The sequence below is a fragment of the Drosophila erecta genome, unplaced genomic scaffold, assembly GCF_003286155.1.
Source record: "Drosophila erecta strain 14021-0224.00,06,07 unplaced genomic scaffold, DereRS2 tig00000126-arrow-pilon, whole genome shotgun sequence".
Classification (NCBI taxonomy): domain Eukaryota; kingdom Metazoa; phylum Arthropoda; class Insecta; order Diptera; family Drosophilidae; genus Drosophila; species Drosophila erecta.
In genome coordinates this window covers 14,766,542-14,835,638 of record NW_020825209.1, presented here as the reverse complement: position 1 = coordinate 14,835,638, position 69,097 = coordinate 14,766,542, and the positions used below count along the sequence as shown (strand labels likewise).

The 69,097-nt window shown below is 41.6% G+C and overlaps 3 protein-coding genes across 5 annotated transcripts; all 3 read left to right on the top strand.

Annotated features, from left to right (window-relative positions):
* Positions 1–8,778: 8,778 nt before the first annotated feature.
* Positions 8,779–41,708, top strand: LOC6549828 (innexin shaking-B). 3 transcript variants are annotated; one of them, XM_026981937.1, is made up of 8 exons: positions 8,779–8,929; positions 22,007–22,140; positions 22,202–22,391; positions 36,738–36,892; positions 37,419–37,483; positions 39,541–39,707; positions 39,772–39,950; positions 40,343–41,708. In XM_026981937.1, the coding sequence occupies exons 1-8, from the start codon at positions 8,879–8,881 to the stop codon at positions 40,533–40,535; spliced, it is 1,134 nt and encodes a 377-aa protein (XP_026837738.1). In that variant the 5' UTR covers positions 8,779–8,878; the 3' UTR covers positions 40,536–41,708. The 3 variants fall into 3 exon arrangements, with proteins under 3 accessions (XP_026837738.1, XP_026837737.1, XP_001978633.1); XM_026981936.1 differs by lacking the exon at positions 8,779–8,929 and adding an exon at positions 11,142–11,461; XM_001978597.3 differs by lacking the exons at positions 8,779–8,929; positions 22,007–22,140; positions 22,202–22,391 and adding exons at positions 26,818–27,232; positions 29,815–30,638.
* LOC113564496 lies at positions 32,128–33,003 on the top strand. Its single transcript, XM_026981940.1, has 2 exons — positions 32,128–32,753; positions 32,811–33,003. Exon 1 carries the CDS (start codon positions 32,367–32,369, stop codon positions 32,718–32,720), a length of 354 nt encoding a protein of 117 aa, XP_026837741.1. The 5' UTR covers positions 32,128–32,366; the 3' UTR covers positions 32,721–32,753; positions 32,811–33,003.
* Positions 41,709–64,178: 22,470 nt separating the features above from the next.
* On the top strand, positions 64,179–65,165 carry LOC6549827. The gene is made up of 2 exons (XM_001978596.3): positions 64,179–64,467; positions 64,714–65,165. The coding sequence occupies exons 1-2, from the start codon at positions 64,401–64,403 to the stop codon at positions 64,992–64,994; spliced, it is 348 nt and encodes a 115-aa protein (XP_001978632.1). The 5' UTR covers positions 64,179–64,400; the 3' UTR covers positions 64,995–65,165.
* The last annotated feature ends 3,932 nt before the right edge of the window (positions 65,166–69,097 follow it).

The window sequence follows — 69,097 nt, the reverse complement described above, 5'->3', positions numbered from 1 at the left end:
ATTACCAACTTTGCAGCGGCAAAAAATGAAAAGAGATGGACGCACACACTCACTCTGATAGGGAAACCCTCAAGAAAAAGACAGGGGCACGGAAAGAAGCTGGGAAACTCGAGGAAAACTGGGGAGACAGGGGAGACAGGAAAAACACGAACCGCTTAGTCGGTTCTAAGGCAGAAGTTTAAAGAGCTGCTTATGTCTAAATTAATTTAAAAAGTTCGTTCACTTGAAAAATCGCACTGCCCCGCCCACTGGCGCATCTTTTCCGTTAGCATCCTCTTGTCCATTTGCGGCCGCTTGAGAGTTTTCCCGCGGCTTTTCCACCATCCCAGCTTCCACTGTCGCAACTTCTGTCGGTTCCCTGGTGTTCACTCGTTTATTAAAGATTATGCTTATAATGACGATGACAATGACGACGACAAGCACGGGATGCTGGAGGTGGGGCAGCGAAGGGAAATGGTGAAAAATCCCCCTGGGCTGACGATGATGCTGCTATTTTCCAACATTTTCCTTCGCCGAGTCTGGCTGCGCTTCATTTCATTTCATTTTATTTTATTTTATTTCATTTTATTTAATACTTCTCTCTTCCTCCTCCCAGAGTTACCATTCCTCCTCGCTCCTTAGATCTTCTTAGTTCTCCCGCTTCTCAGAACTTCTCGCGGTGCTTGGAACTTTCCTTTATACCATAATCCAAGATTATGTTAATATGTAACCAAAACTTAAGCGAGACTGACTAAAAACATGTTAATTGCTGTCCCAGAATGGAAATGGAAAGTATTCCCAATAACGTCTAAATGGATGGTGATCCAATCGTCTTTCTCAGGCTTTTTCATTTCTTATCACTGCCACAATCTTATCTTAGGCCTACGTAATTTGTACTATTTAAATATGAGGAATAAATCAATCTGGTGCGTTTTATTTCCCCGAACTCCCCAGTTTTGGTGTTCTCTCTGCCCTGAATCCTTGTCCTGTTTTTCCTCAATCTGGCATTTATGTGGGTTTCTCGCTTTCCCGAGGGTTTTCTTCCCCCACCCCTCACTTTTCCGCCTCGATTCGCAGCAACAGAGAATTCCGTGACCCATATAGATTTCATATATGGGTTAGAGTCCAACTTTCGCCTGCGACACAGGATTTGTGCCACTGTCGTCATCGCTGTCGCCGTTTGCTGTCGCCATCGTCATTGTCATCGCATCAGGGCTTTATCCTTATTCTCGGAGCCAAGTCATTTGGCCATTGTGTGTTGGCCCGAAACCTTTGCGGTGAGAGGTGAGAGATGGCTTTCATTGTGTTGCCTCTTCCTCTGCCTCTGCCTGTGCCCCAGGGCCCCAGGGCCCCGCCCCTCATCCACAAGCAGCCCTTTTGGCGCCCCCGTATACTGGGCATTGTTTCTGCTTTCTGTTTCATTTCTATGCCATTTCCGCGCTCTCTCTCTCTCTATCTCTCTCTCTTCCTCTCGGGCACACTGGTCCAAAAACTGCAGTTTCATGCTCGAATTCAAAACAGGACAGGACCATACATACCACATACTTCTACTTATCGATGTCAGTTTGCAAATGGAGGTGTTAATAGCAGAAGAGGTCAGAGGTCAGAGTTCAGAGGAGTGGAGTGTGAACTGCAAAAACACTAGTTCGTCACGAAGAATCACTTTTTTAACTACCTCATGAATTTCCTTTGAATTTCTCGAAATCGAAGAAATGAATCATGTCAAAAGAGGAGTATGTTATTCAGTTATCGAAAGTTATCGAACGATTTGCGCAGTGTTTTGAGCAGTGTACCCTTGCCTGTCGGCATTTCACAGCTAATTTCAACGAGCGTTTTTTGGATCGTGGGATTAGTGGACAACGGGGCTTGTGCTGGTTTCAGTGGGGGCGGGGCGTGCTCCCCAAGAGGCTTTTCCGGAGGGAGGAGTGCGGGGGCGGTGGGGTGGGGTGCTGCTCCAAAAAGAGGGCCTGGTGTTTCGGGCAGGACAACCATAAGTCATCCGACCGCTTGCCAGAGTGCGCTTATGCAAATTTGTGCCAGCTGACAAATGGGACAGCATTTGCACAATGCCGAAAAGGAGGATGGGGGAGGGAGGAAGGAGGAAGGGTTGGGAGGGGGGATCGGAAAGGTGGGTGGTTGTCGGGGGCGCTGGGGCGTGTCTATATAAATGTCATTTGTGTTGTTGTTTTCCTTTCTTTTTTATTATTATTATTTTTTTCTTGTAGGGGTGTGAAGGGAGTGCTCCTCGCTTAGCCTGACATGATGATGATAAAGTGCACATTAAAAAATATTTTCCCATTGCCTTTTTGGTTGTTTCTCGGTTGTTGTTTGTTCTTGATTCCGCTGTTATGTTGTGTGTGCTGTTTTAGCTTCTGTTGTTGCTTTCCCCGTTGCGGCTGACTGCTTAACTCTAGTTGCGAATTATTTATGGCCCGAGAGCGCGTTTTGAATTTTAAAACTATGGGAAAATTCCAATTTTCGGCTTAAAATGGCCTTCGGAAATGGGATCAAAGTGCTAAGCAGATAGAACCCCGATATACCGCGGGACTTACTTTAGCACAGGATACTGATCAAAATATGCATCAACACCACTCATATTCACAATTTACTTGTAATATTTCAGCATTATTGCAATTAGGCAAAAATGTAACCCAATAGCTTTACAGTAAGAACAGAAAAGTGCAAGAATAGAAATTTAATACCCCGCCTGTCAGTCTAATACAAAATATCAAGTTATTTTAAATATCTTTTCTTGCGTCCAAGAAATTCAACCTACCCAACTGGTGTGCAAAAGTTTTGCTTTAAGGCTCTCAGATTTCCCACACATCTGAGTATGTGGGAGTATATAATCATTATTACACATTATTATATAATGCTTGCGCATATAATTCACACTTGCACACGTGCCACGCCCCCTTCCCCGATGGACGCCTCTTATCAACATTCTGCAAGCCGCACGAATGAAGTCTTCTCTTTTAATTTTCCGTCAGTACCTCTCGCTCCCACAGCCGCACATGAAATTATTTTCTCCATATAATAAGTGTAATAACTTTCATGTGTCGCCCGTTCGAGGCGGGAAAGTCGGAAAGTCGCAAAGTCTGAAAGGCGCAAAGCACTGCGCCAAAATTTAAGAGCACCGAATATATATTACGAGTATGTAGAAAAACGTGGAGGAAAATCCCTCCATTGCGGTCAAAGTGATTGAGCTGAGGATTCTCTGAAAACAGGATAGACTGGACAGCTGAATAGATTGCGTGACACGTTAATTATTTATTCAGTTGTGAAATCAACGAGAGCGATAGCGTTTATAAGGCCATCATTACGCTTCAATGTGTGTGTTTTGCTGCGCCTAATGGTATGGAGAGCGGATTGAATTGTCCTTATTTGACAATTGCGGGTTCTTCCATCTGATCCCGATATCAGATCAGTGCAGGCGAGAAAAGTGGCCAAAAAGAAAGGACGAAGGCAAAGCACATTTAAAAAGCAAGCTATTTAAACACAAGTAGGGCAAGGTATGCATGCTAAGCTGCACCGTTTTAGGGGTCATCAGGTGTTTCTTTGGCCCGCTGGGACATTGGCAGGTTGTGTGGTCTAATTAACGGCAACAAAAGCCAGAAAATATCAAAAAAAGTCACAATACAAATTTATGGTTAGTGGAAAGGACAGCATAGAAAAGACAGCGAAATGCGAGCCTGAAATGCTCTACAAGATTTGTATTCAAATGCAGCTGGATTGATAAACGCACTGAAACTATATATCGACAGTTTTAAATATACAAGGCCATAATTGTCGAAACTGCCACTTTTCAGATGTTAGTCCGTGCTTAGCAATGAACTAAATACCCTTTTTGGCATTGAGGCTAGTTAAATGTTCGCTAATTTAGTATGCTAATGATGGCGACCATGCAATATGGCCCTATATAAATTTAATATATTTACCTAAACGTGGCCAACCCGATACCCTTTGATACAAAATGCAGAGCGGAATTATGCACAATTATTTTGGCATTGACTTCTGCTGCCCCTCTTCCATGCAATTTAATTGACGGTGGCTAACAGGAGCAATTATAGAGGAACAAGGAGGTAACCTTCAAAAGTCTTGTAACAAAGGACAAAAAATAAGTGGGAGACGACGGCAGGGTTGTGAAAGTTTTCAGATAAGGGTTGCCAAGTTGACATGTGGGGCTGACCATGTTTTTATTATTCACCAAGTGCGATCTCATTATTAAATGGCTTCTAAGGACTGGAACTGTTTCTATATAAAACTTTAGCTGGCTTCGAATTTTGTATAGTGTTAAATAATAGAAGAAATTGCTATTTAACGAGTACTTGACATGCAAGTTCCTTGCTGACCAAAATTAATTATGCGCTGACTGTATTATCTCGAAACTTTTTTTCCATTTTGAATGATATTATCTTACCCACTTGACTTGCACTTGGCTTTTAATTCGCTCTTCTATTGCATGCTCAAGTGGCTTCTCTTGTACTATTTCCCTCCACAATTTTCCGCTTACTGTCCCCCTGCTAATTGCGCTTATTACGCTGACGAGAAAATGGCAAGCGGATAAGGCGAAAATGCATAAGATACAGGGAGGAAGAAATAAAATCTGAAATAAGCAATGCAAAGACGTTTTGGTCATATAGTATTTATCCATCTCTGCCTTCTTTTTTGCTGTCGTTGAGAATATTTTATTGTTGCACACTTTGGGGATCCCCTGCTTTTTCTTCACTTTTGCTCAGATTTTCCATTTCATTTTCCCCCCTTTCTAACTATTGCAACTGCGCTGCTTTCACTTCTCGGTTGGCGGCATGTATCTGTAGGTGCACAATTATCGGTTAGTAGTCGCGGCATCGCCTCAGAATCTAGATACGCGATACCTGCCCTGCTCTAAATATATTTGAAATCGATCTTTAAGTTAACCACAATAATCGACTGAAAACAAACTGAAGAATTTGGTAATTAACAACTAGCTCGTATATTATATTAAATTGGAATGCAGGATAATTTCTAAAAGTTTTTTGCGATTCCCTATGAGTTAAGAGTTCGCGATTTTGATAGTTCAATTTGAAAGTGACTGCCATGACGCCATGACGCATAGTTGGTTGTATCAGAAGAGCTACGATTTTCCCTTTTTGTAGCTGGGAAGGAAATTTGCAATTCCATTGCTTGGGCTGTCAGATGGCAAAAGTGAATTGGCTGCGGCTGTAAAATAACCAGACAATCTCTAGTTACTCCCTCTTACTATATATATATACGAACACATATATATATAGTATATATATATTAGCCGCCACCCGATGCACCAAATTTGATTGCGACTGGTATGCCAGCTGGGATGCCGATTCAGGTCCTGATTCTGATTCCGATTCCGATTCTGATTCAGATTCAGTAACGGCTGCTGTTTTACTTGCTGCATTATGCAGTGCCTGCAGTATGTGCTGTTTTTGGGGGGCGTGGCATACTACGCCGTGGAAAAAAAATAAAACGACATATTAATTTGATCGATGGAATTGGAAAACAAACTGGCTGCGTGTGCTCTGATATATGGTATTCAATTTGTTGGGACTCCTCTTGCAATGTATGGCAACACAAATATAGTTTTCAGGACATTACTGTAGGTGACAATTTTTGCCATCAACCTTCAAATTTGTGCAATATTTATTCAATAGTTTATGGAGTACCCAGCATGATTGCAAGGAATGAGGACATTTGTATGTTGATTCTGCTGCGGCTACTTTTTTTTTGTTTCAATTTTATGAAGTTTTTCGCCATTTGTCTCGGTTGCGTGCATTTTTTATAATCGGCAAGTAAAAAAAAGGCGAGGTATATAGGCTCGAAAATGAAGCACTCCATTTTCACGTTGCTGAGTACTTGCTTTTGCTAATTTTAATAAATTAAAACAACAATTTGATGAAGTGGTAAACACCTACCCCAGTATATTTGTCAACTCTTCAACGGATAGGGTATTTGCCTTATCATTAAACTGTAAAGAAAGCCGTTTACTGGATAATTTAGCTACTCCGCTTTTATATTTATAAATTGAGCAACTCGTATCACAAGCGTTTTTCCCTTCGAAGCCCCAACTGATGGCAATCTTTAAATAAAATTTCTTCACCTTTACCTTTTTGGGGTTTCCTTCTTTCTTTCAAATTAAATAATCTGTTCTTTTAACCGCCGACAAGCGATTGCCAGTGGAATGGGAAAGTGAAAGCACATTTATCTCGATTTTCACGCTGTCAGCAACAACTCAAAAAGGCGACAGTTTGTGAAAAAACACTAAATAAATAAAACAAAAACGGCAAATATATATATATATATATATATATATATATATAAAGGCGACTGGGACCAAAGCAAACCGAACCCTGCACAATGTCAATTTCAAGATTTATTTTTCGCAATTTAACATTTCAGTTTCGCCTGTCAGACGGGAAAACAAAAAGGTAACGAAAAACAAGTCGAAAAGCAGCGAAAAAACCAAGGAGAAAGTCTGCGGGAAAAGGTGTGGGTCGCACAGGCAGAAGGCGAACGCGGTTAAGAAAATAATAATAAATTAAAAGCCTGTGCCTCCGCAGCCGAAAGGTCAAATAATTTCAATAACACAAAAAACGGAACAAATCTGTGTTCCTACCCGATTTGGAATTGTAATGAAACGCCGAGGGCCAAACAATTAAGGTGGATGGTAAAACCGCAGACACTCGACATGAATGTACCTCAAAAAAATTTATTATAAAGTATTTAATTGAATATTGAATATAACAGAAACTTAATTCCTTTGTGGTCTGTATGGAACACATGCAATCTATGCAATCTATTGCAATTTGTATTGATTTGATTAAATGAAACATATACAATTTAAAGGAAAATTTAGACCTCAGCATTTTTGGTATTTATTGTTCTTTAAAATTTCTTCCCACCGAGAGCATTAAAACCAACAAACCCTTCTGGTCAGGACAATAAGGTCAAAGGACAAGTGGAAGGACCTGTTCCGATGCTTTTTAAGTATTTTCAATTTCAGCAGCCAGGTCGGCACTTGCCACGCCCCCGCCCTCTGCTTTTGTACACAAATTTATTTGACCCCGAGGGTCAATATGCAGGGGAGTCGCGTCCAAAAGTCCAAAAAGCAAAGTGAAATTCGTGTGTTTCCCGCGAAAGTAATCAGCAAGCAAATGGGCACCGCCTTCCCTCCCCTCCCTACTTTTTTTCATTAATAATAAATTAGGAGCACACCGGAAACGGAAATGCGCGTTGGCAGCCCGCCCAGTGCTACTTTATTAGTTTCTTTTTCGCCGCTTTTTGCCCTGGGAATATGCCGCATTAGGAGGAATTCATTTTTGCATTTTTCAAGAATTAAATTCCACAGATTCCGCCCCTTGGTGTTTGCAGTTGGAGCATTGAAGTATATGCTCACTTTTTGGTGCCCTTCTGTCTTTGTACTCACATGGGAATCCAATTAAATGCTCTCCTAATCCACAGAAATGTAGGGAAAATCACAGAAAATCTGCGCTTACTTCTGCTGTCGGCTGCTTAAGTCAATAGAGTAGTAAATGAAGCCTCAGTCTTATCAGCCAACTGAATGATGTACACTGACGAAAACGAATCATAACTCCTAAGTAAGGTAATTGTCTCAAAACAATTGCTGAAAATGTATTAAAATAATTAAATATTTTCCAGTATGTTAATAGGAGCATACATTCAAATTGGGTGATTTAATTATGCTTCAAAATAAAACGTTTATTTGGAGCTTTATAAACTACAATTTTTAAATGCCTTGTTTTTCGCATTGTGTAAATCGCAATCTCCGCTTCTCTGGTTAGTCACAGCTTAAAAGCTTGGCTAATAAAAACTGGAATTATGCGTGAGTGTGTGCCAGAACAGCCAGAAGCAGCTACATAGATGAAGATGGGAACTCTGGTGATAATTGAAGATGAAAACCCAGACACAGAGATGGAAATGAAAATGGGGAGCCTCCCTGTTGCTGGCAGCAATTAAACGATAAGCTTAATCTGCGTTGTCAATTCACACAAAATGCGTAAAGTCGTCAGTCGAGCAGGATTTCAATTAGCCGGCACAAAAATTCCAACCGCCCTAGCAGCACTATCCTGCGCACATATACATATATGTACATAACGTGGCCCGCACCCACACGCCGTGTACATACATAAATATACTATATAACATAGTGGAGAGTCGGAAAAGCGGAAAAGTGGGTGGGCCACTAAGTGCGGCCAATTAGCACAAAGGCTGGGGAAAGTGTTTCCGTTTAGCAGATGAGAAAGACGAGCACCTCTCAAGTGACAATTTGCTTAGCGCTTCAATTTGGATGCGAGCCGAGGGCCAAGTGGTGAGCTGGAAAAGTGTGGAGAAGTGTGGAATAGTGGGGGATGGGAGGTGGAAAAGCGGTTCTTGCCGCGAGGTGGTGACCTCGACCAGGAATAGCCCACATAGCGCCGCTCCAACATGATGCACTAAAAAGTCACAAATCTAGGTAAAACGTTTTCCCCTATATTTTGGTTATAACTATTTTGTATCGTTGAAAAGTGTTTTTAGTTTATAGTTAATTTAGAACCAACTTTTTCGGGGCTTTAGAGGGTAAGCCCCATTGAGTTGTCACAGGGAGCTGCGATGCATTGTTTTTAAAGCCTAGTTGGCTGCTTGCCGTATGATCGGTCATACGCCAACAGGGACCTCTTAGTGGTTAAGCATGATTGTGGAGTTCTAAGAACCCGAATGCTCTTAAGTAAAACTCAAAGACAAACCAAAATCACAGCCAAACAACCCGTTTTCTTGCAGGGTTCTATCACGCAAACTAAAGCCACATCTTGTTGCGGACACCGTAAAGCAGTATATAAGTCGGGCCCAACGCACAACCAAAAAGGGTTCTCAAGAGCAGCAAAATATGGAGTTTTTACGCGGTGTCTATGCGTTTATGCAAGTGAGTAGATCATCGGTGAGTGTCCACTTCCTTCTTAACAACCGTACTAATCCATGTGAACTTGCTCTACTTTTATACCGCCTTTGGTTGATTGATTGATTATACCATACCATTCTGTACTACTACAACTCAACTCGAACTCAAACTCTAACTCAAACTCGAAATCAAATCAATTATATCTCTAATGCCAAATCGATTTGAGTCACAAAAAACCGCAAAACAAAAATGCAAAGCAAAAGCGAAACAAATATGTTACCAATACCTTCTACTACCCATTTATTTATAATACTACTCTACTACTATCACTCTTATAAGCGTAACTAATGGGTCAACCAAATACTAAGTACGAAAGACAAAAAACAAAAAAACCGAGAGTATCAAATGTACCTTACACTATGTACTGACCCCCAAAAAATACATTCAAATACCAAATCCTCCCATGTGTAAACTTCGGAACCAGACAGATGCCTGTGGACCGTCGTAATTTGGGGGTCTAACCCCAAATAACCATCGTCGAGTAACAATGCAAAAATATCTGTATTCCATGCCCAGACCATTCCATTCCAGCCAAAAGTAATACTCTTCCCACCACTTTACTTTTTCATTTCCAAGCCCCCACCATTCATTTTGTTTGTGTTTTACGTTTGGAGGCCATGACTTTTTAACCATTGCCATTCCATATAACCCGGCCCTTAGATTATAACAATGATGCGAAATGCAAATAAAAGTAAAAAGAACCAGAATAACAATACTCGTAATAATGTACTTACCGCGAGCCCATTCCTTTAAAAGATCACAACAAAAGACAAAAAAAGAAAAATAAAACAATAACGACAAGAAACAAAAAAACCAAATGAACATTCACAAGAAAAGGTCATCAAAAGTCAGAGAAAAAGAACGCAGAAAAATGAAATTAATATGCATAACATTCATCAAGTAGGAATTTAAACATGACAAACCAGCGGCTGGACAAAAGAATATGACGTCTCTTTCTCGCCCTTCTACAGCCGTCTCTTTCGAACGTTGCAAATTCTACATTGAGCCCCATTTCTGAGCCCATTGTCCATTAATAGCCATTGTCCATCCAACATTCCCATCGCTCTATCTCTTTCTCTCTCGGACTATCTCTCCCTCTCTTTCCAACACACACACACACACAAAAATATACAAGTCTCTGTCTCTGTCTTTTTCTATTTGATGTCTCTACCTCTTTCTCTGCGTCTCTTGTTGAATTTGATTTTTGTTTGTAATCGGCTGTGTAATTAATTAGCTAATATGTTTGAAGTCAATGAATATATAAATGTAACCGTTATTATATCTATGTCTGTCTACCTCTTGCTGTTTGTGTGTTTGTTTGTTTGTTTTTTTATAAAGCAAAATTATTAAGCGACTTTTCTGTTAAGCTCTATTATAGAACTTCAAAATTGTGTGCGTGCTTAACCCAACAAACTACAGCAAATCAACACCGACACTCTTGCAAAACTCCAAACCCCTGAAAGCCCCTTTGCTCCGAATAAGTTTTTTTTTAGGGTTTAGAGACGATCTACATATGTACATATTTAAAACCCCAACCAAATGCTTTATATATTCTATACCAAATGAAACCCGAAAACCGAAACGAAATTAAAATCGATTGTGCCGCCGTGAAGGTTGACTACAGCGGAAACGGATACGGAAACGGAAGCGGCGACTATGAGGCAACCGTGACAACCCTGCCCAGCGACAACCCAGAGCCGACATCGATAATCGGAAACGGAATCAACATCCGATCGATAACTGATAACGACAAGGAGACCGAGGCAGCAGCAGCAACAACAACAGCTGGGGAAGCCGAAGTCCTATGGCCAAACTCTATAGACAGCTGTAATAACACTAGCTGTACCAGTACCAGTTCCAGTTCCAGATCAGATCCTGCCCAAAAAAGAAGAATACCTGGTACGAAAATATCGACGAACAAACCCAGAGACAGTTGAGAGTGCGGCAGAAATAATGGGCATCAGTGCCAGATGCGGTGAATTACGAGCAAGAACTATGAACTACGATCGAATAATGCTAACGAATGTGATAACTCGTATGTACATATAGTCACGTATATATCCAAGTATATAACAAAACATATTTACAAGCGAACTGCAAAACCAAATCAATGCAAAATAAAAATCAAATCGAAACGAAACAAAGCGTGAAAGAAAAACCTAAAATCAAAAAAATCTCTAATCGTAAAATCAAATAAAAACAGGGCAACTCGTGAAAAGGTGGCCTTAGCTTGTGCGACTGAAAAACCAAATCAATTCATCGATTAATGATAACCGATAAGCAATAAGCCGATTAACGAATCAGCGACTAATCGATTTAAGAGCGATACCCCGAAATCGAAATCACAAACGATCTCAACGCAAGAGGCGGCGACGGCGATAACAATTATCGATAACCGATAGACTGGGTCTGAACCACTGCTGGCGGTGTGTGTGTGTGTGCGCGTGTGTGTGCGGTGCCGCCCACGCCCATCCATCCCCACCCCCGCCAAAAGCAAAGTGATAGAAAATGGTAATTACAAATCAAGCAATTCTAGTTCTCATTTAAACAAATCACCAACCACTCTCCACCCGTTTCCCCAAAACTATCGAAAGTTTAGAACTTCAGCTCTGTTTCTCTCTTTAACTACCTAATTAGGGATCTATCGCTTTCTGCCTCTCTCTCTCTCTCTCTCTCTCTATCTATCTATCTCAACAGTCCTGCCCGTCCTTTTCTTTCTCTATTTGTCTATCTCTTTCTTTCAAACCACACTTGATCTGCGCCTTGTTTTTGCTTATAATTATTGCAATTATATAAGTAAATAACTATACTGTAGTTAATTAGAAAAAAGTGCGCTTTTTGACTTATCGTTTTAATTGTTATCGTTTAAATGGGTAATGATTTTTCATTTTTTGCCCAAACCCAACGTTAGCTAACCTTTTTTTTCCGTTAATGTTGTATACATTGTTTTAGCTTTGTCAACTCTTTCCGTCTCCTTCTTTATTTATCTCTATCCGGTACCCTTTTTTTAGCGACTTTTTAAAGTCGAGTAGAGCGCGTTTACAGGATTTGAAGTTAACGAACAGATTTACTCAGAACAGAAACAGAACAAATCAGGGGATGCAAATTCAAAAAAACGATAATCGATATTTTATCAATAACGCAGCCGCACCGTGCCAAGAAAAGAAACAAACCTAAAACGATAACCAGAACTTTAACCCGACGATAACAGATTGCTCGCCTGCCACCACAGATTATGCTGTCGACGTCTACGTAAACCTTAATATAACAAAAACTTGTAATATAATAACGAAAAAAAAAAACGTATAACAGCTAAAGCTGAATACTAAATCAAATTTAATACAAAATGAATTTTGTATAGATTTCTGCGCCCAAGCCCTACTTGTGTCTCCTTCTCTCTGTTTCTATCTTGATATCTGTCTGTCTCTCTTTAGTAACTCTGACACACCCACACAGTTACAGACACACATACACACGCAGACTTTGTAAAAGTATAGTAAAGTGTTGCGAGTGCCTGGCGATAACCGATAAACAATTACAATAAACATTATGACAAGAATAAGCTGGCAAGAAAGCAATCAGCCAAGGTTAACATTTTCAGTTGATTTTAACTATGATTTTCCACATCTATCAATAACGATGACTATTTATGCGTATGTAACTAATTAAGTAGGTCAACCAAATGCAATCGATAACTGTACCGAAATGCTATCGCAGGGCAGCAGGATGTGCAGAATCCTGTGAAAACTGAATTCAGAAATCTAGAGATAGCCCTTTAAATAGCTCTATTGCCGCGTATATGGTGTTCTGTGTAAATATATATATATATATTTTGCAAGAAAAATAACGCGTCCTAAACCCGAAAGAACGAATTTAAAAAAGAAAACACATAAAAGCAAACTTGAAATTGAGCAAACTTGAAACAATCCTTCTCATGTGGAACAATTATCGCCAAAACCTTAAAACAAACCACCTTTGTATCTCTTTCTCTCTTAGCCGCTCTCTCCGTCTCTTTCTTTCTCTACTTAACTTTTTCTCTGTGAATCCAGATAGTAGTACCTTAAGTCTATATAAAAAAACCCAACCTCACTTGAAATTCGAAGAAAAATACAGAAAGTAAAACATTCCCCTAATTTCAAAACGAAAATTTGTTGACCTTTCCACACCGCGCACACTCCAAAAAGCTTTTAATTTGAGATGATCTTTGTTCCAGTAACGCCACCAGTCCCCTCACCAACCCTGTCCTATTTAATGTCATTCAATCAAGTAGTCGAAGCCCCGAAATAACCTCCCTTCAATACCGAAAACCAAATCCAAAAAAACCCTAAATACCCAATAAAAAAAGAAAAATTGCACGTGTCCCGAGCCGAAAACTGTACGCAACAACTCAATCAATTGCAGTATCTTGTGTTCTATAATATGCATACTCGTATCTATATCCATAATGCTACTCGTACTGTACCATCTGTATCATTTGTTGTATTGTTTACCGGATACCCCGTAGTAACTTGAGCGTACCGTACACGGAAATGTTTCGATCGGCAGATCCCAGCAAGCAAGCAAGCAGTGATAATACCCAACCATATGCGTAACGTATCGTATTCAATCAATATCCAATAAATATATCGTATTGCGGCATTTGTGGTATTGTATCCGTATTCGTAATATCAAGTGCAAGCTACTTTAACTACCAACTAAGCCAGATATACATCAACGCACATATATGCTCGGAGTTCGCATCAAAAGTAAAATTATTTTAATTAAATTTTTAGTTTTCTTTTTAGTTTAGTTTAGTTTTTTGCTTTCTGCTATTTTCCGTTTAAGCTCCCATACACATTTTATTTTAAGTTTGTTCAGCAACAATTGCTTAAGAAGTTCACAAATGTATCCAATTCGAATAGTTGAAAATCCATGGCTTTCATAACGTTGATTTAATAAAGACGAGCTGGTATTTATCCATAAAGTTCTCGTGTAAGAGCGTATATGAGTGTTGACAAATAATCCAAATATAAGTATGTCGCATTGTGTATGTGTATGCTTGTCTGTATGTGTAATAAAAATGTACGTATATATCGGTGTAGACATTTATTGAATTAATCTATTTATTTAAAATTAAACCATTTTTTACGATCAATAAATCACCGAGTAATACCGAGCAAGCGAAGTTGTTTTTAGTTTTCAGTAATCGTAAGCGTGTTGATTTCGATTGTGCTATCGTTTGGTTTGTAATCGTTTTTAATTGTATTTTTTGTTTGGATTACCGATAAGCGATCGATGGAATTGTGCCGAGCAGAACAACAACTATCGTATTCTACACCATCTATATATATCTATATCCATCTACTCGTACTCAAACTAAATATATCTATAATATACAATACTCAATATCCATACATATATACATATATATATCTATATGCATATCTTTACATACATATACCTCCATATATATATCTATATATCTATCTAAAGGAACAAACAAAAAATATCAATAAATATTACTCGTAATACCAAAAAGTAGTTGTCGTTGTTGATGTTGTTGAAAATGTGCAATTTTAATTGATTGAAACGCAAAAAGTATCAGAGAAGACAAATGTAAACAAACGATTTTTTTGTGTCGAATGCCAAAAAACTGAAGCTGAATACCGAATAACCATAATCAAGTATAAACAAATATCACAACAAAATAGAACAAGTACCGGTTCGAAAGCCAAAAAGTATGCAACAGTATTCTTTTTGGACTGACATTTTTGCGAACTCTTTGTTTTTGGAACCGTATGAGCAGTACCACCCACTAAAGACAAAGAAGCAGAAGAGAAGAAAACCCAGACCAGAACCGAACCACCCCCACTTACCAAAAAAACCCACCCACAACACCACCCCGAAAAAGTTACCGAAAAATACTAGAAAACCGAAAAAGCATATACTTATCTCCACTTCTCCATCTCTCTCTTTCTCTATCTGTCTCACTCAAAAATGCTAATTTCAATGTTTTTGTGTGTGTGCGTGTGCTGCGTGCGCTTGTGTGTGTACAATTCAAATGTATTAAATTTGGTTTAACAAAAAGCGATCTATATACGATATATATATTAACAAAAACTGATAATCTTTACCAAGAGAAGAAAATACCAACTGCTAAAAGGACAGGCAGCATATATGTTGGCAATCGAGCAATTTCTGTGTAGAAATCAGCCTTGTGTCTTTCTCCCTCCCTATATATGTTCATTTACATATACCTATATATACATATATATATATACATACATACCTATATATATATATATATATATGCATATATATTTGCAAATATATATCTATATCCCACACTCTCTCTCTCTCTTTCACGCCTACCCACCGAGCGTTCACTACTCTTTGTATTGTCGAATCTCACTCACTCAGTTCAAAAGTATCGAGATTTGTTTTTGTTATCATTTTTGAAATTTCGATAAACGAGAATACAAAATATGATGAACTAAAAGAAAATGTGTGAAATATTCCCGAAAATAAGTACCAAAAGCGAAAACCCGAAACCAATGAAAACCCCACAGTTGACATGAACATATCTATACCGTATACTACCAATATACCGCATATATACTAATCAAATCAAAAACTATTTACTCCAAGCTAAACTATATACTATACTCAAAAATATACCAAACTATTCATATACTTGTGCAACTTGAGCCGCAGAGACAATAACTAAAAATACACAGACACAAAGTAGCAAACACCCAGAGTTGACACCTTTTTTAGTATTTGATACCACTGTATAACTGTATGATACTGCGAACACTTACAATCTACACATACACCTATGAACTACCCATGTAATATACGATAAATATGTACGTTTAAACTATAAGTAAGCAGCGATCTACCTAAAGAGTTTCACTTATTTTGCTGCCAGTGCCCACGCTTGACCTTGTTGTTTGCATTTTGTTGGCCAGCCCTGGCAACCCTGGCTGTGAAAAACCCCGTGAAGCATGCACCTCTTTGTCTTTGTCCTGTCTCTCTATATCTATCTCTCTCTCCTTCTCCACATCTATTTCGCTCACTATGAAAGCAATTTTTGTACAAAAAAGATAAGCACGTAAAGCTATACTCATGTTTTCCTTAAGTTTTTCCGCTTTTGTTGTGGCACGTTGAAAATGTTTGATTTGTATATCAGTAAATTGAGTAACTAGCCTTAAAATGAGATCGCAACCAACCCACGCCCCGAAGCCTGGACTTGTGTAAATAAGAGACTAACCGCAGGAATATGAATTGAGTCTTACAAATCCATTACAAATGGTCAGACCCACACACCAAAGAACACCTCTTATTTAACACAAACTCGAATAAAATAAAACCGTTAATACTTAATACTTTATATACATATATTTATAAATATCTTACTATAATCCCTTGTATTTGTATCTTGCATACGTAAAAGCATCCAGTCTGCCTGCTGACTGAAAAAAACATAAAAACTAAAATCCCGATAACTGATACCCAAAAAAAAAAAACACAAAACAAACAATACACTTCCAGCCCTGAAAAAAGCCCGTTGTTAGTTTTCACATTTCTAACCATTTTTATTCTTTCAGTTCTCTGTTGATTTCTCTGCTGAATTTTTCCCAGGGCCAATTGTTCGTTTAAGTCGCCAATTTAAAGTCAACTCCAATGATGTGTAACCGGGGGTCGGTTTAGGCGGTGTTTGGGAAGGGGCGTGGCACACTGATGTGTATCTGTCCTTGTTGTTTGCTTGTTTATTGCCACCAGGCACTTGGCACTTGGAGCTCAGAGCTATGGAGCTATGGAACTCTGGAGCTCCGAGCCTCGAGCCTCGAGCTCCAGCTTCTGGAGACTGAGGGAGCTGGCATCAATTTATTATTGACTGGCTGCAAGAGTTCTTAGACGCATCCTAATGAAGCGTAAGTGGCAAGCACTGCGCCAGGACCCATAACAATAACAAATACGGGGCAGCAAGTACAAATACAAATACAAATACAAATACAAATACAAATACAAGGGCAGTGCCAGTGCCTTCTTGGTGTAGAAAAGCTTATTTTTATTACCCCAAATATATTGCCAATGTTGTTCTAATAGCAGAAACGAGCCGAAGCCACTGAGCTTCGCATTCGCTGTCTACACTGAGAAAAGTTCTAGACCTGTGCTTACATGTATAAATTTCCAGACTTACACGCTTTTATCGTTCTAGTGCTTGTTCCAGTGATTTCTCGTCCACCAAATAATTTTATTCTTTTTGTAATAAATAATTGATTACGTAATGAAGGCGTCTAAGCACCAAGAACGATTCTCTCTGTGCACCAGCAGTGGCACTAACAGTCGACAGTCAGTGGCAGTTACCAGGAAGGCGGGCTGGGGTCCATCCGAAAGGGGGCATAAAATTCATTGTTATGGTGCCTGGGCATAAGTCAGTCAGTCGGGGGAAGCTGGAGTCTCAGAATTATAGTCTCAGTCTTCTAGCCCTCATTTTGTTAATCAGTCCTGAGTAAGTCAGTCCAGCGCACATGAAACTTATTACACATGCTACTTACTACTTACTTCTAACATGGGAGTTCAACAAAGGGGGTGGTGGACTTCTGGGGAAGAGGGGAACAGCCGTTGCTCATCTACTTGGGCTGAATTCCATTATAACCCAAGGGTGCACTTGTCCAAATTGGGCTGGTCAAAGGATTTTGTACTCCTTGGGGCGGGGGATCGGCGTACAGTGCGTGCCGGGGATGTAAGTCGAATTATTGGGGATCTTCAACACAGGATGGGAATTTAATTTTGAACAATCTAAGGAAATGCATTAGCTGAAATGGAGCACTTTGAAGTACGATCATGAGAACTGCAAAGCATCCGAGCCACAGTTCCTAACTGCATGGGCCGCACTGTAGCTTTCCCCACCCCGGAAAAACCATCCTCTTGGCCTGTTTCTGTTTTACGTGTGCGCGCATTTCCCATTTTCTTTGCTCGTTTCTATTCGTTTCGTACATAGACACTTTCACTTTATGGTTTTCCTTACGTTACTTTTGATTTACGCCTTCCAAAGATCATCGCTCTGTTTCTTTCCACAGCTCACTCCCATCTCTATCTGCCCACTCTCTCCGTCTCTTATTCTATATCTCTCTCTCTCCCTATTGCCTTCTCTGTCGTTGATATGAGATGTGTTTTTTGTATAGTGTGTGTTTGAACCCGAGTCCAAGCCCTGGAAAGTGCAAAAAAAAAACTGTATGAGAAAAACACCCAGAAATCCAAAAGTAAACGCCTCACTTAAAGATTGACCTCTGCTAAATCAAATGTAAAAACTCTGCCAATTTGGACCCAACATCCCAACAGAACTCACGCCAAACAAACCAAACCAAAAGAAATTTATTTATACTGTGCCAATTGTGATGAACGTAATGCAAAAATCTGCCTCTGCCTCTCACCAAAATCACCACAAAACTACAACAGCAAATATACAATGAGTATTGCAAAATCTTAATGCCAAACAAAATGTTAAGCAATTAACAAAAAGACAGCAAAAACAGCTAAAAGTGAAACACGCCAAAAGCACAGGACACGAATAAACACCAAGTCACGATCACGATCACGAGTTCACGAAAGTCACGTTTCACCAAAAGTCACCAAAGTCACCAATCAGCATCTAATTAGCAAATGCCGAAACTAAGCTCACACACGCCAGCACACTATGAAAGACAGTTATCCCGATTTATATTCCCAGTAATCCCGATTCAAAACTGAAAATCTTGGTCTGATTCAAAACATAATTTTGCCCAGAAGTAGACTACACATGTTGTGGTAATTTATTCTTAAAACATATTTTTAGCCACTAATCGTGTAAGCTATTTTACTTTTAATAAATCAACTGCTTTAATTTGTTCATTATCATGCATTTTATTAAAAACGTTTTCAGTTGCCTTGATCAACTTTTATTTCAATAACTATGATTATTATTATAATTAGATAATTATCCACTAATATGAATTTTAATATTGTTTTTACCAACTTTTAAATCGCAAATATCAAATTAATACGTATTTTTTATTGAAAAATCACTATCTTCTCATCTATTTGGTACAAATCTAAACTTGTAGCCTACTTTTCAGCAAATAATGTATTGTCCACGGAGATTTTTAAACTTCCCGAAAACATAATGTTCTCCCAACCTCACGCTCTGTCTCACAATTCACGCAGCTCTGTCTCTCTGTCACGTTAAATCACAATCACTCTGTCTCTATCCGAAAGCCCGAACCCTCTCTATCTCTCTTTAATCACTATGGAATGGCCAAAAAAATCGCCGTCGGCTGCCAAAACTGAAGACCCCTTAATTTTCTTTCTCAGTAGCTGTATCTGCATAAGTACCTGAAACTAATGCGATGTCAATTAAATGCCAAGAACTAAAGCAAAATAAATCGAACTAAAATAAACCTATATAAACCTACTCACTATCTATCTCTCTCTATCTCTCGATCAATCAATCACGGATTCACTTACCCACCCAAAAAACCAACTCAGCCTTTCTGTCTCTCACGTAAACTCACGACCCCACCTATAAAATATACAAATTGCAAAAAAAAGAAAAGCAAACGAAAAACAAGCGTTACCATAACCAAAACCAAAACAAATAAAAGCAACTACAATATAATAAACCACACTCTTTATATTTATATACATGTATGTATCTCTGTCAGCTTTAAGTATCGTATATATATTCAATATATATACATATATAAAACAAGAAAGTAAACCGAAACCAGCAAAGAAATAAACAGCAACCAACAAACAACTCCAAACTCGATACCAACAACTCCAAACTACAAGATACAAATGCCAGACTTTACAGCAACAATAACCAATAAAACAACAACAGAGATCCAACAGAAACAAAGCAAACTATATTCGTACAATAATTATATCTTTATATAACTAATAGCTAGCTGTATGCTCTCAGTCCCAGATGTAATTGACTTCGTTGCGATTTTGTGTTTCTAAATTACCTAGAGCGAAGTTCACCCAGTTGACAACCCAGTACTTGTTAAAACTACATATATCAAAATTGTAATGCTAAAATCAAAGACAAGTAGGAGCCAAAATATAATAAAACCAGATGAAAGTATGGCCACCGCCCATATGGAATTCCATATCCATTTGAGCTTAAAGGTCATACTTAACCGAATATAAAATCTGAAAATATTGAAGCCTAGAACCCAGCTTTGCCGCGCTATCTGTCTATCTCTCTTTGTCACAAACACTATCTATCTTACTCCGTTAATATATACGCCAATATATAATATATGTATCTCTCTCGCTCTATATGTCTGTTTGTCTCACTCTAACTTGTGTATTGTGTTTGATTTTACTTAAAAACTAGATTAAACGTAAACCATCTTATATAAGCAGCTCTCGTACATTTTCGCCACATTTAATTAAATTCAATTTAACTCAATTCAATTTCGATCTCAAACTCACCTAGATTTTTCACCACCTATAAATACCTAATTCAATTAACATTCAACTACTTACATATATATTCAATTTGTTTCTATATTGTACTCACTCTCACTCGATATCACTCTATCTCTGTTTCGCTCGCTCTCGCGTTCTCAAACACCACACCACCACCACTACCACCAAAAACACCACTAAGCCACCCAACCACCAAGATCACAGATCACAACTCACCACCAAGTGGCACCACTGATCACTGATCACTTATCACTGACCACTGCAGTATTCAGTATTCACCTCTAAAAGTATGTCTCACCACAGCTCACCACAGCTCAGCTCACGAAACTCACCTCGCTAAAGCCGCCACAAACGAACCACCACTCCAAATTTCAATTCAACTGAAACCACTGAACTTAAACCACTCACTTTACCACTCAGCCAATCAATCTGCATTCCAAATCGATTCTTAACCAAATCAGTTGTGAACCAAGCATTATCGAAATTTCACAGGTCTCTCCCTCCTAGCTCTGTGTTTTCTTTTGATTTGTCAGCCATAGACTAGTCAGTCAGTCGAGCGATTACATTTTGATAAATATCGATTAAGTGGTCATCGTTAAAATCCATCTATTAATTCAAATAATTCCAATTCAATAATTTGGTAACGAAATCTTCAGCGAACTTTGATTGGCTAAGCAAAAACCCCTATATGGCGGCCATAATGTGGTCAATGTTTCCTTCTCCGAAAGAAGTCCTCATGTCTATGAATCTGTAAATTATATATCCGACTTAAATGCAAAAAAATCCCAATAATTTGCATTCCCAGCAGTTCAATCACTTTTCGTTTCCCTCACGCCCAGCTCTATCTCTTTCTATGTCTTTATCATACACATAAAACTTAGTTTTTTGATTTCCTAGGTTTCACATTAATACCAGAAAGAAAGGAAAGTTATGTTAAAGCTAGTTGAGGAAGTCGAATCAATTGCTGTGACACCTTACTATACTTACCTGCCATAAGAAAAACAAAAGCCAACCCGAAATGAATTCGAGAATTCTTCCAAAAGCAAATTGTATTTATTTCGCAATAATCCTAGCACTTCCTAATTCGCCTGCAACTTGATAATATATGCATGCCTCAATAATAACAATGCAAGACATACTCATAGGCAGTAGACATATGGCATCAGGTTGCAAGCGAATGGGTGCCCCCTATTTATTAATAAGTGAGTTAGCTAATTGTAAGGCCCCCTGAAGCGGAAAAAATTGCTTATGAAAGTATATAACCAGATACATATATAACCCCTTATGAAAAAGCACGTGAGAGCTGTTCTCTCGATTTCATTCAGATCAGACATATGGCAAACGTTTTGCGTTCCAGAGTTTTGTCTCATCATCCGTTTTCATTTAACTATTTTGGGTTACGTTTTGCGTTTGGACTTATATAACTTAAACATCTGCCAATACCCTCAATAATAATGCTCTCTCTCTTCGTCCCCACCTAAAAACACCAATAAACCAACAAAACATCAAAATATCAAAACATCAACCAACCGACAACCCAACAAACACACAAAACACGATAACCTCCGATAACGCGTCGATATCGGACAACAGGTGTCTCATGTCAAAATCGATTCACCTGTTTTTCGCCTGCACACCAACGCAACGGTCATATTACTGATCACATTCTCGATTGCTGTGACGACGCGGCAGTACGTAGGAAATCCCATAGACTGTGTACATACAAGGTGAGCGACTTTTTCGATGAGCCCGATATATTTCCGATTAACGCGATTCTTTCGATTGCAGAGACATTCCCGAAGATGTTCTCAACACATATTGTTGGATACACTCAACGTATACAGTGGTCGATGCGTTTATGAAGAAGCAAGGTTCCGAGGTGCCTTTTCCCGGAGTTCACAATTCACAGGGCCGCGGGCCTCTTACAATAAAGCACACAAAATATTATCAATGGGTAGCGTTTACACTATTTTTTCAGGTAAGTAATCTGAAAGATCGCATCCCTCTGTTGTAAGCTTAAAAGCACAGCCCATTTTCCTGTGGTAACGGAACTGTCTAAAAGCTTTTCGAAGCATTGCCTGGGTTGGAAACTATAATAGGCAACACCTACGCAGTGTTTTAAACAATATCCCACCCATAAAACTGTTACATTTTGGGAGCTTTTTATATGTAATTACAAAGCGGCATTCGCTTGGGCCAACAGAAATGCGATGCAAACACCTAAGATGATAAAAACATATAAACTTATAAATTTACCTAAATTTCCTACAGCAATCATCACATATTGTTTCATTCACCGTTTTTATCTCATAGAAGTTCAGAAAGCTTTTACTCAGCTTTAGACTTTTTGATAAGCTTTACAAAGCATTTCAGCTTAGTTGCAGCGAAAAGGAAAACGGAAAAGGATTCGCTTTGTCATACTGCAAAGTGTTATTTACCTTTTTTCAAAAAGCTTGTACATTTCAAAGCTAGGAAATCTTATAGAAGTAGTGTAAAAATTACCCCTCTAACTGGTTAAAGTTCATAGAAATGGGGCAGCTATATTGCATATTATATAAAAACGATAGGAAAATTATTAAGATATTTTAGCTAAATAGTTTTTTATCATATTCGCTACGAGCATTATATTCGTAATCAGGAATATTATGGAAATGGCAGCCACAGAAACGATTATATTATGTTTTGCTGTTGTATGAATCAGACGACTAAATTTTCTTCGTTAATCTTCATATTAATGACGAACGAATCTATCAGTAATCGCAATAACATTCATTTTACCACTCAATGTGAGCGTTCAATCATTTATTTTTATTTCCGAGCCCAAATTTAGTTTACTCAAGTCCATAGAAAGCAATAAATATTCAAATCGCAGAAGGCTTTCCCAAGTAAAATTTTTATGTAACTAGTAGTAGTACAGAATTTCACACACGGCTTGCGTTCCGATATCAATACCCAAATATGTAGTATTAGCGCTCGATTTTGGCCAAGAGCATGGGACGGCCGGAGGAACCCGTCTAGCCGCTCCCTGGGGAGATGCGGAACTGGTGGTCACCGCACCGCTGAAACACCAACAACCAACTACCAACAACTGGCAACAATGACCTTTCGCACTTTTCGAGGCGTTGTCTCTTTTGTTTCGCCGTAAAGCCGAAGGATCGGGTGTGTGATGCATTAATGCGTCGCAGACGCTGCAGTTGCTCCCGCCCATGCTGCATGCTGCATGCAGCACGTTGCACGTTGCATGTTGCTGTGGGGCAGCGATGTGGCCGCTGCACCGGAAAAAGATGCAGGAACTATTTTGGGATGCTTCGCTTTCTCCAGTTCTTCCAGCTCGATGCGCTCTGTTATTATATTTGGTCTGCGCTATTTTTGTTAAAAACAGAAAAAAGCACTGAATGCAATCGCTTGACCCCGTTTAAACCCCAACCGAACCGATGGGTGGAGCCCCGTATTCCGTATTTCCACATCCCCCGACTTTCCGAACTTCCCCCAATGCGGGATCGTGAACGTCTTTTATCAATTTTATGCGCAGTGTGCTTGATATTTCCATTAATTTTATTTATTTACGCCACCGTCCTGCTGGGCGAGCGAGTGCTGAAAAAATTATAATTTATGTTGTGAGTGTGGCTCGAGGGGCGAGGATGCCGCCCGCGTATTCTCCACCTGCCTCCCCTGGGGAATACCCAAATAAAACGAATAAAACAGAAGAAATTAACAAGCGGTGCAAACAGGGGCTCGTTAAAGCGTTTTTGATATCCAATCTTACAAATCATATTTCTTTCCGATCGCAACAAGAACTGACGCAACCATTTGACATCGCTCATAAAAGTGGCGTGTGCGGTTCGCTGTCGATCATAAAATCATCCAGATCGCGATGAAGGTCGGGGAGGTGCAGAAAGGGGGTCCCAAAGGGGCGGCTCGCCAACAAACCACCCAGCAGTCCATCAAAGTGTTTGTCGGAAATAAGAAACTACATGAAAGTGGTCGAGGAACCAGCCCCCGGCCCCCGGCCCCCGGCCCCCGGCCCCTAGACTCAGATCTGCCCAATAACCATAAGATTTATGCGATCACGATTCTCTAGTATATGGCCAAAGGAACATCTAAATTTGCCTGACTTCATCCTACACAGGAACGAAATCAATGGACTCTGAAGGACTGTTTTCTGAAACCGCTGCTCCGAAATGAACAATTTTACCTGCACACTTTCTTCAATAACCCCTAAGAGCCGAAGACACATTTTCCAAGACACAAGTCCAAGACATAATTAACGTTTCCGTTTCGCCTTGGCCGGCCATCTCCCTTCAGTTTTAATGCATCATTTGGCGCAGGGCCCAATGGCGAGAAATCGGAAAAGTAGCCATGCATTTCCCATACGGCGGCTAATGTTCTTCGGATGCATTAATGAGGGAAAGCAAGGCTTTTTCCGGACATTGTCTACGCCGCGTCAATGTCTGCAAGAATCCCCGGAAACCAGGGCCAACAAAACATAGCCTAATGGCCGAATTATGCAGAGGGATCCGCCATCGCCATTGTCTCAAGCCGGAACATTTTTTTCGGAACTGAGTACGCCAGGCGACTCACGTAGTGTCTCAAACCAATTGAATTTTGATGGCCAGCCTCCATGGCCAGTTGCCATTCTCAATTTGGAGGCATGCCTCGAATCATTTTTGTGGCGACTGCGGCAGCTGCCGAGATAGAGATACAAACACAGAACGGGATTCGGACACAGATACTGGCACAACTGAGGAGCCAATAATAGGATCGATGAACATAAAGTCTCATAAAGTCCCAAATAAAGTCTTCCAAAAAAGATTCAAAGCCACATTCATCTTAAACGGGGATATTACAGGAACTTAAGAAACGTTTCTAAGATAATTAAAATAAATTGAATACAAAAAACCCACATTGCTCCTAATATTTTGGCTCGCTGTGTGCCAAGGCAGCTGGTCGCATGGTCGATGGGACAACTTAATCAAATCGACCAGCGGATATGTCAGACAGTTTTTATGCCCACCACTCCAGCTGCGCTCGTCCTCATAAAACTCCAATTGATATGCTCCGCATGATGTCTAGGCGCAAGAATCAAAATACGCATAAATCCCGACTCCGGCCTCTCGCCACGTCACATGTCCTGCCACAGGACAAAGGGCTTCGGCCGCCTGATTGCAGCAATAATGAGCGGAAATCACAACAATGCAAAGCGGAACCCTTCACTCAGACACTGTGCGAAATAATGTGATATGGGCGAAATATCACTCTTCGCATGGCAGTTTACTGAATACAAAACCAACATATTATTTAAAAAATTAAAGGTTTGAGGAATCCACAATTCGATTTGTCGGAAAGCGACAATTTATATAAATAGACAAAAATTAAAACTGCCAAAATGTTAAGATCCTCGTGATGTATTTACACGTTTCAGCGAGCAGATAGATAGCACCAGGCTCTTCAATGGAAGTGCTTTCTAATTTTTGGCGGTGTATTTTTGCAATCCCCTTTCCGAAATGAGCTTGCAGCTCGAAGTCAGACTCCTTATGATGTCGCATCAAATCATTAGATATCGGGTCTTCGCAGGCTTGTCGCTGTCGTTTTCGTTGTCACTCGGATTCTGCTTTCTCCTCCGCACTCCTTTCTCCGTCCTTAGCTCCCCTTTCTCCGTTCTTGGCTCCCCTTTCTCCGCCTCGTTGCCGCTTTCGTTGTCATTCGCGAGCGTGCGAGAAATAAATACGAATATGTAAATAGTTTGCCCAAATGCACAGTGGACTGAAACGGTTTTTTTATTCCAAAATTTCATTTCATATTTTTTCAAGTGCGAAAAGTACCAACTGCCTAAAGCTGGTACTAAAGTACTAAATAAATACTTCAGCTTTGGTGGCATTTTTAAACGAAGTGATCTTGATTGACATAAAGTCTCGAACTTTATGTTTCGTAACTAAAATGATGCAACACTCTTGTTGAGAACATAATAAAGTATTCTTAAGATTTAGTTCCACCATTCTAAGCAATGTTTTGATGCCTTAACTCGAAAAAGGGGAATGGATTCGAATGGAAGTGAGAAGGGTGTGCTCAGGCCTTTTGTTTTAGTCATTGGGCCTGGCCGCAGATTGTTGCAACTACTATTGTTGTTTATGACCGGCGAGTGCAGCTCCTGGTTTCTCTTCGTCCGCCCCCTCCGCACCCCTCCTTTGGGGGACCCTATTCCCCCACTAGCGACTCGGCCTCCGTTTTCCCCGCCGGAAGTGTGCGTGTCTCGCGAGGAGGGAACGTGTTGCTGCCGCCCAAAAATTGTTGGCAGCACAGAGATCTGCTCTCTGGCTTTTCCCCGCTCTCTGTCTGGATTTCCCTCTCAGTCTCTCTCTGTCTCGCGGTCTCGCTGTCTCGCTGTCTCTCTGCCTGTCAGCTGTGGGCAGACCATTTTCCGAGTGGCTTTTCTTGGCCAGTGCCCGCCAGTGTCTGTTGCGTTGGCAAAGTGAACGTGCGCGTCTTTTCCTGCTCCTGCTGCTCCAAAGTCCGCAGTCTCTCCGCCTCAACTGATCTCGAGGAAAAGATCTCCGGACAAAAAACGTCTGAAGCCGGAGCATAGCCGTATTCCGATTTCTTTTCCGCAACCGCAAAACCCATCAAAGTTTTTTTTTACCAGTGAGCGATCGAAAAATGTGAGGTTGAGGTGCCCAGAGTCACCCGTTAAAGGCTTCGACCATGTCGGACACGTGACCCGCGCTTGTCCCGCGCGATGAAACCGATAATACGCGCCTAATCGAGTAAGCCGATTAAACCGATAACAGCGATAGCGTCGATAGCCCAAGCCTGGCAACGAGTGTGAGAATTCGATTCGAGCAAATACTGTGCAAACAAACACCCAGCGTTTTCTATATTTTCACAACACCCACGAAAGATCATTGACTGCATTGCGGGATCATAACATATAGTAGGAAGCCACATGCCCGCAGAATCACAAATTGTATTTATATATACACGTATATATAGTATTGTAGGGGCTGTGTGCAGGCCACCGCTTGATCATAATTAACTCTTACAAAGTAAATAAACCAACTGCGAATTCGGGGGCCATGTGTTGCCCCCGAAACCGAAAACCGAAAACCGAAAACCAAAAACCAAAAACCGAAAACCAACAGGCGATCCACAAAATTGTACAATTAACATTCGACACGTTTGTCCAAAAGCCAGAAGCAAACCGAAAAACAAAAACACAATTTTTATTTTTCATTTTATATTTATATTTTATATGAGGTTGTCGTCGTCTCATATCATTCGCACATAGTTGGGTATGAAACTTAAAGTTTTGGCTCATTGTTTATTTAAGTAACTTTTGCTTAACTTTAGTTAGGCTTTTGGTGTCTTGCATCAGATTAATTCATTCCAGAAATTTAATGGGCGATTTGGAGGGCTTGTGCTTAAATTTAATATGAAATTATTGTATCGATTAACACCAAAGTTTTCTATGCAAAGTGGTTAAACTTTTCATTGTTGCTCCAGGATTCAATTGCAATTTTAAAGACAGTTTTATTAAATAATAAAGCAGGTATGTGGATTCGCAAAAATGTGTTAATTTTTATATGGATGAACAATTTATTTAGATTATCTCAAAATACAAAAAATGTGAAGACTGCAGTTGAAATTGAACCACGTATTAATTATAAAACATAATTCAAATATTGCTAGTTTCGATGAAAAGTCTACATGAGCTTTATATTTATTTTTCAAATTGTTTTGTCAGTTTTACTGGTCTGTGCAGGTATTTTGTAAAAATACAACCAAGGATTTTTATCCCTACACATGGTGTTTGGAAAGCATGAGACAGGGATTTTCATTGCCTTTCCAGTGAAGAGCTCTTTAAGCCGCATCAGTTGCCTATAAATGTATTAATAATTATGAAACATTTCCCCAAATCGAACTTTTTTGGCCACCTCAAACGTATTGACTTTGAAAACATTGAAATCGATTCGGTTTCATTTCGGATTCTGATGTCCGTCGACTTCAAAGTGTGCTGGCCGCTTTTGATCGGGGGAATATATGTTTTTGTTAGCATTCCCCACTGGTTGCATTCGAAAGTGAACTCAAATCGAGCCGATCGGCTGTTGTTCAATTTTACGAGTACTATATCCCGGCGGAAAATGTTCTTCCACCGCATTTTATTTTCGTTTCTTTGTTTTTGGACGAGGGAAAATCCCAATTAGTCACCTCCCTCGTTTCTTGGAATTCCGTGTCTCACTTTCATATTTTGTCCACATTATAATAATGGGCACGCGCTGTGGGAAAAACAGATGAGAAGTCACAGACTTCGGGTACCCCTGAGTTTTATCTCCGACCCCCATTATCTTTGCAGCATTTCTGGCATATTTCACAATGCCGAGCAACGAAATAGTTTCGTTGAAATGTCAAGTGCAGGCAGGAAGCCCAAACAGGTCGATGGGGAGAGTTTATCTGTTGTGTGTTTTATAAACAAATCGGAGATCGGCCTGAACTCTGCTGGATTACGAAATAGATTAACGATGCTCTCGCCTTGGGCTATATCCCCCGATCCAATCCGATTTGATACGATCCGGGGCGGATTCTTAGACTGCCGCTGGTCAGCCTTCGCCTTTGACTTTGCTGGCCACGTGTGCGTATACGCAATTTTGCCGGTGTGTGCGTGGGCTTTTCTTTTTTAAGTACACAGAAGAAAAGATGGTTTAATTTATTTAATATTGTATCGTAGTGCTGAATACAAAAACAATATTTTAAAAGCACGTTTTCATGCAATTAAGCTATCCATCTAATCTAAATACAATGTGTCATGATCACATGATAGTTTATCAGTAAACTACTTAATTAACAAACGTTGTACTAGTTTAAGGCTTTTCTATAATTCTTCAGAGTCTTAAGATAACTAACTTTTTTCTGTGTACTCAGCGTAATTTTTCGCTTTTAGCTTTTTGCTATCGCTGTTGTTTTGATTTTATTATCGGCAGCTCGGCGGGAAAGTTTGTTTATAAACATTGCAATTTTAAAATTTACAGATCATTGGGAAACTGTTGTTCTCCAGTTTTTGGTCTTCCATTTTTTCCCTACGTCAGTCAGCATAAGTTTATTAACATATGCGAGGGAGGGTGTGATGCCACATTTTATTTATATTCTAGATTATTTTTTTTATTTGTTTTGTTTCTTTGCGCAATTAGCAATGCTGTTTAAGCATAAAAACTAAAAATTCAAATTCCGGGAATTCATGTGAATTCATAAAATACATTTTCCAAATAATAAACTTCAAAATTCGGTATGCCAAATTGCAAACACGACGAGTCTGGACATGTCCCATAATGCATGCAGTGAGCTTTGTGAAAATATTGAAGTAAAAACGCGAAAAACTGTGAAATCAAAATTGTACATCTCATTGCCAGCAGTAATCATTAAAAAAAAAGACCAAGCTCGGAAAAATCTCAAAAAAGTGTCAATGTAAAACAGCGGGTTGAGAATACCGGAGAGCGGAGGAACGAACCCGAAGATGCCCAGCTCTGTGACAGTCACATCCACTACAACGAACACGTCGCAACCCGAAGAATTGGAAAGCCATCCGAACCACCAGCAGCACCTGCACCACCCGCACCACCGGAACCACCAGCAGCAGCGCTTCCGGTTCCGGTTCGAGTCCCGATTAGGCGATGCGTCGATAATGGGCCTGCCGCGCAAAAGAAAGCACAGTCAGGAATCGGTAGCACAGTCGGTCGATAGCCACACGATACTCTGATATTCTGACACTGATACTATCGATAGGCAACGCGAACCCATCGATATTAAACGATAAAAGCAAGAAGAGAGGCCAGAGAGAATCATCGCCGATCTTGCCAGCTTTCGCTGACGACAAACCATGTTAGATATATTTCGTGGATTGAAAAACCTTGTAAAGGTCAGTCACGTTAAAACCGATTCGATAGTATTCCGCCTGCACTACTCAATAACTGTGATGATTCTGATGTCATTCTCGCTAATTATAACCACACGCCAGTACGTTGGCAATCCGATCGATTGTGTGCACACCAAAGATATTCCAGAGGATGTGCTCAACACGTACTGCTGGATCCAGTCCACCTACACGCTCAAAAGCCTCTTCCTGAAGAAGCAGGGCGTGTCGGTTCCATATCCGGGCATCGGCAACTCCGACGGTGATCCGGCGGACAAGAAGCACTACAAGTACTACCAGTGGGTCTGCTTCTGCCTCTTCTTTCAGGTATAAGAAGGGTGTGTCTCCGGACCACTTAATACAGTAATTATTTTCAAAATATCGATTGTCGCAACACAGACAGCCGTTGTCGAACCATTGATGCCCTTAATATTCCCACATCGACACAGCAGTTTATCAACTAACAAATCCTTATTATCCACACGATACACAAGATTTTTACTCCCTTCCTGGTTTCGATCATTAAATACCTTTGTGGCCAATTGAGTTCCAACAGTAATTCATTGGCAGTAATCATAACTATTTTGATATTTAAATTTGTATTCATTTTACTTTCAAATACTTATTAATACCCAAAAGCCATCCCATAGCCATGCAGACCCTACGTTTTAAGTATTATTATTCGGAAGTGTACTTGAATAATAATCTAATAAACTAGTAAATGCAAATAACTCAAACTGACAGGACACAAATTTGTTACCTATAAAAAAAAGTGGCTAAGGTGCAACCGAATTCACTTCTGTCCCACTGAAAGCATATTTTTCGAAAACGTTTTCAAGAAATTCAAGTGTCAGCCGAAGAAACTTATGTATGTCTGTTGGACAATGAAAGAAAATCAAGCAACTCTGATTTTTTTAAAGCAACATTAATTAAATTCGACGACATAACTCATCCTCTTAAGAGGCTACGCCTGCGCAGCGATTAAGCCAGAAAAATCGACCGAGAAATCGGCCATAGATCAGTGAATCGTTATATTTGGGGGCGATGAATGATTTGATGGATTAAGTAATTAAGCGATTTCTCGCGGACTGAGCGCGCCATTGGGATACATAGCCATACATACTTTTCAATATCCAAATATTTGTTCCACTTTTTTCCCATTTTCTTTTCTTCTATTTTGTTTTGCGGTTTTGGCCTTTTGTGAGCCAAATGAAATTGTTTAAGTATTTCGTGTGTGCTTTGTTATTGTTGCTGCTGAATGGGCTGGCCTTGTACCGCTGCGAGTATCCCAAAGATTGTTCGATCTGTGACGTAGGCGATGTCAGGCAGGGACGGGTATACTGCGCGAAAAAGAGAGGGGGCGAGATGGAGAGCGAGTGATTGATCGGCAATCGATGGGATCAAAAATGAGCTGGGGCGTTAGAAACAAATGTATTTGGGGGGAAGCAAACGTAGAATAAATAAATGCATTCGCCTGCAGAGACTTTCTCACTCTCAGTCTTGGGAATTTTGTTCTTAAACAATTACTTACCTCATAACCGTCGTTTTAAAAACTTGCTTGGTGTGTTTCAAGTATCATCAGAATATTATATAATAAAATATATAAAAAATACAATATATTTACCAGACCCTCATAGCCGTAATTTTAGAAACTTGAAATAAAAACTTATTTGATGTGCCTAAAGTAACATCAAAATATTTTATAATAAAAAAATACCTAAAAAAACAAAATATTTACCATTCTGAACTGCTATCTGTCCATTCTGAAGAATCTATCAACGTCAAAATATTTCTAAAGAGTAGGCTATGAAATCAATGCATACGGCTTTAAGGCAGGCAGACTTCAGTTACGAGTCGAACTTTATATCGAGAGGAAGTGTTTTCGGAATTACTAAAAAAAAAGTAACAAAAAAAGTAAAGCCAAAAAAAAGCAAGTGTTCAAAAAATTACGCAAGCTTACAGCATTCCGGTGAAAGTGAACGGGAACAGAATACGGGAACAGACGCACCTGTTCAGGCTGCGACTGTTACTGTGACTGTGGCTGTGCCTGAGACCATGGTTCCTGCTGATCCTGTGACAGTGACTGTGACTGTGACTGCGGAGGAGGCTACGTTTCCTGCTGAGGCTGTGACTGTGACTATGACTGTGAATATGACTGCGCCCATGACTGTGACTGTGCCTGTGACTATGGTTACTGCTGAAGCTGTGACAAAGAGAGTGACTGTGACTGTAACGGCGGAGGAGGCTATGGTCACTGCGGTGACTGAGGCCATGGCTGTGGCTGAGGCCGAGGTTTTTATCGATGGATATGCTGCTCCTGAAGCAGGCGAAGCTGGCCAAGTGATTGATGTGCAGTTGGTAGCCGACACTTCGAACTCTTCTGACCCAAACCCCACCACTAGCCCGTAATTGGACGATCTTTTGAAGAGAAACACACCAAATGTAATTTATAAAGATTTCTTTAGATTCGCTTGATAATAATTCCCCGCCTCCTGATAGATTCTCAGACTGTCATCGTTAATTGCGCGCACCGCTTAAAGGCGATTGATGGTGTCATTGAAGATTTCCCACCCCTTCACATTTTACACACTACATCACGGAGCAAATCGGTGACGTCGCCGTCCATATGGCACATATGAACATATATAGATCGAGACGCATGCATATTTATAGAGATGCTATGATTACACAATAACTCTTACCACTAACAATGTACAAATATTAAATGTGTATTTTTATCACACTTGGTCGGGCGGGGAAATCGGGGGAGCTTTTCTCGGTTAGTGTCACAGAGCGATTATAGAGACGTTCTAGTCACCCAAATTCCTATAAATACATTTATCATGGTATTCTCCCTGCTTAATGACGCGAAGACGCGTTTCTATAATTTACACTTTCCCCCAATATGCGATGCTCGATTTATTAATAATAGAAAACAAAACGAGAAATGGGAAATTGGAAATGGGAAATAACGCCGGCTTTCGTGGCTCATTGATTTTCGATAGCAAATGCGCTAGGGTATTTACAAACGAAAAAATACTCCAATCAATTTTTTAGGTGCTATTATTTAGAATTCAAAAATACAATTTGGCAGTTAGAAATCGCAAACCGCCAAAAAATCGCTCGTCTGGCGAACAGCACCTGACCCAATTACCATTAATTCTCCGTTATTATGGACTAACTACAAGTATGTGGATCTCGTGGATAGATCGTCATGAACTCGGACAATGCCGCCATAAAAACTAATAGACCTGCGCCCATCAATTTCCTTTCAATCGATCCGGTCTTTCCCTCCGATATGTCAAGAATTGGCATTCCTTCTTCCACGCCACTATATAGCCTCTCGTCCGACTTTCCCGCCATTCCTTCCATATTTCTGCGCCCGGCATGTCTAGATATTTATTGAAAAGGCGCAGACAAACATAAAAGTGAAATAATATTTCTGGCCAGATGCCAGGGAATTGCTGAAACAAAAAGCCATGGATATGCCAGTGGGAATCGGGAAAGGGTATCGGGTATTGGGACTCGGGAACTGGGAACTGGGAACTGGGCACTGGGAACGGGCATCTTAGGGAATATGGCCAAAGGTTCGTGGGGTGGGAGCTGTTTATATTTGACTTATGTGCGTGTATTTTTGGTCTCCCCTCGAGTTTTAAACATATATATACATATGGGAGAGGCGTCGCTTGGGGGAGTGACAGGTCGGATCAGATGGGATCAGACACTTCCTAAGTGATTCCTTTGCGACACAGTGGGCCATCCTTGGAAGTAAGCGGTTTCGAGGTTGCACCATGCTAAGGATAATCGATGTTTTGATTTTGAAATTAGTACGTTGAAAAAGTTTCATAGACCAAGCACAAGGTCGCAAATGGCAATTTGTATTAGTAGTATTTGTAGTAAATTAATAGATTTTTCAGTGAGCATATATACAGAGTTAAGTGAATACTGCCTTTGTATCTTTATAGTTCTTGCAGGGTTATTATTATAAGACACGTTCAAAAGGTCCTTAAAGTTGGTATTAAAGAAGACACCCAAATGCCTTTAAATCTTTGAGAAACTGGCATTCATTGTTGCACTAAGCTGTTTTTTTTAATATGCCGCTGAGCAATTAATAGTAATACAAATTCTATAGTAATGGCTGTATAAATGGCTTGTAATCATAGTCAGTATTGCAGATATCAAAGTTTCTTCCTTAGTAACTATCCATAACTTTTAATTGATTGATTATTTTTTGCTGCAAACGATTCTAGCTTGCCACAAGTAATGCGCTACTATTTTCGGCATATTACGAATCAGTGTGCCTGGAGCCTGCAGAACCAAAGAAGAATTCTTCGGAGACGATTCTTTGCCCTCTGCCTTTCGCTTTGATTGTTGCTTCTGTTGCAGTTGCATTTGCGCGATGCTTTTGCGATTTGAACACTTGCCAAATTGCTTTCCACACACGCACAGAGGAAAGCGGGAAAGCGGGTGGAAAAGGGTGGGGTGGCGGGGAGACCACCCTTCTCCCCTCTTCCCCTTTCGGACTATCGTCGGGGAATTGCAATTGGCGATTGTATACACAAAAGGGCAGACTAAGATGATGGAGGCCAAAGCAAATCAAACGCATCATTTGACTTCCGGCAGGGCGTGGCAACAGACCTCTCCCTGATAATAACATATCTGTCCACAAAAATAGCAGCGATTGGCTTTTAGAGCGCAAGAAGTGATGTTATGCAAACAGAAGCACACAAATAATTTCAAGTATTGTCCACTTCTGTAGCGGCATATTGTGTGACTTTTCTTACTTGGAATTTAAGCGTGTTCTAGCCATTGCCGGTAGAGTAAGAGTGTGTAACAGGTAGAAGGAACCGTGTTCGATCTTTAAAAGCGTATATATACTTGATCTGGCCACGTCCGTCTTTCTGTCCGTCCGTATGAAAGCCAAGCACTCGGCAATGTCTACATGTAATGTTGCACATCTCCAGCTCTTTTGCGCTTCAAATGGTTAAAAAACGGGTATCTAACAGTCGCGACCATAGTGGGATAGTCAACATAAATATTTTTATAAATGTGTCCAAGTACATTGACCACCACTGTGCACGACAACTGCCGTCATCAGCCGATAGAATGCGGAGCAGATGCTGTCTGGGCCAATTGCAGCCAAATGCCAACGACAATGGCGAATAGTTTGGAACTGCAGGCCCCGAAAAGCAAAAAGTGAATGGCCAAAAAGCGAAGTCCAATATGAATCGAAAGATCGCCGAGATGCACACGGCGAACAGCGCGTGTGGGGAATTATTTTAGAGTGGAAAATTGTGGGGCCAAGATTGAGGCACCGCCGCCAGTCGGGCGCCCACTAAACAAACTGAACTTTCACCTCTCAGAACGTAAGAAATGGGGGGATTACCACCTGCCAGGGACCCAGACTCAAGATCACGATGATGGGGCGACATGTGATGTGCCAAAGCAAACACGCCATATACAATTTGCACAACTCGCCCAATCCCCAGCTGTCTGAGGATTGTCCGAATCCGCGGCTAATTTACGATACAAGTTATTATTAATTTGTCATCGGGTCGGCATTAAAATCCCCCGGCAAAGAAAATACAGACGACTTATAACGAGCAGACATGCTTGCGACGGGTATTTGGGACTCTTCAATATCTTGTACCATAATGTTTTCAATTGAAGACAATTACATAAAGCAGTCACTTAGTAGGAAAGAGGGATTTGAAAAAGGGAATATATTTAAACTAACTATAATGGACGGAGCTTACAAAGAACATACAATTTTCAATCAAAGGTTTTTAAAAAGTGTCTACGGAAATAGGGCGCCTACTACTGCTTTTAACCTGAAGAGAAACTCCCGTGAACCTACAAATGGTTATAGCGTTTTTATTTCAACCTCCAGAGGTACCATATTCGAATTTCCAATCTGGACTTTTAATTAAGCGCATATACCCCACGATTACCCTGTTAATGGGAACATTTAAGCAAGAATTCGTGTCTGCCTGTCTGTCTTTCGGATCGCCCGATATTGTGGTAGGTAAACCGGGCGGATAGCCTGCCCCTAATGGCTCACGGCTAATTGACAAGGGCCAACAAAAATAAAAGAAATGGAATGGAATGGTATGGTATGGAATTAGCAAAGACAATTATGTAACTGGGGAAGGTCAGTCTCTAATGCCTATGGCTGTACGGCATTAATGCCATTTGGCATGCTGTTCTCGGCTGGAATCGGGGTCCACAATCTAGAATCTAGAATCTAGACTCTAGAATGTAGAATCTAGAGAACAGCTGGCGAATGTCACTTGTCAGGGGTATTTTTCTCGCTTTTACGACAGTTCCAATGCGACATTACGCCCACGCGGAACTCACCTTTGCAGATCTCTATAAATACATATACTATATCCCCAACATTCTCTGCTCTTTATTCGCTTTTTGCAGGCAATCTTATTTTATACACCAAGATGGCTGTGGAAATCTTGGGAGGGTGGCAAGATTCATGCGCTCATCATGGACTTAGACATAGGCATTTGTTCCGAAGCCGAGAAAAAACAAAAAAAGAAATTACTTTTAGATTATTTGTGGGAAAATTTAAGGTAAGTACGGCCCGTCCAGCTCTTTGACTAGCCAAATGTACTCACACTCCTTGTTACGATAAGTTTTTATTTTGAATTTTATCCTCCGAATATGGAAGCCATTGAGTCCCCAGATAAATTGATCTTGGTAAATTTGCAAGTCCCAATAAAAAGTACGGTTCATTTTCGAGATAAAACTTGAATTACCCAATATATTTCGTCTAAAACTACAACCAACGTAACGCGTACAGTTCTCAAGAATAAGGGCATCTATAAAATGAACCCCTCACCATTTACAATGGAGTTCAGGCAGTACAATGCACCCGAACCCACCTTTGTAGACGATTCCCAAAACAAACATTTCCGGGCAATAGTCCGACTAATTAACAAAGAATTATCCGGAAATGGACTGTGAGTCACGAGCCAGAGTTCTCCAGACACAAAGGATAGTCGGACAAACGTTTTGGCCATTGTAGAGCTGCAAATACACATTTATTTACATATGAATCACAGCTAATGGCCAAATTTCCGCCGATTTCGTTTGCAGATATCACAATTGGTGGGCGTACAGATATTACGTGTGTGAGCTGCTCGCCCTTATAAATGTGATAGGTGAGTACTAGTGCACGGAAAAATTAATTATAATAATAATTTTAATAATAACATCCAACCGATGTGTCCTGAGATCGTCCTGTGCCACAAGGGGCACATCGAACTCAGTTCGCATCATCTATTGCTGCAAGTATATTTCTTTGACCTTGGCTCAGCTGTGTGTTTGAACCAAACAGATCAAATTGATATGATAGTGGGAGAACGCTATGGTCGAGTGTCTTGACGGGGAATTACCCAGTACTCATATTAGGAAATACTAGTATAAGGAAAACCACGTAGCTATACGTAGGTTACCACACAATTCAAGCCACATGGTAAAGTGCGTTTTTCGCCAATAAAGTGAGTGACTACACACACGTTTGCAGTCGAAAATGAATGTACTAGTTGTTACTCAACAGCAACAAAAGCTTGCGATAAAACAGAACACAGTCCGGTGTTTTTCTCGGTGCACATGCCAATCTGTCGACTTCTCCAGGTGGCAGTGGGATCGGTAAACAAAGTTTCGGGGTTAGCAAAACGGTTTCTTGCGACGGGCCTCATAAATTCGGCATTCATTAACATTCCCCGTTCGATTTTACGCCGAAAAATCAATGACGAATTTTTATCGACTGACCGCCCCGCATCAAAATAAACAAATGCTTCCCGATATTTCTGGTCCCCTCGTGGGGCGCGCGCGCCGAGATTCGAACTCTGACAAAATAATGAACTGTCAGAAGACATGGGAAATAAACAATAATACAATATTGCGAGTAAAACACGTTTATAAAATGGCTGACATCGCTTCAAGAAGTGCGAGGGACGGTCCGTTGGAAAATTGGGGCCTAAATGGCCAGAAATTTGAAATGGGTTAATTAGGCGGCGGGAATGGGATAAATGTAAATGGAAATGGAAATCGGGGGCCATTTTCATTGACTGAAAGGTGAGGCGCCGCGAAAATGCAGTTAATTGTAGACCCAGCAATACAGTCGTACATATATTTAAAATATTTTTCTCGCTACGTCAAGACGTTCATAGGAATGATTTTAAATATTATCTGTAGAATATGCAGGCTAAACGATTCGTGTGGTCAAAATCTCATTTTACTGGTAATAAAACTAGCTTTAACTGAATCTTAAAACAAGCATTTTCTTATATTATACATACATACCCAATTGAGTACTGTCGAGACCCTCAACTATAGCCTTCTTGCCTGGATAATGTACATTCGGTCGGGATGTAGAAATATGTGTCAGTGGAATCAGGCTTTTTCCTCTGTATATGAAAAATCCCATCTATCTAGCCCACTTAGTTGCCAAATGAATTTGAAAGTAAATTAGGCGCTGTTCAGCAAAGGCTTTTCCATTTAATAAGTTGTCTTCCTTTGAGCATTCATTGGTTATTCCTTCAAAAGTTTATTATGCAAATAATTATGACCACAGTGCTTTCGCAGAAAGTGGTCGTTAAAAAATTTTTAATGCCCCTGTGGCAGCATATCCCAATGGTTATTTCTCTATTGTTCTCTCGATAAAACCAATGAAATGCGCATCAGTTCGCCATAAAAATTAACGTACCTTGGAGCATTGTTTGTTCATTGACCTCCATCTCCATCCCAATTAGCCGCAATTAGCGCGTTCGATTGATGGTTCTCGATTTCGATTCCGATTCCGAATCTGAATCCGAATCCGTATCTGCAACCGATGTCGGTCTATCTGCCATAATTAATGGGCTGCGCGGGTGCGGGTGAGTTGTAATTGAGGAGAAAATCGATTCCTTCCCGCCCCGTTGGCCTTAAATCAATCGATCAAGCGGATCCGAATGCATCGGACCGGGAAAAGTCCGTACCGATTCGTAACGCCGAATTTTCCAAAGAGCACCTATGCACCCATGCACAACTAGAGGGTTAATGAAAAATGAATGGCGGGAAATCGGTGGCAAAGAACCCATCAATTCCTGTGTCCGGTCCGATAAACAGATATTCAAGTAGGACAGATGGATAGGCAGATAAACCGAACGAACGAAAAGTGTATCTCTGTATCTCTTTGGTGCTGATTTGTATCTTTTTTGTGGTTCCTTTGCAGGTCAAATGTTTCTTATGAATCGATTTTTCGATGGCGAATTTATGACATTTGGCCTGAAAGTGATAGATTATATGGAGACCGATCAGGAAGATCGCATGGATCCGATGATTTACATATTTCCCAGAATGACCAAATGTACATTTTTTAAATATGGTTCAAGTGGGGAGGTGAGTAACGAATGCAGCTCTCGACAAACCCAAGACTCAATAATAATTTAATCTGCTTTTCTAGGTGGAGAAACACGACGCCATTTGCATTTTACCATTAAATGTTGTTAATGAGAAGATTTACATTTTCCTTTGGTTTTGGTTTATATTATTAACGTTTCTCACATTATTAACGCTAATATACAGGGTGGTTATTATATTCTCTCCTCGAATGAGGGTCTACTTATTTCGTATGCGATTTAGGTGAGTTGCGTAGACATTGGGGGGCTCACTGGCATTGATATGGGAATACTTAAGGGGAGATGTAAAATTGATTGAAAAGGAGCTTTCGAGCTAAGGATTCGCGTTTCTATGAGATGTGAATGACTCTTGTGGATTCCACAAAAATCCCTAAATAGGTGTCTAGTGGTATGCAGCAAAAATACTATCTAGTTCGCATTCGTGTTCGTTTTTCACTGCATACCTTGTAGACCCCTATGTGAATTTGAAACCTTAGCTCTTTCTGGTGCCACAGGTGCCCAGGTTTCTTGTCAATACGCCTACCTTGTGCCCTTATCAAATCTAGTGATTCCCATTAGCGTATACAATATTTTAAACAAATTAAACAAAACCTAATGCCATTTTTCCAATTGCAGGTTAGTGCGTCGTGACGCTATTGAAATAATCGTTCGTCGTTCGAAGATGGGCGATTGGTTTTTGTTGTATTTACTAGGTGAAAACATAGATACAGTTATATTTCGTGATGTTGTACAGGACTTAGCGAATCGTTTAGGACATAACCAACACCACAGGGTGCCTGGCTTAAAAGGTGAAATACAGGATGCATGATATTGGGAGTATTAGAAACAATACAAAATGCAATTTGTCGTCTCCATTTGAAAACCATCGAATTCAACAACTCAAATGTCGAAAGCAAGAACAAGACTAAGAAAGGACAATTACAACCACAAAGGAATCTAGAGATCTTCGCAGCAGCCGCTTCATTAAAACTTACAACTCAACACACCGCTAAAAAATCTTTAAAAAAAAACGTATCTCAAAAATACAACCAAAAAAACTATCGTCAGCTCGCAGTCAGTCATAAATCAGCATTTTCAATCATGGAGACTAAGTCTATCGATAGTCGATACAAACACATCCAAAACCACAGGCATAGAATACAACATAGACAAATGGAAGCGGAATGAAAGCATGGAGAAATATGGAAAAATAGGAAAGCATTAACAGCCACGCAACGAAAGGAATTACTCAAAAACCAATATCAATCAATTTAACGTAAATGAGAAAACGGATATCGAATAATCGAGAGATCTAGAACGGAAGTCCTGGGACTTTCGGACAGGACACCCAAGCCGGTGGCAAGTAGCGCCTGCCGTCGGCCAGGGGTCACAAGGTCACAAGTCACAAGGGATCGCTTGGGAAATCAGCGATCAGCGACCCATAGAAAAGTTGCCCCAAGGACAAGATCAAAGTGTGAGGAGAACAGCAAATGGACAGCACCGGAAACGGAAACAACAGACAGATACGCACACACGCACACACACACACACACACAGACACACAGACGACGCCACACATACGCTTACAGCGACATCACTCATACGCCCCGTAGAACACATCGCACTTTGCTTGTCATGCAGCGTTAACTAAACCAAACATCAACAAAGTCGAGACGACGCCCGCGGAAAATTGCATTTCTGTATTAACCCCAATAGAAGAGAAGGAGAAGAGTCGAAAATCAGCATCACTTTCACCGAGGAAAAGCAGGAGTATCATACAAACGAGATGCTAGAACAACGCAACAGGACGGGGAAAGAAAAGCCTCCCCGCCTTGAAGAAGCAGCAAATGAAAGTCAAGAAAATCGCAAGCGGAAATCGCAGAGGGGAGTAACAGTTTAATTAAATTAAATTCAATTCAATTAAATTACTTATTACAATGATATCTTGAAGTGTTCATGTATTCGAATGTAGGTTAACTAAGTCAAGCATACAAGTAATTCTACATATATGTATAATATATATATTATATATATACATATATATATATATATATATATATAAACAATTTTTTTTTTTAACTCTAAGCATTTGTATTACCCGCTAAACAAATGAACAAGAAAACAAAACAAAAAAAACATAGAAAAAAACAACCAAAAAAAGGCAAACTGAAAACAGAATTTTTTTGTATACAGAAATGAATGAAAATTGAAACCCGAAATGAGCAGATAGCGAAATAATGTTAAAGAAAAAGAAAAAGAAAGAGTAAAACCTAAAACCGAGACGAAACGAACAGAAAATATCAGTAAATATCAAAGAAAGTTCAGAAAATACCATACCGAATACCGAAAACCGAAACAAAAGATACATTTACATAGTTTAATTAGAAGAAACTATAGCACGCATCATTATATAACCGAAAAACTGAAAAACTGAAAAACCGACCGAACAGAGCGTAACTCCCAACTCACTAAGACAAACAGACAGACGGAAACGGAAATGTTTTAAGCTCACACACACTCACAACACAACACAAAACACACAAACACACACGTATATAGCATGTAAAGCATATATAAATATATATAATTATCAATCGATCATTCAGCAAAAGAGAGCAGCCAACATTCGCATCATAAAACAATTAACTCCACTAATAATAGAGCATACTCAACTCTATCTCTCTCTACGAAAAATACGCCTAGTACTCAAGAGGTAAATGCGAAAAGAAAGCCAGGAAAAACGGGCGGGACACTCACGCTTTGCCACATGAATCAAGTGTAAACGCAACGATAATAACTTTATAATACCGCTAGCAAATAAAGTCCTAAGCAGGAGGGTACAGTGCGGGAGTTCGACAATTCCCCCAGGCATTGCAGGTGGTCCTACAGTAAAGCCCTTCTATGACAAACATCGCCCCCTCCGAAAAAGAGTCACCCATCCGCGAGTTCATCATGTGCTACAAATCGTAATATCCGTCCAGAAAACCTTTTGAAGCGCACCTCCCACTCTCTAACTCCAAGCTCCCCTCTTTTTTTGGATCCCGATCCCTGATCCAGGGTCCTTCCAAGTTCCATCTTCCTCCTTCCGCAGCCCCCAATCCCCAAGAAATGGACCAAAGAACCAGTTACACAGATGCCTCAAAAGTTTTCCCCCCTCCCCGTCGTATTTTCCCATCTCTTGAAGGACGACCAAGAAAACAAGTACACAGCCAGAAAAAGCCAAGCCAGAGATGCAAATCTAACAACAAATGTCACTGCCAACAAAACCAGTAATTGTAAAATCAAGTTTAAATAGTTAAAGACCATACATACATATATGAATCGTAATGGGGGTGGACCTGATAGGAAATGGAAGGTATTTCCGTAGGGCCAGCACTGCAATGCCGATAGTAGTTACAAGAAAGCAAAAGGAATTAACACCCGATGATTGTTCCTTGTCACAGAATCAGGAATTGCCGATGTGGACCTGCTCAAAACCTCACTCCTTTCGGGAATTCATTTTGGATTTAGATCCCCTAATTTGAGTGCTTTTTCCGTCTACTCACACTACTCAGCATACTCAAAGACGCATTACAATTTAGAGGGAGGAGAATGTGGGTGTAAGGTTGAAGCGAAAAAACAATAAATGTAACAATAAATGGTAATAAGTAATTTTAGCGTATTTTTTTTTTAAAAGCTTATAGCCAACTAAGTGAAGTAATTGTAATTCTAGTTCAAACTGAACCATTTTGTCAGCGTTTTTTTTGTCGTGGATTCGTAGGTTAAGCCCACACACACACACACACACTTAAAGCCACACACAACACAACCACAAACATGGTAAACGAAAAGCAAATGTATAAATATCGAGGTTACTTACACTGTAATTAAGGGGGTGCGAATAAGAAGGAATACCATACCAAAACGTAAGCATATTACAAGGAAATTGCCATTAGTCGATAGTGTTAAAGCGATACGTATATGATCTACATGCTAGGCTAACGAAAAAACAAACAAACGAAAGAAATAAAGGAAGGAATACTTAGTGTAGCTCAAGATGGAATCTCTCGTATCTCGTAACTCGTAACTCCAACTAAAAGCAATTGTAAAATATCGTAATAGATCTAGGGGCGATCGAACAAACAAGCAAAAGCAAACGAACAATACGCAAGACTTTATTTTTCAAAGTATTTGCCGCAATATTAGGTCAAAGAGTTCGAATTGTACTAGCTGAATCTAGAAAATAAGAAGGACATTTCATAGACGCAATCGTAGAAGCAATAAGCACATCCGGAAACGGAAATGAAAATTAGAACGGAAACGGAATCAGGCAGAGCTAACGGTAACAACGATGACTCTTCACCACGTTTCACCACCTCCTGTACAATTCTGTCCAATTCTCACCACACAGCACTGCACTTTTTTCGCTCTCTCTCTCTGTCTCTCTCTCTCTCTTTCACACACTCCTTTTCAATCTCGTTCCCACTGAAAGTATCTTTTAACTATTTTTTCACTACATAGCCGGTTTCCACTTGAAGAAAAAAGCAAAGAAATGCACACATGCAGAATGTCACTGATCAGCATTTCAAATATGAGGAGAATGTAAATTTCATGTGTGATCGTCGCCATTTTTCCTATCATAGAGTAATGCACTTGTATTCTACATGTTTTACACACGTCTGAACATGTGACAGTGGAAACGGGCTACAAACCTCGTATATTCCGTATGAATATTGAACAATTCTGTTGAAGACATCTTTTTTTTTCCAGTGATTAATGTTTGTGTTCGTTTGTTCATTTGTTTGTCTGTTTGTTTGTTCCCGGTCTGAATTTGGGTTCTGCCATATTGTTTGTGTATAATTATTATGTATTGTTTGGTGGCTAAGTTAAGGTTTTAGTTCTGTAACTTCTATCGTACTTTCTCACTCATTTGTTCATTCGTGCAATAAAAAAGAGACTTGTATACATATCATTGTTTTTTTGGTTTTATTTTCGGGTTGCATTTCAGATTCTCCACCCACCTGTTCCTCTCTCTCCCTTTCTCTCTCTCTCATTATCTTTCTCTTTCTCAGCACCCGCTCAATTTAAAGCGACGAAGAAAGTCAATTTCTCACGGCTCAAAAACGCAATAAAAACTGAACCAAGAAATCGAACGAACTAGAAGCAACAATTAGTGAAGAATATTGGTGAAATACTCGTAACGTATATTTTAAATCGAATTAGTGAGTGAGTAGCGCAACGGTAACGAAAAAAAAAACAATTTAGTTGAATTCCCTAGCAGAAACGAATCGAATCGAATAGTGACAACTTTTTATTAGGAAGCGAAAGCGTTTTTTAATTGTATACTAATATAATCAAAATTGTAAAGATCAAATAACAAATACTGCATACAAATTGAAACTGCCAATTCACATTCTCAGACAAATTTTTACGAAGCTAAAGCTAAAACCAAAACGAATACCAAAACTTAAGAACATCCAATTAATAGCACTAAGCGAAAATATACAAAATTGCTGAAAATTACCGAAATGCGAACCCAAATTGAAAAATCGCAAAATCGAGCTCGTATCTAGATCATTTAACTAGGCCCACGGCTTAAAACCTCCTTCGTTTCGGTTTCTCCCGATTCTCGATTTCGATTTCGATAGCCAATATATCCGAAGGTCGTCACTTGATTAACCAAATCGGATTGCGGTTCAGGATTACTTTAGGCACTTAGCGTATATATCAATTTGTGTGTGTGTGAACAAATAGCAGACAATAATTAGTGAGGCAACTTTTTAGGCGAGATCGAAGGACCAGGACTGAAATGATGAGGGAAACTCAGTTTTCCTGGACTAAGTGGGCGTGGCTGGGGACTTTCACAAGCAGCTAATTTATTGTCTTCCAGCGTAGCGCATATAATTCACTATTTGAGTCAAAATACTTTGTTTCCCCAGCTGGAATAACGTTTCAGCTTCAAATGTGATTTAATTCTAATTTTTAATCGCTTTTTGTTTTTGTTGAAGTTTTCTATGCTATTGGCCACGCCCCAAGATCTCATAGGCTTGAAAATGATAGAAAGAGATTGATTTCGTTGGTGGCCCAGAGTTCAGCCACAAAATTAGCGAGCCGCATTTGATGGAGTGTATAGGAAAACTGCCTTAAAGATTTTCAAGTGAGACCGATCGATCAACCAGCAAACCGTGTATATATTTATTATATAGAGGCCGAGTCGGTGAGCATTTTTTTTCTAAATACAATTTACGAGTAAGCATAACTTTTAACACAAATCAACCAATACACGACCTGTACATAGCCGACAGACATAAAACACCCAGCGTATATATAATTAAATATATATATATTCGAAGAAGCATATACATACCTATATATAAAGTGTTTTACAACAAACGTGGATTAGTTGGTAACCGTAGAGCGAGACATTCTTAGCAAAATTACACCTAAGTTTTCCAGATTCAGATGACTTTTTAACCAGACAAAAGCGATGGGACGAAAAGCAGCAGGCTGACAGGTAGACAAATTATGAAATTATTAAATTATGTAGAAAAGCAGTCAGTGTAAGGAACTATTTGTATTTCAACTTGTTTTCCAGGAGATCCTAAGTTTAGTAAAACGTAATGTAATGTAAATGATAAAACGAAACGAACGTATGTAAAATAATTGCATAAATAATTTCAAATATATTCGCCGATTGCCTTCAACTAGAGGAATTTTGATTACACTTAATAACGAATACTAAATAATTAATAATAATTGAATAATGCATTGAATATTTATACAAAACAAAAGGTAAAAGCAACTATTAATATATGGAAGAATGGGTAGAAGAGGTCAAGAAGAAAGACGCAAAAAGGCAGGCAGGCGCAGACAGAAAAGAACAAATCTACACAAAAATGAAATTCAAAAAGAACTGAAGTAAAAACAAAGATTTTAAAGCAGTAACAAATGGCAAACAAAAGAGAACAAACGAAAAAAAATAAAAAATCAAGATAAAGCATTCATATTTGTACACTAAAGTTCCGTTAAGGACTACGCAACTTATACACGCAATATTAGACTAAACCGACTTCGATAACCAATAACCGATAGATTTCCCCAAACCCCAGCACAGAAGAATGAGTGGGTTTCCGAAAAATCCCCATCTTCAGCTGCTTCAAATTGATTAATATTTTTTTTAACTAGAGACACTCGCACATATCCAATGAAAGACGTCGATTACTTTCCATTCCCATTTCTATCGAAAGACCACCACCCCTAGATACGCACACCCCCCAAGAATCGAATACGAAAACGAAATCGATGGCTGAATCGAGATCACAACCACAATTACGATAACAATTACAATGGCCACCACAACCACAATGCACAACCACTGGAGCGAAGGACATGCGAATTAAGAAGGCGGATGTAGGAGCTGAAAGGAGTAGATCGAATCTAGTGAATACTTTTAGGCGTTAAGCGTACTTCTAGTTTGTATCTCTTATATACACACAGATATATCTAGGTATATGGATATAGCATAATTATACAGATATACAGACCTATGGATTACTCAAATAACGCATACAACTACCCAGTGGAGCGATGTCGAGTGTAAGTCGCTGAGTATCGAGAATAATCGATCGAAATCGATAGAGAAGTAGTAGATCCAATCTTTTTTTTGTACTTGTACTTGTATGGTAAATGCTAACGGTAAAGGTAAAGATAATGGTAAACAGTAACGGTAACGGTAACGGTAATGGACATTTAACTAGTTATAACGTGCAGTTATCGTAATTTATGATTATCGATTATTGAGTCTTGAGTACGATTATTACGAACGTTTAATTTTGTTAATACGAAAACAAAACGCGAGCATGGTTAATAAAGCTTTAATTTGAAGCTATATAGGTATATATATATATATATATATACGCAAATACATACATATATATACCCAAACACAAACACACACCCGACGCAACACACACACATACACACATACAGACAAGGAAACGTCCTCAGTTTATAAATTTTCAAATGAGTGACACCGCAAACTTGAAACGAAACGAACGAAACGAAACACGTAGGCAGTACGGATTAGGTGTTAAGGCCCCATATAAGTAATATACAATTTAAATTATTTAACGAATCAATTTATTATTGATGGCAATGGAAGCGATAGCGATAGTGATGACGATAACGATAGCGAGAAGGGAGAATGGAGAAGGGAGAGCCAGGCAGTATAGATCGGAGCCGCGAACATATACATGTGATCATATATCCGATATCCGTCGATATATATGCACGTCCGATATATGCGCACGTGCCCCGATCGCCATACATATACACACACATACATATACTATATGCATAATACCAGTGACGAGAATTTTTAGTATATACTACTCGAATCGATCCGATCGGAGGAGGAAATGAGGAGGCAAAACAAATCTATATACAGTACATGGCATACACTTATATGAAGCCGCTATATTGAGGATATAAACGTGAATTTTTAGCAGACTAAGTAATAAATTATACACTCACAGGCGGTCATATTCGAACTACACACACACGAGGGCGGTATGCAGATATATATATACACGAATATATATATTATATATATATATATACGTCAGCAAATGAAATACCAATAATAATAAAAATATGCAATAAAGCGAGGAGGAGTGAGTACTAAGCGGAAACGGAAGTGGAGGCGAGGACACCTAACATTTAAGACACTGAACAGAAAATCGACTTGTAAATAACACGCACACGCATACACACAGCCAACACACAGACAGACCGCAGACAGTATCCATCACACATCAGTATACATACACCCACTCACACATACCCACATACACACATTTTACGATTAGTTAATTTTACAAACTAAAATTATTGCAGCAGGCGCATTATATAAAATGAAATACAACTAAAAGACGGCAGAGCAGAAGGGAGAAATAAAACCAAAAATCATATGCATTAAAAGTAAAGTAAAGTAAAGTAAAGGCAAAGACAAACAAACACAGGCAGATGCAAAGGAAAAGCAAATGAAAAAGCAAAGCAAAGCGAAAGAGCCCAGTCGGTAGAGGAAGAAAGGGGCTGGGGGAACTCCCTCCCCGAGCCACCCCCCGCCCCCGACACTCCCAACAAGAAACAAAAGGCCAGGGACGTTGATGGGAATTAATAATTACCAAGTAATATTATAAAATATTATTATATAAATTATTATAATTATAAATTATTATTAAAGAAGCAAGCAACAAACGTAAAAACCAAAAACAGACAAGATTAAAAATACAAAACGAAAAAAGCGAAAAACACAAAAAAAAATCAAACAAAACCAAACATAAACCAAAAACACATTATTATAATGCGATAATTGAGTAATCAACAAAACGAATTGACAACGTTGTATGATTTTGATCAGAAAGTAATAAAAACAATTTTCGATTTGTTACGAAATATACATAAATATCCAATGGCTTTTATTTCACCGGAGGGGCGAAACACGATTTCAGCTTAACCATCTCTACTATGCAGCACTGAAATGCCTTACAAAGGAGTTGGTAATGTGCCTAAGAAAGTTTAAGGGAATATAAATTCTCGTTTATTTTTTGCTTTTGCTTACAAAAATTTAAATTAAAAATGGCGTTCAGAAAAACCCTTTTCCTGGGTCTGCACATTGACAGAAATTGGCTTAAATCGCGTTCCTCATACGCACGGTTGCCGTTGATTAAAATACGCATTTTCCATATATAGATGGCGTGTATGTAATCAATCTCAAAGTTAGGGCGTAAAGTGCAGCTTTGTATATGTGCCATTCCTTAACTCGCACTTTTATTTAGTGCAGTCTTACCTTCTCATTAGGACCATTGGTCTTAATTAAATTAAATTGAGAATTAATTAGTATCTACCACTTTTAAAGTTGACAGCAAGCTTATAAGCACAGTAAAGCGCCACCTGGCGCCTCTTGTTAGTTTTGGGAACTACTTCTGAATAGCGCCACTTGTGCCACGGCGTAGTTGGGAACTAAGGATTGGTCAACGAAATGGCGGTAAGCTGTGGTACTAAGGGTACTGGCCCAAAGAAAGCACCACCTATGGGGGCGCAGTGTAGACTAATATATAGATATGGGAAGAGAAGTGCATCGTACAGCCGCCAGATGGCTCTATAAACGTAAATGTGCGAGTATATGCACAGCCCAAAAGTCGGCAATGCATTTTATTAGGACTCACAAACAACCCAAAAGAAAAGTTGGTTTTCCGTTTTAAGCGCAAAGCCAAGAAACTTCTCACACCACAGCTTCTTGGAAAACGCACATTTTGCACGACGACCGATGGATGCAAGTCTTCTCCAAAATGCATTGAGGCAAGCGTTGATCAAAGAAGTGTTCTGGGGCCATCATTGTACTCCACTTTCACCGCAGAGATGGCCACCCATGCAGCAAGTACCAGATGTAATCGGAATGATGTTTCAATTGACAAGAGGCAACTAAATTGTGCTTGAAACTAGCGGACTGCAGCAAGCATTCAAGTCCAAGATTGCAAAATGAACAAAGTTCCCTTTTAAGTTATGTGTGCTATCTATTGCCCCAAATGTTCCTTTATAATAATAATAATAATGTTCCTTTATAAATACGTTAAATTGCTGTAGATAATCGCATGAGAAAAATTCTCATTCGATTAAGCTGCCTAGATGGTAGTAGTACGCTTTCCTATAAATAAACATTTCCTTCTAAAAAAGAAAAAAATATATATATTACTTGCCCATTTATTCATCAGTCCTTTCTATGGCACTTATTAAATCTATCTGCTAATTTCAAACTTAAGAACGACGAGATTTTGAGGAATTGAAGTAAGCTGAGAACCAGTGGGCAAAGAAACAAACAAACGGACAGAGCTAATCGACTGAATGGAAATAGACCAGAGTGTCCTAGACAATAAATACTTATACATTTACGAGTATTATATAGCACCGAGATATGTGTTTAATATGGGCTTCATTGGCCTTAACTGCAATGATATTTTGCCTTGACTAGGCAATAATCGTGTGTGAGTGTAGTACTGCTTTTTGGCTGGGCATATCAAGCCAAGTGTGTTACCTGTTTGCACGTTGTCGCTGCAAATAAACCTCTTCTATCGCTTCCCGCTGATCTCAGGTGCAGTGCGCAGATTTGCGATGGAAATCGACATCCGGCCCTCGGATGCAACACTCGGCACTGCCAATATAATCAGGCTACTGCGTAACTAAGCCCTTCGATAGTCATCTGAATGCTATTCACGGCTGCTTTTAATAAACACGGATGGCTAATCCCAGGCCCTTCTGGCTTCGGTTTCGGTTTCAGTTTCAGTTTGAGCTGTGAGTCGGGAGTTGTGAGTTTTGAGTTTCGGAGAGATCCGGCAGGACGATAACGGACTTGCATGCGACATAATTACCGCTGATTGAATTGGGCCGTCACAAAGGTGATGAATCGCATATCGCAGATGTCGGATAAGCGCACCGTTCGGCTGTTTACCCATTTTCCCAAAGTATCCTCGTTTTTTGTTTTGCTTAGCGGAAATGCGCACTCGCAAAAAATGCAGAGTCCTGGGCCTTTGTTGACTCGCTCGCTTGTTTGCCAGCCTGTTTATTCGGCTGTTTGCCTGTTTGGCTGTCAAATCAATTGGAGATTCGAGTAAATGTGCACTACAGTGGGACTCCGGCGAGGGGGCGCTTCTTCCTTGGCGGGCCATCCTGCGAGGCTCCACTGTGCCAGTGTTTTTGCACGGCTGGCGTTCATTAGTTTATCCACCAGCAGCATGTTTGCTCACCTCTTGCGAGAAAAACTGCACAAATGAGGTCCTCGTGCATCGGCGACTCTTGAATGCCCAAAAGGATCAACACGCCCACTAACTAACACTCAACGACAATTTAATGGGAAGTTTTTACATTTTAGGCTTTCTGGTTGCGAATCAATCTGTAAAGTGATGAAGAATCTGTGGGAAAGCTCAACTTCACTTTGCCAGCTGTCTTTAATACCTTATGGGTGCATCTTTTGCACGTTTTTTACAAATATTACAAATATTGACTAACCCAAATTGTATGCTGCCTAAAACACAAACTTGAAAAATTACAGCTCCTCTGACAAATGAAGCTAGGTGTGTTTGATATTTAGGTACAAGTTGGCATTAATTGGCTTAAGTGGCTCATTCCAAGGGCAATGATTCCAAGTGGGATATTTGAATTGCAAATTGCCTGCCCCTTCCTCGGGCGAATGAAGAAACTATGTCAAAGGAGCGGCCATCGCTGGGGGACCACATCTCATCGCTTCTGGGCGGGCTGAAAGGGCTCAGCTCGGAATCCGATTGCAGTTGGAGTTCTAAGAGCTTCGCTCTGCCGCTCAGCCACTCATCCTTCCGCTTCTGCCCGGTGCTAAATGGGATTTTATTTGGGCAACGCTGCATAATAGATGATATGATATAATATGATTTGCCTACACAAAACGAAAATCAGGCTGCTGCCGCTCGACAATCAACTTGTCCATAATACATGAGTGTTTCGGGGGTGTGGGGCGGCTGGTGTTGGCAATCAGTCAAATGTAATAATAAATAAATAAATAAATCAGGAGCAGGCACATAAACAACGGCACTCGCTGTTAATGGCAACACAAATGGAGCAGGCGGGATTAGAAATCACAAATGGAAAGCAAAATCAAAATCAAAAATAAAAATGCCAGCCTCGACATTCAACTTGTCTTTTTTCCATTCCATTCCAAATGTCTGCTGATAGTGGACAACTCGTTTTTGGGATTGCAAATGGCAAATTATTATGTACCGCGAGCCCATCTCCGCCCGCTGCCAAAAGGACAATTAAAACATAAAAAATAACAATATTTACAAATGACATTTGAATTGGGTAAAATATACGTCCCAAACTGACTAACTGGAATTTGCAATTGTTGGAGAGCGTTTCCCTTTCTTTCACCGATAGTAAGCGCTTGCATGCAGTAATGAGACATTTATTTTGAAAACCTACTTACTAGCAAGGGACCGAACACACGTTCACATATCGATGAAATTTGAAAAGCTGTTCCACAAATCGAACCCTCGCAAAAAGTGACTTTTGCCCCGAGATCGGGTTTTTGGGTTCGAAGGTCCTGGGGCCATTAGCAAAATCAACAGCCACACTCAGCCAGCCATTCACTCGTGCACCCATTCACCACTCAGTGAATAAGGACACTCGCAGTTGCATTCACACTCTCGCCCCGAGAACAGGACATTTCGTCCCACTTGCACTCACTCGCCTAGAAGGCATTTACATCCTCCATCCTCCGTCCGTCGCTCTCTTTCGCTCCGCATGCAGCGGTCTCTTTCTGCAGGACTCGCTGCGGCACCGGCGATGTGGAAAATGTTACGCTACAATTTAATTGAAAGGATAATCAGGCGCACAGCGGACGAGCGTTATGTGAGGAGCGCACTCATTCAAAAAAAAGAAATAAAAACGGCGCGAGGAGGAAAGTGCGAGAGGGAGATGGGGCGATGGGCATTAGAAAGGGACAGGACGATAAGCACGGACAAAAGGCAGCGCTAAAAGCTGCAAATGAATGAATGAGGCGAATAGAAATAAAATAGCAAACGGTGGCAGCACAACATCGGCTTTTGTTGTACCCGTCAAGTGTCCTTTTTGATGACGACGACACACAGCAAGGCGACGACTCGCAGCGCACTGCGAGAAACCGGGGCGCAGTTCGGCGAAAGATGTGGCTTTGACTGATAAGCAATTAACAAATAAGCTAGAGAAGGCAGTCTAAAGATTGCTGTTTCTGAAACTAGTCATTTTCCGCCATGAATATCTATGAATATATTCTATTTGTGTAGCCATTTGTTAGTTCATTAGGCATTAGTCCATTTAATAAAAATCCCCACTTGCCCAATCTTGCTTTGCAATTAGACCCAGTGCAACCAACCAACCAGCCAACCACCCATTTCGCTCAGTGTGCCTACGGGGTGGCTTCTGGTAGACCTCGCTTGTGGCCGGGTACGTGAGCCCACAACGTGGCCAGCTTTGCTTCCTGCCCGAGCCGCCCGAGCCGCCCGATCCTCGCCAGAAACCAGTGTCCTGTGGCGCGGAAGGTCCTGCGAAGGGTTGTCAACTGCGAGTGGGAAAAAGGAAACACGAAATACAAAATACAAAATACGAAACACTGAGTACAAAATAAAATAAAATATAAAGCACGGGGGCTGCGGGGCGGCGATTGGCAAATGAAACTCAAATGAAATAAAATTAAATGCGTTGCACAAGTTGCAAATGCGAGCGAGCAACAATCAAAAGGATTCACGCTGCGTGTCCTGTTCCTCGCTGTGAAAAATGTAATTTTAATCGAATTCACTCACCCCTTTCCAGTTTCCTCCATCCTTCCCCTGCCCCTTCCCCTGTCCGAGCTCCTGGTCCCAGCATAGTTTTCCCTGCCCTCCAAGTGCCAACCGTATTAGAGCAACTAAGTCCCGATCCTTTCCTGATTTGTGTTGTGCCAACAACAGTTTCCGAGCTGCCGAGCTGCCGAGCTGCCGCACTGTCGAGCTTACTCAGTTTTTCGAGTTGACGCAGCGGGCGCCGCCGGAGGCCAAAGGCATTCTTGCGCGAGAAATGCAATTAACTTGGCCAACGGCAACTAACCCCTTTGTTTTGCGACGAGCGAGAGGGGTGGGGGCACTGCCAGCACCCCCCGCAATTAAAACAAAAGGCAGGAGTCGCTAATTAACATTGTTAGCATTAGCGCAGCTCAGTAAAACAAACGGAAAAACAAGCCAGAGTGCCCAAAAAAATCGGCTGGCTGTGGGCAAACTTTGACCTTTTCGGTGGCACAGCGCTCGCCCAAGTCGAACCATCGATTCCCTGCCAACTTAGTTGATCACACTTGCCACTTTCACTATCCATGTTCGGCACTAAACTCCAGCGGGCAGGAGCTATTGCCAACCATCCGTAATGATTGATATGGCAGCCAAGTTCACAAGGCTCTCAGTATTCATTAGAAAACGTATCTGGCATTCATCCTGTAAAACTACAACTTTAGCCCTGAATTAAATTCCGAACATCCTGACAAATTCGAAATGGATTGGAGCACATACTGTGCCTGCCAGGCCCTGAACCTGATCAAATTTGCCCACCGACAGCCCCTTTCCGCGAATCTTTTTCTGTGGCATCATCAGCGACACATGTAAAATTAAATATTGTTTATTGTCAGAGCTAACCCGACCTTTGGCCCCGTATTAATCAACCTCCTGTGTGCCTAGTCCCCAGTCCCCAGTTCGCAGGCCCCAAGCCCCAAACTCCAGCCCCCGATTCCCGTGCCCCATGCCCCGTGACCCGTGCCCCATGCCCCTTTGCCCTGGCTGTCACTTGTTTATTTATCGACTTGCCAACCGTTTTGCACTCGGATTTCCCTTTTTTTGTATTTTTTGGCTTTTTTGGTTCGTGTGGCAGTCGCTTGTTAAACAAAAAAGCGAAAAAGGGGCCACATTTATAGCTAATTTTCTTGTCATTGTTTTGACTTTTACACCTCCGCCGGCGCGTGTTTACCTGTGAATTCGGTGGCCAAAGGGAAATTGGGGATTTGGGTACTCGGGTACTCGAGTGGCGTCGTCGCATTGTTTGGCCATGTAAAATAATATTGTATTTGGGCTGTTTGCCTGCGCAACTTGGCTAATGAAGGGGTGGATTGTGTGGATCATCGGGTGGATCGGTGGGTACGTTCTACATAGTCCTCGCAAGGAAGGGCTTGAATGTCGGCGAAGCCCCACAAGAATACGTTGGCACGCGAACTGCGTGCATGCCTCACTTGGTGGCCATTTCAGTTATGTGCAGAGTGGTTGGCCTTCCATCTAGCACTCCACATTTCAAGCACGTGAAACTAAGAACTTTGTGCCAGCCTGGACGCAGTTAGCTGATCGGAGGCACTGGTTTGTGCTCGATCAGCTCAAAAAACCTGAATGAAATCGAAGTAGGGGTAGTAATCATCACGCATTTAGTGAGTAGTCCATTTCCCTGGTACTTCACGGCTTAGATGGCCACGTAACATCCCAAAGAAACTGTCCGAATTACCATTCCACTCAACCGGATACTGTGGGGGAACGTAATGAAATCTGTGTACTAATAAACGTAACTTCAGTGATAAACAAGAAAGTTGTATTTGAATATTCGACCCAAAACCCTTACTGCTTAGACTGCAGACTTAAGTATTCTTAGATTGCAGAAATTATAAGCCTCACAACCTCGTTGTTCAGCTTGTGGCAAAAGTGTCCGAGTTGATAAGATTACGCAGCTGACGGAGATAAGAATCCCTGTGCTCCGCCTCAGCAATTTGAGCACTCGACACAATTGGTATTTACATAAACACCAGGAAGGAGGAAAAATGTGACACTTGACAAATTCGGAAAATTCAGACTGGCGCCACTCTCGGTTTTCGATCTGATTTATGAGCTCCGTTTTGTAGCCGAAACCGAACAGCAGTTGTAGGCCCAGATCTCGATCTCGATCTGGATCGGGATCAGGATCAGGATGAGGATCGGGTCGAATTAATGCGAAGCACTTTGCAATTGAGTTGTCAAATGCGGGAAAACAAGTGGCACCTACGGGGAAATAGGAGAGCGGTAATTAAACCCGAAACCGGGCTCAAGGGCCTTGGCCGGGGAAACTAAGGACGATCCAGGACGAACCCAAGCCACGCACCCATTTCCAGCTTATTACTCAATCAACGTGCTCATTTGTTTTTAACTGGAAGCAGTTGTTTTCGAGGGCCGGCGTGGGATGTGCGCCTGTTTTGACAGCATGCCCGGTGTAATTGGAACTGCAGTTAGTCGAGATCCTTGCTCGAGGTCCTGTCGCTCCTCCATCTTCGATCCACTTCCATTTGCAGTTCGACTTCCTCGAGGACGAGGAACCTAGCTGACCCACTTACTACCTGATCCCAATTCGAGGCCACGACAGCTGTTCAGATTTGGCAACTGCCGTGCTGTCGTGGGTCCTGCAAGGACCTTTATCGACTCTGTTCTACAAACAGAACTGCGCCTGCACTGCAACAAAACTCCGCGCCTAGCTGTCTCCAATATGTAAGATATGTAAGATTAATTAAGTAATCTTATTCGATTGTAGCTTTCAATATCGGTAAATGGTAGCTGAAAGTAAAGAAAAGCTGAAGACTCGACCCATTTGAGCCTTGCTATGCGCTCTTCTGCGCTCAGCAGAGCTAATTTCGTCGAGTGTACTCGAGTGGACTGCCTGCGCAAGGTTATGCGCCTCTCAGGAGGCAATTAGCCCGGCATGAGGTCCTCCGAATCAGCTGTAGATAAGCAGCCTGCTCCCAGAGCACCACATGCTTGACCACTGGGTGCCCTGGACAAATTGCCTCGGGTCCGGCCGGAGTGGCAGGAACTGGGACTGGCAGCGCGGAAGGCGTGCAATCTGGATGGGCAATATTCACGACTTGACCGCGGAAGTGACCAAAAGGCAGGGGCGCATGCGCGGCGGATTAGCAGGGGCGTCCGAAGGGGGCCAAGCGAAGGAGGGGCGCCGAGATGGCATTGTCCGCATCACGGACCGCCTGGAATGAAGCCGTTAGCGACTTGCAGCATCATAATTAAGGTGTCGTAATTGCCGCCCCTGAGACGCGGTATTAGTGCCCCGGCACGCAGTCTCAGCCCCTCGGAAACCGACGAAACACCAGCATGGACATGGACAAACCGAGTGCGCATGAAACCCAGCAGCTGCAGAACTCAACCTCAATGCCAACCGCCGACAAAGTTGCCTTTGTTGCCAACTTTATCAGCATGCAAATGAAAAACTCGAGTTCCATTCACAGAAAGGCGAGTGAGACGGCAGCAGATTAGGCGGCGGACACCAAGTGGCCGGAAACCCATCGGAACAGCGACACAAGGGCTCCGAGTGGAGCACTCTGCCAAATGGAATCTAGTTCTGAAATGGCTGGAGATATATGCGCGATTTGTAGGAGAAAAGGCAACTAATTCACCAAGCTAACGAGCATAAGGCAGTAGTTTCCCGCATCATTGGCATTCGCAATTTGCACAGAAGTGTCCTTTAAATAAAACAAATAGGCGACATTGGCAATAAGCAGCTTTAGTTTTCTCTTCAATCCCCTAATTAGAGATCACGTTAAAGTATTCAATAAGAAGCTGTGCCCTCCGTTCCCTCGGAAACCGCCTCTTTCGACGTTCCACTCGAGTTCACTCCCCGCTGCAGATGCTTTCCATGCCCCGTCCCCCATCCCCCCACATCTCTCTATTTGGCCAGGACTTTTACATGTGCCATGTGCCATTTGCCACGGGCCAGGGATATATTTTTGTATCGCATCGCACGGCCAATTTGATGACATTATTACGGAGAACTGCACAAAGTGTCGAGTGGACCGACTAGTGACTAGTGACTAGGAAGAGGCAGAGGCAGAGGCAGAGGCAGAGACGAAGGACACATGGGAGTGTCCTTTTCGCCGGCGGTCTTGGCATGTGTTGCTGAGCATGAAAATCGCAATTTTTCGCCAGATAATCCTGGGACCCAGAAATAGAACCCCAGAAATCGGGAACAATGCTGCAATGTTGCTCGGCAATTGGCAATCGGCAATTGGCAATTGGGTGAGTGGCAATTGATTCGTTGCACCATCAGCATCGTCCTGCGAACGGATCCTTTATGCTTTTTGCTCTTTTGGCTGTCATGTTGTGGGGTCGACCGCAGTCGTTTGGCCACAGCGGGTAGTCCTCCTTGGACTCCTGTACATGCGAGTATATGTGGAACCTCTGCGTCCCATCGATCGCAGCGCATCGAAAGGATGGACAATAGCTCAATTTGGCGCATTTTCAACGCCTTGCTGGCCGAGGTGTGATCCATTGATCCATTCTCCAGGTCGGTGATCATTATTGTCATTATCTGAAGTGCTAAGTGGTCGCATGTGACCAATTTTCAGCTGGCCAGCGGCAAATGGCGGGAGTATCTGGTTGGATCGGCAGAGGCTGATCAACTGCCCATCGATGCAATTGCCAAGTACCTATGGCAAATGTCTTGAAGGGGAATATTTACTGGGCTATACAGCACTTATCACAAAAATGTATCAATAACAAGAGCGAGGTGCAAGAATGATATTTTATATATATGAATAACCACCTGGTGCACCTATGTATATATTAGGAATACTTGTATATTTTCTTGGGAACCTTTGCAGACAACAATAAGTTTAGCAAAGAAACTGAAAGAATTACTACAAACTAATTGAGGAACATAGTTGAACTAAAATTTGGACAGAGTTCCTCAACTTTCATAGCAAATGGTGGAACTAACTTAAATTCTTTATACTCAACTTGACTTTTGGCTGTCCAAATTGACTTGTCAATTGGTGAACTGAATATTCTGTGTACATTTCCCTCCATGGCGTTCGGCTTTTCATCTATTGGAGCTAAAAAATAGGAGAGGAAATGAAATGACCGGAAGTTAAATCAAACCAACTTCAAATGCCCGAAATTGCCGAGGAATTCGAGACCAGAACTGAAACCCGTCGCATTCCGAACACGTAACAAACTAGCCAAAATTCAGCTGGAAATACATTCACAAACACGTCGCTGCTGGCCTTTTGCGAATAATTCAAATAAAATTTACACCTTTGAGCCAAGCGGAAGAGGGGCGGCGAAGCGGGGGCGTGGCCATTGGCCAAGGGACTGCAGGCGGAAATCCTTTTTCCATTTCACTTTATCACGAATGCAAACGCACACACTGCTGAAATATCGCATCTCTGTAAGTTTATAAGCCAAAGCTCCGTTTCTCGGTATTCTAAAAATCACCATCGAGTGATGTCCTTTAATTTAAGAAATTTAGACATTCGTAAGTATTTAAGACGATGACTCACTAATTTAATATCAGTGAAAATTTAGACCGTTGACGCTTCAACTTAAGCTCCCCTATTTTCTCACCGTGCAGACTCACAGCTGCTGTAAGTTATAGCCGAAAAATATATTGAGTCTTGGCCACTGAAGTTGATTATGGTCTTCGCCTCAACGGAGCTCAGCCAACAAATTTTCTCGATTCGGTTGAAAAATCAACGCCAAGCCGGCCTTTAAAAGTGGGTGGGGCTGGTCATGTGTGCATGGACCGTCCTTCCCCCGTTTCCGCCCCACTCCCCAATCCTCCCGCTCCCTCATCTTCCCCGACCTTTTGCCCTTTCCTTTGGGCCAATGTGTCTGGCCTAAGCCCTGCGGCTCACATATCAGCGCGCATTAAAACAAAGTGGGCATCAATGTAGAACCCGAGCCGAGCCAGAAACCTACACTGTCCCCCGTCGACGCCTCTGGCCAAAAAGGGGGTAACTCGATTTGCACAAAAGAAAGGCAAAACACGAAAAAATTTAGGGGAGATCCTTGCGTTAAGGCCTGGGCAAGCAGGATGTGTGATACCCTGGAAAAAGTGGAGTTTGACATCTGCAGCCAAGTCATGTGTGATATCTTCACTCAATGAGTTCAGCTGAGTTCAAATTTAAAGGTAATTTCCAATGCTTCGCAACAAAAGACTGTATACATACATGTAAATGTAGGACGAATAACAAATCAATGCCAAATAGTTGTACGCCCACCCACCTTTCGCCTTTACAGGGTACTCTGGTACTCTGGAAAAGGATCAAGCGGACAGCAACAGCTTTTACTTATCGGAGCGGTCGGGGTCCCAATTATTAACGCCCAAAGCTTCAAATCCGCTTAGCCAAGTTCCCGGCCAAGTCAATCCGGTTGCCTAAGCCCCGCATCGCAGATCCTGGAGACTGGAATCTAGCAACTGGAATCTGAGTCGTGGGGCCTTTCACACTCCACCTACTCGTATGCTAAGTAGGAACATTCAGGCAGATGTCGCAGGTCCGAGTTTTCCGAATCTCCGGAGAGTTCCAGACGGAAGTGCACTTGAGGCCGTGGCGCCGGAATTCGTGTGAAAAGTGTTGCAGGATAACGCAGGGCATGATGGCATGATGCACTTGAGGAGCTGAGAAGTTGAGCAGTTGAGGAGATGCGACCTGACCTCACACATCCGAGGACAAGTGTGTTGGCCCAACACATCCTGCGAGGAGCCATTAATCGCAGTTCGATAATAATTTCATGCTCGTTAACGGGTCGCCTTCCCCCTAATTTTCTGGCATATTAGTTACAGGACCTTCGACCCGTCGCCTCGTCGCCTCGTCGCCTCGTCCTTGTTATCGTTAAGCAGTGGCTAATTAGACGCACATGTGTAACACGAAACCGCATTTAAGTTTCGGGGAATGGAAAGTGGAAAGTGGAAAATGGAAACACAGGAGCAACCACCGACACCAAAACACCAAAACAGCAAAACAGCAAAACACCAAAAACCTCGCTCCTCTTTGTTCCGGCGAAGCACTAAAACTGTCCCAATTGTTACGAAATTATACACTTGAACTTCTCAACTTTTTGTCCTCTGTCTTTTCCCCCTGTTTTTTTTTTTTGCCATTTTTCCACCCCCTCGACCAGCAGCGGGTTAAGTACTTGCCCGGAGGCCAGTCTGTGAATTGTCATCCCGAAACTGAAACGTGAAATGGAACTGCCCTGGTCACAGTCACACTTCCTTAGCGCTAATCCTGCCAAAAAACATTTATTGGCAAAAGTGTCAAATGAGTTTAATGGTCTTCGTGTGGGAAATCGCACATGCGAGGGGATTCAGGCGGGAAAAAAGCAACTTTTGTCCATCCTATTGCAAAAACTTCGCTCAAAAATCAAAAGTTTCTTCTGCTCGTCGGTAAATGCATATATTTTGTTTCAACATATTTTTTGTTTCATATAAAACAAGGTAGCACTGTATATAACTATAAATATATGTAAAGTGTACATATATAAATCAATCTCTAAAAGTATTTAAGCCACGTTTATATATTCCTTTGAATCTGTACACCAACTCGCCTCAGATTGACTAGCATTAGGTAACTAAATGGATTTGGCCTTAAAATGTGAAGTAGAATAACACTGGTAGACACAAGTAGAATAGACTGGCTGGGAGTAAGAAGCTGCGCCACATATCTGCAGGACTTCCTCCCCTTTTCGGATAGACGATTTCTTTAATAACCTCGCCGCGGCTGAGGAATGTGGCAGCGGGGAGAGAACAGATTTAATATCTGGCCGCCCTTTAATCTATCAGGCCAACAGCTGTGGCCAATGGCCAAGAATCGGGCAATCCACCATCGAAAGCCGCCGCCCCTCTGGATATTGTTATTTTCGCCGCGGCTCTCCCGCTCCGGATTTATTTTCGTCCTTCTTTGTTTTTAATAAATTTCAGGGCGGGATGGGCCACGACCGAGACGAGGACCAGGAGAAGGAGCAGCAGGAGCAGGAGCAGGACGTGGCCATGATAGAGCTGATGGCTCTGTTGCTGCGGGAACTCCCCTCGCCCGACCAGCTCTTGTCCTTTGTTATTTCGCCTGGCGACATTTGCATGCCTCATTTGAGGACAAGTTCCTCTTCATTTATTTATTTTATTGCGGCCTCATTCGCGTTATGAACTCAATGGCCTGTGGACATTATTTTAATAATTGCACGCCCCTTCGCTCTGCGTTGGCCCTCGGCCTGTGTTTATTACTCGCATTCCATTGATTTTCATGGATTTCTCGTAATAAACTTTTCTGTATTGTAATTTTTTATGTACACAATTACAGCTGCCCGGTGATTTTGTTCTGCCCCCGTGTACAGTATTGCGAGGAAAGGCAGGCAGACTCGCAAAATTATTGATCAGAAGCAGATTCTCAAGGGCTTCCACAGGCGGAAGGGCACCAGCTAAGCAACACTTGGTGCGATCTTCTTTGCATATACCTATAGAAGCAACATGTTTGAGGCCATGTTCACATGAGGGCCGCAATCAGGCGGAAGACACGCCGTCTGAGATCGATCTCCCGCCTACCTAACCCTAACCCACATTCATGGCCAATGGAAACTAAGCCGGGCTAAGCTTACACACACTTTGTGGGCTAATTTATCTTGAGTGGATCGCGGAGAGGAGCCGGGGAAGGACAAAGGGCTATCGATCGATCCCGCTCGGCATTCAGGATTCAGCATTCAGTACGCAGCATCCTGCGAGGTCCTTTGTGGCCGGGTGTGCTTTTGTGCAGTTGGATATGCATAGGTGCTCGCATTCGCCGGATGCTTGGGCAAGTGTCGGTTGCACAATGGCACACTGGCACACACGGAACACCACACGGCGAACAAAGGACCTGCTCGATCGCCCGATGGAGGATTATCCCAGACAGCCAGTCTGCGGAATCCTTTTGCGGGGCATGCATATATTAGCCCTAAGTGCGGCTTAGCCGAATGCTAATAGCCAGAAAATGGGAAATGCAAACTGCAACAAACACACCAAATCGGAGCGCTCAAATCTGCACACTGCAATCCGAAATCCGAGTCCACACATGAGAGTGCAACCTGTAGTCTTAGGTGGCTTTTATTGTGCGCCGCCCTTTGTGCCAATTGTTGCCACAAATTGCTGAACAAAGACAAGTGTAGCGCCGGCGCTGCCACCGATCCCGATCCGGATTCGGATTCGGATTCGGGTCCCTCATCCTCTCTACATCCATTGCCACCCATTAATATTTCAATCGCCGAAATATGCGGCTCGAGCTCACCAATCGATGCAGCCATTTTGTATTCATAGCAGGGGATTTGCTTAGGTGGGGTATGTGGAAAAAGGACTCTGCAGAATGTGCAATCCCAGGACAAGTGTACGAGTATTTGAAAGAATTCCCGCTCGAGGTCCGCCGCACTATTCATGCCCTATATTTATTCAGGCCTTTACATAACAAGTAATCAAGCGAAACAAAGGCACTAGTCTCTAAACTCTATGTACTTGTATTTATTGAGACTTAAATAAGTACAGCTCGACCACTTAGCCAATAAGTATCTGCGACAAGCAAGCGGGTGTATTTAATCGCAACTCTAAAATATGTACTCCAAAGGGCTAGTATAGTATAGATGTATAGATTTTTGTGCTTTGAAAGCCACCAGAACTCAAAGTGCAGCTAATTCATCCATACTAGTTTCTAAATTCCTGCACTTCCTCACTGCAAACTCTTGGTGCCCCAACAAAATGCGAAGTAATCAAAGAGTGTGGGCATGTCGGTACCGAAGTTTTTTCCGTGCATTTTTTGGACAGACGGGCAGTGGCGCACTTTTTTTCTGCCATCACCAGCAGTTTTTCAGCGTGGACACCACACTATGTTTCTAATCAGTGCAGCTTCCGCCTTTTTCCGACTTTCCCGCTCCGCCGATGAATTTTCCGTCAGTCAACAGAGCGCGATATTTGTCAACAAGCGGAACTATAAATATGCATGCAAAGGGAGCGCTGCTGGGCGGCGGAAAATGGGAAAATGGGGGAAATGGTGGGGAAAAACAGAGTGGGGTGCAGAAGTGGACGAATGGAAATGGATGCCATCAGGGCATTTTTGGGGGCAGGAGGCTCTGATTTTCCACTCACAGCCAGGCATTTCATTTCATTCCATTTCCCATGTACTTTTTACTTTCTGGCAAACTCATTTTTTACACATTCCCCCCGGAAAAATCGAAAAAAGTAATACGGCATTCGGCGGAACGCTTGCAACTTACCGGCAAGGGAATAGAAAATCAACTGAAACCGTGTCCATCCAGCCAACCGTACATTCTACACAAAAACTTAAAGGCACCTCGTCTCGAAGGGATTTCGAATTCACAGGATGCTCAGCACGTTCAGGATGCGATCTGTTCTGCAGACTCAGAAGCTATTGCGATCTATGTGCCATGGTAAGTTAAAGTTATGGCAGGAATAGTTTAAGCCCGTTTAAGCTGAGCCTCGCAAAAACCGGTGAATGATGAGTTGGATGAGTTGGCCAGAACGAGAAACATGTTCGTAAGATATAAATGGCTCCGTTCTGCAATACAAAGAAGGCCTTAAGAAAAGCTTTAAGCAGATAACAGTAGGACATGGCTCGATCCACTCGGCTAGTCCTGCTGATCCTAAGTATAATACACCCTTATATATTTCCACAGATTCGCAGCGCATTAGGACGCAGTTTCTGGTCCAAAATGGGGAGTCCCCTTCCAATGCCGAGCAAGTTGAACAGGATAGGGAGGAGCCGCCCGCGGCGGAGCCACGTCCCCGCACTCCGCTGCACAATCCACTAAGTCGACGCCACACTGTAAACAGCTCGCGACTGCAGTACATTAATGACAAATACAAGGAACTGGCCAACGAGGTGGAGTTGCGCAAACCGAAGGCCAAGCCGTTCGTGTCCCGCCACGCCCTCCATTCGGGGCGTTTTGACAAGTAGGATCCCAGTCTCCAGACCTCGCAGCGCCCAACGATCGAAAATGATTCTGAAGTTGCATTCTTTTCGGGTTGAAACAAAAGAAAGGAGGATACTCCTTCGTCAAATGTTCAAAAAAACGCTTCTCCTTCCTGTTAAATCTCAAATTAAGTCGCTAATAAATGGGTTAGCCAAAATAACTTTCGTTACTACGAATATAAATGGAAAAGTTGCTAAATTATGTGGCAGTAGCAGGCCTCCTAGAACCACGCCAGTCAAATATTTGAATCTGACTGCAAGTAGTTACTTGGATTCACATTATCCACACGTCTTAAAATAACTCTCAATCCATTAGGTCCATCTATAATCGCAAACCAGAATGCCCTTCATGTGTATTTTTGCAAATTGGTGAATTGTATGTCTGGGCCAAAAGGAAAATCAAAGCGAGGCCCAAACAACCAACAACCAGAAACCGACAACCGACAACCAGCAACCAGCAACACATAAGCCGCCATGTAACGGATGCGAGTGCAACATCAGCCACGAATGTTGCATTTTCCTGGGACCTGCACACCAGACTCTGAGATACAGGTGGATGTGGGAAATGCGAAGGGATAAAGCCAGGTTTCCCGGGCGGGGTAGTTGGGAAATCTGGAGGCAAGTCGGAAAATGCCAAGGGTCAGAGGAAAAGTTGCTAAGGTAAGAGGGAGCTGAATGTACATGTATTCAAGTTCTTGAGCTTGCACGTGCTCCTTACTTGAGTTCGTAGACTTTTAACTACTTTTTGCAACTACTTTTTGGTGCGACTAATTTGTTGCAACATATTTATTAAGGGATATATATGTACTTTCAGATTCATATATTTATGTTGGTTGAATGTTGGTTGAAGTGGTTGAAATGACACAGGCAGCATGTTTCGCAGACCTCTTTGAAACTCAGATACTCGACGACTCCACCACACAGAAGACAAAAATGTATCTACATATAATTACGTAATGGGGCATTCATATATGTGCTGAAGTAATTGGTAACGCAAGAATGCAGTTGCAGCAATTCAATACCGTTGCCTTCTTATGGGCTTCAGAAGACTTCAGAAGTCCTTGTGCCAGGCTGAGCCGCATCCACCTCCTGTTACCGGCCATTCAAAACGGAATCTGAGTCCGGGTTGGGGATCGATGGAAAATAGAGAAAATAGGGGAAATGGGCAAAATGGGCAAAACGGGACTAAGCGTTTCACTTTCAGCTCCGTTTGATGGCCAGTCGCTTTTGAGCATGAAATCGCAATGCAAGCGTAGCTCGAGCTATCCGCCCCCACACACAAACAGCCACACCCACACCCACACCCACACACACACACACACTTTCCACGGGCGCCTTTCATCCATACAAATCACACTAAACCGAATACGTCAAGGCGGCAAGATATACTCGTACATGGTGGAAATGGGTGGTGGGGGGAAAGCACCAGCACTGGCTTTCCTTTGAGTGCCAGCCGGCTCAATATCACAGGGAAATAGCCGCAGAAAAAAGCGACTCTCTCTCTATCTCTCGAGAAAAAGCAGAAGAAACAAAGGCACGATAAAAAAATCGTGCAAAATCGAGAGAGGTGGCCAAAAGGGAAAACAGGAGCTGACTTGACTACAAAACCCAAGTCGCAACGGATGCGGCCCCATCGACAACATGGCCGGGAAATCAGTGTAGGGAGTCGGAAACGGTGGTCCTGTGCGAAGGATTGACTTTGACTGCCGAGCCATATGTATATCCTGTTTGTGCCGAGATTTGGCTTTGAGCTATGGATATCGTTAGAGCAGCTCATCGATTTGGCGCCCAGGGGGAGCGCCCTCCCGGGCTAAAAAAGGGATGCCATGGGTGGGCCGAAGGGGGCCGAGGGGGGGGCCACTGTTGTCGCAACTTCGAGTGTCGTGTGTTGCAAAGTTTACAAGCTCGCAAGCTCTTTTTTGTCTGCGCCACCATGCTGTTGCTCTGGCCCTTTTTTAATTACATCCTTCGCAAAGCAAAAACACAAAAAACGCAAAAAACGCAAAAAGCACAAAAAAGGAAAAAAGGAAAAAAGACCTTAGGGGCTGCTGCGAAAAAAGAAAAGGAAAAGGGGAACCCGGCCAAACCAAAAACTTGTACAAATGCCATGGTTTGGCTTTGGCCTACGAGTACACATCCTTTTTTCTGCACTCTGCAGCTCCACGTTAGTTTATTGTAAAATTCCAATAAATGCAGTGGGCGTGGCTGCCATAAAGGTAGTTGTACGTAGGGGAAAAAATGCACGGAAATGGAAAATGGGCAGCACAGGAAGCTCTGCCTGAAGAGTAAGTGCAAAACGAGCAGTTGAAAATCGTAGAAAATCGGAAAATTGGCCACGCAATGTGGGAGAACGAAGGGCGTGGGGAGAGTCCTTGAGAAATCGGTTGAAAGGACAACCAAAGGTGCTACGTCATGTAGTAGCAAATTATAACTATCGCTAGAAATTTCACATTTTTAATAATTTAATTTAATTGAATTTCCATTTTTTAGATGTCGCAGTTAAAGCATTTGCAATTTTACTGCGTTTCATTGCATGTGTATATAGTATGAGTAATCGGGAACGTATGCGTTCATTGAAGTTATAGATTTATTTGTTTGCAACCTAATTCTGTGTAAAATTTACAACTAAATAATTTTGGAAATATTCAACAGCGCTTCACGACTTTTTTCAAACGGAGTTTTTCGTATTAAAAAAATTCGCTTTTCATGCTACTCTGTTGGGGAGCCAGGAAATATTCATTCTGCTGGGTGAACAATGCAGAAGACACCTGCAGCGCCTTGAATCAGTCACAAAGGACGAACACACCTGGAATAAGCGCCCAGGTAACCCGGCTCACCCACCTCCTCACAGGACGCCACTCGCTTCAATTGTGCCAGGGATTGCGATCCGATGCGATGCGATGCGATGCGCCAAGGACATCATAGTCCTGGGGCGGCGGGGCTGGTGGGGCGCTGGAATCGGGAGGACTCTCTGTCTTCCTTTGGGTACTTCGGGTACTTGGGTACTTTAGGGATTTTGTGCAGATTTACATGCAAACAATCAAGATAGGCCCGGGCTTTCAAGTGCCCCGGAGTTGCGAATGCGAGCAGGAAAGGCGGAAAAGCGGAAAAGCGGCAAAATGGGGGCAAGGGCCCGCCTGCCAATACGTCATGTGTGCCTCAGCAGCGGCTTACCCATGAGCTGCAGGTGGAGGTGGTGGCAAGTGGCAAGTGGAAGGTGGTTGGTGGAAAAGCGGGAAGAGCGGGAGAAGGGAAATGGGAAAAGGGAAATGGACGGGCGGTTAAATGCCCCTGTGCACGTTTCGTTTGCTTTTCACATCTTTTCACCTTTGATTTTCCATTCGCATTTCGATTGTCGCCAGACCCGTTTCCCCAAACTCATGGGGCTTCCACGCTTTTTTCGTTTAACAGTGCAAAAATATTTACACTCTGACTTTTTATGTCTCCGTTTATAAAGCACAGGTCTTGGTTTATTAGCTTACAAATTGTTGCTGAAAATGAAACACAATTTATTCGATGTAATTCAAACCAGTTAGTTCTAAAGTCTTTTGCGTAATATGATTACTCTCAAGGGTGTGATGCGCTCACTCGTATCATTTATTTCTCTCAGTGTGTTTTTTCTGCGTGCCTCTGGTTTCGTTCTTGTTATTTTCTCAATGTTTGCTAAATAAATAGCTCTACACATGTTCCGTTTACAATCCCCTGCCCTTCTTCTTCTGCTCGTTACTTTTGGTTGATATTATTGGTTTTTAATTCAATTGGCACTTACGTATGTTAAATGTTTTCTTTTGGGGATTACTTGACATTGTCTGAGCCCAGCAAATCCCCTCCCTCGCGATCCCCGTCGCCCTATAAATGTTGAATGCGAGTTAATTATTTAATGCCTGTCGCCCAGTGGCTAACACGACCCCTTCAAATGCAAATTGCCTTCGTCACCAGCTGGACTTTGGCTTGGGGTAGGGATTTGGACGTGGACACAAACAACACGGTCAGCAGGATGTCGTACTATCCTGGCCAGGACGAGAGTCTGTTCAAGTCCAACTGAAGGGACGAAGAGCCGGGCCAAAAAGTTTATATAAAGAAGAATT

Coding starts and splice junctions, on each gene's coding strand:
- LOC6549828 (XM_026981937.1), top strand. CDS start 8,879: ATGGAGTTTTTACGCGGTGTCTATGCGTTTATGCAAGTGAGTAGATCA. Junction 22,392..36,737: donor CGTTTACACTATTTTTTCAG/GTAAGTAATCTG, acceptor CGCTTTTTGCAG/GCAATCTTATTTTATACACC. Junction 36,893..37,418: donor TATTTGTGGGAAAATTTAAG/GTAAGTACGGCC, acceptor TTTCGTTTGCAG/ATATCACAATTGGTGGGCGT.
- LOC113564496 (XM_026981940.1), top strand. CDS start 32,367: ATGGTTCCTGCTGATCCTGTGACAGTGACTGTGACTGTGACTGCGGAG.
- LOC6549827 (XM_001978596.3), top strand. CDS start 64,401: ATGCTCAGCACGTTCAGGATGCGATCTGTTCTGCAGACTCAGAAGCTA. Junction 64,468..64,713: donor ATTGCGATCTATGTGCCATG/GTAAGTTAAAGT, acceptor ATATTTCCACAG/ATTCGCAGCGCATTAGGACG.